The sequence below is a fragment of the Trachypithecus francoisi genome, unplaced genomic scaffold (genome assembly GCF_009764315.1).
Source record: "Trachypithecus francoisi isolate TF-2019V2 unplaced genomic scaffold, Tfra_2.0 Lachesis_group0, whole genome shotgun sequence".
Lineage (NCBI taxonomy): Eukaryota > Metazoa > Chordata > Mammalia > Primates > Cercopithecidae > Trachypithecus > Trachypithecus francoisi.
The window spans coordinates 90,709,435-90,774,166 of NW_022681453.1; the positions used below are offsets into that span (position 1 = coordinate 90,709,435).

General features: G+C 39.0%; 1 protein-coding gene and 1 long non-coding RNA gene across 2 annotated transcripts; one reads left to right on the forward strand and one right to left on the reverse strand.

Moving 5' to 3' along the window:
* Positions 1 to 10,319: 10,319 nt before the first annotated feature.
* CPOX (coproporphyrinogen oxidase) lies at positions 10,320 to 24,166 on the forward strand. The gene is made up of 7 exons (XM_033211522.1): positions 10,320 to 11,084; positions 12,853 to 12,996; positions 13,268 to 13,378; positions 15,173 to 15,314; positions 18,008 to 18,226; positions 22,109 to 22,213; positions 22,841 to 24,166. Exons 1-7 carry the CDS (start codon positions 10,529 to 10,531, stop codon positions 22,926 to 22,928), a joined length of 1,365 nt encoding a protein of 454 aa, XP_033067413.1. The 5' UTR covers positions 10,320 to 10,528; the 3' UTR covers positions 22,929 to 24,166.
* Positions 18,226 to 42,049, reverse strand: LOC117083616. Its single transcript, XR_004437139.1, has 3 exons — positions 41,568 to 42,049; positions 29,053 to 29,130; positions 18,226 to 18,345 (listed from the first exon to the last, which is right to left on the reverse strand). It is a non-coding gene; the product is annotated as an uncharacterized LOC117083616 (long non-coding RNA).
* Positions 42,050 to 64,732: the final 22,683 nt, after the last annotated feature.

The window sequence follows — 64,732 nt, forward strand, 5'->3', positions numbered from 1 at the left end:
CATGATTCCATTTTTTCACTCATGGCTATTTTTTATTGGTTGGTCCTAGGGTAGGTATTTGAACCAAGGTGGGAAAGAGTCTATATCAGAAAGACTTAAGCTGCAACAAAACACCTGGCAAACAGTTCCTTAAACTATTTTTTCTCATATAACAAGAAGTTCAAAGGTTAGTGGCCCAGTGCTGGTTTATCTGCTCAAGGATGTCATCAGGACCCAGGCTCCTTCTTTGTAACTGCTCTGCAAACTTTCACATGGGACTTTCAGAATCTTAGTCACAAAATGGTTGCTACAACTCCAGGCATTACATCAATATTACTATAGGGAAGAATTAGGGAGAGGCCACAGGGACTGAAAGGATAGATACCATGAGTTGGTCCCTTTCATAAAACCTCCCTGAAACGGTATCTATACCTTTGTGAAAAAATAATTTTAAAATTATACCAGTTAAAGGAAAAGCAAATTGACAACACTGAATTGCATTGAATATTTAGACTATACACAGCTTTAAGAACCAATTATTTTAATAAAAATATGTAAGCATTTGTTACTATAGACCTAAAAGTTTAAAATACAAATTCTAGGAGAAAAAAATGAGTTAACATTTTAAAAATTCTACTTCCTTGGTAATCTTACCACCCCTCCCATCACCCACCAAAATTTCTGATGAGTTGGATAGAAGCATGCCAAGGCAAACACAGATTTTCAGCAAGTTTGTTACTAATTAGCCTGAGTTTCTGTATCTATCTGAGAGCAACAGAACTGAGTGAATTTGGTAATACGTTTCTTAACTTTGGCTTTCAGAATTTGATAATATTTGAAAATAGTATAGTTTAGTAAAAATAGTAAGAATTCTAGGGTGCATGTGTGTGTTGTTAGAAGGCAGTAAAGCTACCAGACGGATAAACATTAGAACTCTGTCTAATATGCACCAGCAGGCCTAAAATAAGTTATGTTCAACAGGGCTTTAGGAGAAGGAAAAGTTCATAAGGATTCTGAGAAGCATGTGGAGTTTGAAAAATGATGTGTATGTACTAATACCTGTAAGGCTAGTCAGAATCATTTTTGTGATAGGATCACATAAAAAATAGTTGCAAAGCGATGCAAGAAACTAAGCTAAAAAATAGACAAGAACTTCTAGTTTACACTTTACTTTCTACAACTTATTAGAAACTTTTTATTTGTCTCAACTAGTTTTCTGATGTAAGAAAGTACTTAGATAGGTGATGTCTTTTTTTTTTTTTTTTCCCCACACTGACAAATGCAACTTAAATACAAGTATCCCATTTGGGAACAATTTGAACCCTCAGAAAGGTGATTTAAACTCATACTAACAAAGTTATTGAAGGCTTTCTTAAGCACTGAATAACAGGTTGCTAGTAGGGAGGGTGCTAGGAACCAGGGGAAGAAAGGAGTGAGGCCCTTTGCATAGAAAGGCTAAGGATGAGAGGGATGGAAATCTGGAATCTAGTACACAATTTGCTCAGGAACAGCCTTTATGACCAGGCACATGTTCAAAACAGTCTGACTTAGCTTTAACTAACTTTATGGGTTTTACTAACTTTATGGGTATTTATGGCAGAATTAGAGCAATAATGAAGAGGTTTCTTACAAATAGACATACCAGAGAGGTTCCTTTTCATTCGATGAGGTTCATTTATCATCACCAGGCCCAGCCCAACCCCATCACAGGCATCCAGTAGAGGCCATCAACCCTTCCTACAATGACAATTCTTATTTTTTTTCCTATGCTTCTAACTTGGCCTCCTGGTAGGTTGCACTATGACTAAAAGCTAATTGTTTTTCTTCCCTAAAAGTAGCTTAGTCACTTCTCAATCCAAGCCTTTACTTTACTTTTCTTTTTTTTAAAATTATACTTTAAGCTCTAGGGTACATGTGCACAATGTGCAGGTTTGTTACATATGTATACATGTGCCATGTTGGTGTGCTGCACCAATTAACTCGTCATTTACATTAGGTAGATCTCCTAATGCTATCCCTCCCCACCCTGCCCCACAATAGGGCCCGGTGTGTGATGCTCCCCTGCCTGTGTCCAAGTGATCTCATTGCTCAATTCCCACCTATGAGTGAGAACATGCAGTATTTGGTTTTCTGTTCTTGCGATAGTTTGCTGAGAATGATGGTTTCCAGCTGCATCCATATCCCTACAAAGGACATGAACTCATCCTTTTTTATGGCTGCATAGTATTCCATGGTGTATATGTGCCACATTTTCTTAATCCAGTCTGTCACTGATGGACATTTGGGTTGATTCCAAGTCTTTGCTATTGTGAAAAGTGCCGCAATAAACATACGTGTGCATGTGTCTTTATAGCAGCATGACTTATAATCCTTTGGGTATATCCCCAGTAGTGGGATGGCTGGGTCAAATGGTATTTCTAGTTCTAGATGCTTGAGGAATCGCCACGCTATTTTCCACAATGGTTGAACTAGTTTACAGTCCCACCAACAGTGTAAAAGTGTTCCTGCTTCTCCACATCCTCTCCAGCACCTGTTGTTTCCTGAGTTTTTAATGATTGCCATTCTAACTGGTATGAGATGGTATCTCATTGTGGTTTTGATTTGCGTTTCTCTGATGGCGAGTGATGATAAGCATTTTTTTATGTGTCTGTTGGCTGTATGAATGTCTTCTTTTGAGAAGTGTCTGTTCATATCTTTGCCCACTTTTTGACAGGGTTTTTTTTTTTTTTTTTTTTTTTTTTTTTTGAGATGGAGTCTTGCTTTGTCACCCGGGCTGGAGTGCAGTGGCTGGATCTCTGCTCACTGCAAGCTCCGCCTCCCGGGCTTACGCCATTCTCCTGCCTCAGCCTCTCCAGTAGCTGGGACTACAGGCGCCCGCCACCTCGCCCAGCTAGTTTTTTGTATTTTTTAGTAGAGACGGGGTTTCACCGTGTTAGCCAGGATGGTCTTGATCTCCTGACCTCATGATCCGCCCGTCTTGGCCTCCCAAAGTGCTGGGATTACAGGCTTGAGCCACCGTGCCCGGCCGATGGAGTTGTTTTTTTCTTGTAAATTTGATTGAGTTCCTTATAGGTTCTGGATATTAGCCCTTTGTCAGATAAGTAGATTGCAAAAATATTCCCCCATTCTGTAGGTTGCCTGTTCACTCTGATGGTAGTTTCTTTTGCTGTGCAGAAGCTCTTTAGTTTAATTAGATCTCTTTTGTCAATTTTGGCTTTTGTTGTCATTGTTTTTTGTGCCTTAGACATGAAGTCCTTGCCCATGCCTATGTCCTGAATGGTATTAGCTAGGTTTTCTTCTAGGGTTTTTATGGTTTTAGGTCTAACACTTAAGTCTGTAATCCATCTTGAATTAATTTTCATATAAGGAGTAAGGAAAGGATCCAGTTTCAGCTTTCTACTTATGGCTAGCCAATTTTCCCAACACCATTTATTAAATAGGGAATCCTTTCCCCATTTCTTGTTTTTCTCAGGTTTGTCAAAGATCAGATGGCTGTAGATGTGTGGTATTATTTCTGAGGACTCTGTTCTGTTCCACTGGTCTATATCTCTGTTTTGGTACCAGTACCATGCTGTTTCGGTTACTGTAGCCTTGTAGGATAGTTTGAAGTCAGGTAGTGTGATGCCTCCAGCTTTGTTCTTTTGGCTTAGGATTGTCTTGGCAATGTGGGGTCTTTTTTGGTTCCATATGAACTTTAAAGCAGATTTTTCCAATTCTGTGAAGAAAGCCATTGGTAGCTTAATGGGGATGGCAGTGAATCTATAAATTACCTTGGGCAGTATGGCCATTTTCATGATATTGATTCTTCCTATCCATGAGCATGGTATGTTCTTCCATTTGTTTGTGTCCTCTTTTGTTTCACTGAGCAGTGGTTTGTAGTTCTCCTTGAAGAGGCCCTTGACATCCCTTGTAGGTTGGATTCCTAGGTATTTTATTCTCTTTGAAGCTATTGTGAATGGGAGTTCATTCATGATTTGGCTCTCTGTTTGTCTGTTACTGGTGTATATGAATGCTTTTGATTTTTGCACATTGATTTTGTATCCTGACACTTGGCTGAAGTTGCTTGTCAGCTTAAGGAGATTTTGGGCTGAGACGATGGGGTTTTCTAAATATACAATCATGTCATCTGCAAACAGGGATAATTTGACTTCTTCTTTTCCTAACTGAATACCCTTTATTTCTTTCTCTTGCCTGATTGCCCTAGCCAGAACTTCCAACACTATGTTGAATAGGAGTAGTGAGAGAGGGCATCCCTGTCTTGTGCCAGTTTTCAAAGGGAATGCTTCCAGTTTTTGCCCATTCAGTATGATATTGGCTGTGGGTTTCTCATAAATAGTTCTTATTATTTTGAGATACATTCCATCAATACCAATTTATTGAGAGTTTTTAGCATGAAGGGCTGCTGAATTTTGTCAAAGGCCTTTTCTGCATCTATTGAGATAATCATGTGGTTTTTGTCTTTGGTTCTGTTTATATGCTGGATTACGTTTATTGATTTGCGTATGTTGAACCAGCCTTGCATCCCAGGGATGAAGCCCACTTGATCATGGTAGATAAACTTTTTGATGTGCTGCTGGATTTAGTTTGCCAGTATTTTATTGAGGATTTTTGCATCAATGTTCATCAGGGATATTGGTCTAAAATTCTCTTTTTTTCTTGTATCTCTGCCACGCTTTGGTATCAGGATGATATTGGCCTCGTAAAATGAATTAGGGAGGATTTCCTCTTTTTCTATTAATTGGAATAGATTCAGAAGGAATGGTACCAACTCCTTGTACCTCTGGTAGAATTTGGCTGTGAATCCATCTGGTCCTGGACTTTTTTTGGTTGGTAGGCTATTAATTATTGCCTCAATTTCAGAGCCTGCTATTGGTCTATTCAGGGATTCAACTTCTTCCTGGTTTTTACTTGGGAGAGTGTAAGTGTCCAGGAAATTATCCATTTCTTCTAGATTTTCTAGTTGATTTGCGTAGAGGTGTTTATAGTATTCTCTGATGGTAGTTTGTATTTCTGTGGGGTCGGTGGTAATATCCCCTTTATCATTTTTTGTTGCGTCTGTTTGATTCTTCTCTCTTTTCTTCTTTATTAGTCTTGCTAGCGGTTTATCAATTTTGTTGATCTTTTCAAAAAACCAACTCCTGGATTCATTGATTTTTTTGGAGGGTTTTGTGTGTTTCTGTCTCCTTCAGTTCTGCTCTGATCTTAGTTATTTCTTGCCTTCTGCTAGCTTTGAATGTGTTTGCTCTTGCTTTTCTAGTTCTTTTAATTGTAATGTTAGGGTGTCAATTTTAGATCTTTCCTGCTTTCTCTTGTGGGCATTTAGTGCTATAAATTTCCCTCTACACACTGCTTTAAATGTGTCCCAGAGATTCTGGTATGTTGTATCTTTTTTCTCATTGGTTTCAAAGAACATCTTTATTTCTGCCTTCATTTCGTTATGTACCCAGTAGTCATTCAGGAGCAGGTTGTTCAGTTTCCATGTAGTTGAGCGGTTTGATTGAGTTTCTTAGTCCTGAGTTCTAGTTTGATTGCACTGTGGTCTAAGAGACAGTTTGTTATAATTTCTGTTCTTTTACATTTGCTGAGGAGTGCTTTACTTTCAACTATGTGGTCAATTTTGGAATAAGTGCGATGTGGTGCTGAGAAGAATGTATATTCTGTTGATTTGGGGTGGAGAGTTCTGTAGATGTCTATTAGGTCTGCTTGGTGCAGAGTTGAGTTCAATTCCTGGATATCCTTGTTAACTTTCTGTCTCGTTGATCTGTCTAATGTTGACAGGGGGTGTTAAAGTCTCCCATTATTATTGTATGGGAGTCTAAGTCTTTTAAGTCTCTAAGGACTTGCTTTATGAATCTGGGTGCTCCTGTATTGGGCGCATATATATTTAGAATAGTTAGCTCTTCCTGATGAATTGATCCCTTTACCATTATGTAATGGCCTTCTTTGTCTCTTTTGATCGTTGATGGTTTAAAGTCTGTTTTATCAGAGACTAGGATTGCAACTCCTGCTTTTTTTAGTTTTCCATTTGCTTGGTAGATCTTCCTCTATCCCTTTATTTTGAGCCTATGTGTGTCTCTGCACGTGAGATGGGTCTCCTGAATACAGCAAACTTTATCCAATTTGCCAGTTTGTGTCTTTTAATTGGACCATTTAGTCTATTTACATTTAAGGTTAATATTGTTATGTGTGAACTTGATACTGTCATTATGATATTAGCTGGTTATTTTGCTCGCTAGTTGATGCAATTTCTTCCTAGCATCGACGGACTTTATATTTTGACATGATTTTGCAATGGCTGGTACCTGTTGTTCCTTTCCATGCTTAGTGCTTCCTTCAGGATCTCTTGTAGGGCAGGCGTGGTGGTGACAAAATCTCTAAGCATTTGCTTGTCTGTAAAGGATTTTATTTCTCCTTCACTTATGAAACTTAGTTTGGGTGGATATGAAATTCTGGGTTGAAAATTCTTTTCTTTACGAATGTTGAATATTGGCCCCCACTCTCTTCTGGCTGGGATAGTTTCTGCCAAGAGACCTGCTGTTAGTCTGATGGGCTTCCCTTTGTGTGTAACCCGAGTTTTCTCTCTGGCTGCCCTTAATATTTTTTCTTCTTTTCAACTTTGGTGAATCTGACAATTATGTGTCTTGGAGTTGCTCTTCTCGAGGAATATCTTTGTGGCATTCTCTGTATTTCCGAATTTAACGTTGGCCTGCCTTACTAGGTTGGAGAAGTTCTCCTGGATGATATCCTGCAGAGTGTTTTCCCACTTGGTTCCATTTTCCCTGTCACTTTTAGGCACCCCAATCAGACTTAGATTTGGTCTTTTCACATAATCCCATATTTCTTGGAGGCTTTGTTCATTTCTTTTTACTCTTTTTTCTCTACACTTCTCTTCTCGCTTCATTTCATTCATTTGATCTTCAATAGCTGATACTCTTTCTTCCAGTTGATCGAGTCGGTTACTGAAGCTTGTGCATTTTTCATGTAGTTCTCGTGTTACGGTTTTCATCTCTATCAGTTCTTTTAAGGTCTTCTCTGCATTGATTATTCTAGTTATCCATTCATCCATTCTTTTTTCAAGGTTTTTTTTTTTTTTTTTTTTTTTTTTTTTTGAGACGGAGTCTCGCTCTGTGGCCCGGGCTGGAGTGCAGTGGCCGGATCTCAGCTCACTGCAAGCTCCGCCTCCCAGGTTCACGCCATTCTCCTGCCTCAGCCTCCCGAGTAGCTGGGACTACAGGCGCCCGCCACCTCGCCCGGCTAGTTTTTTGTATTTTTTAGTAGAGACGGGGTTTCACCATGTTAGCCAGGATGGTCTCAATCTCCTGACCTCGTGATCCGCCCACCTCGGCCTTTTCAAAGTTTTTAGTTTCTTTGCGCTGGTTACATAGTTCCTCCTTTAGCTCTGAGAAGTTTGTATCTACTGAAGCCTTCTTCTCTCAACTCTTCAAAGTCATTCTCTGTCCTTGATCCATTGCTGGCGATGAGCTGCATTCCTTTGGAGGGGGAGATGCGCTCTTATTTTTTGAATTTCCAGGTTTTCTGCACTGCTTCCTCCTCGTCTTTGTGGTTTTATCTGCCTTTGGTCTTTGATGATGGTAACATACTGATGGGGTTTTGTTGTGGGTGTCCTTTCTGTTTGTTAGTTTTCCTTCTAACCATCAGGACCCTCAGCTGTAGGTCTGTTGGAGTTTGCTTGAGGTCCACTCCAGACCCTGTTTGCCTGGGTATCAGTAGTGGAGGCTGCAGAAGATAGAATATTGCTGGACAGCGAGTGTTGCTGTCTGATTCTTGCTTTGGAAGCTTCGTCTCAGGGGTGTACCCCGCCATGTGAAGTGTGAGGTGTCAGTCTGCACCTAGTGGGGGATGTCTCCCAGTTAGGCTACTCAGCGGCCAGGGACCCACTTTAGCAGGCAGTCTGTCCATTCTCAGATCTCAACCTCCATGCTGGGAGATCCACTGCTCTCTTCAAAGTTGTCAGACAGGGGCATTTACCTCTCCTGAGGTTTCTGCTGCTTTCTGTTTAGCTATGCCCTTTCCCCAGAGGAGGAGTCTACAGAGGCAGGCTGGCCTCCTTGAGCTGCTGTGAGCTCCACCCAATTCGAGCTTCCCGGGGGCTTTGTTTACCTACTTAAGCCTCAGCAATGGTGGTCGCCCCTCTCCCAGCCTCGCTGCCGCCTTGCAGTTAGATCTCAGACTGCTATGCTAGCAATGAGGGAGGCTCCCTGGGTGTGGGACCCTCTGGGCCAGGTGTGGGATATAATCTCCTGGTGTGCCATTTGCTAAGACCCTTGGTAAAGCGCAGTATTGGGGTGTGAGTCATCCAATTTTGCAGGTGTTGTGTGTCTCAATTTCCTTCGGCTAGGAAAAGGAATTCCCCTCCCCCTTGAGCTTCCCTGGTGAGGCGATGCCTCGACCTGCTTCAGCTCTAGCTGGTCAGACTGCACCCACAGACCAGCGCCAACTGTCAGACACACCCCAGTGAGATGAACCCGGTACCTCAGTTGAAAATGCAGAAATCACCCATCTTCTGTGTCACTCATGCTGGGAGCTGGAGGCTGAAGCTGTTCCTATTTGACCATCTTGGGCGCGCTCGAAAACCAAGCCTTTACTTTTCACTGATTCTCAGTGGTGAGGCTTGGGCAAGCACACCCACCTTGCTAACATCATGTCCCAGTGCGAGAGCTGCCAGGTGCAGTTGTGTGTGGATAAGATGCCAATTGTTCTGACTCAAAAGCCATTGAAGTTCCATCAGTGCATCCTGCCACTAAGAAAACACTTGTGGGAACAGCTACCAGTGGCTTAAATTATTATCTATTACTAGAAATTAAAACCATCCTGGAGGATTATGGGACAAATTAGCCCATGACAATAGTTCTCACACTTTTACGTCCAGGGACCATGGAGCTCTGGTATGATTACAAGGGAGACAAAGACTTGCCTGTCAAATGTGTTAGCTTCTTTCCTCATGTCTTCAAAGGGTAGGGGAAGGGAGACAGAGTGGGAGGAAGTGTGGATATTTGCCCTGCCTAGTTTATAGCAGTTGTTGTAAGTATTAAACGTGAGCAGTATTTGGGAGCACCCCACAGTAGTAGAATAACTATTTTTAAAATTATTTGTTAATCACCAAAACACAGGAATTTTCTACTGGTTAACCAAAACGGTCACGTTGCTTTTCCTTTTTCTTTTTTTTTTTTTTTTTTTTTTTTTTTTGAGACGGAGTCTCGCTCTGCCGCCCAGGCTGGAGTGCTGTGGCCAGATCTCAGCTCACTGCAAGCTCCGCCTCCCGGGTTCACGCCATTCTCCTGCCTCAGCCTCCCGAGTAGCTGGGACTACAGGCGTCCGCCACCTCGCCCGGCTAATTTTTTTGTATTTTTTAGTAGAGACGGGGTTTCACCGTGTTAGCCAGGATGGTCTCGATCTCCTGACCTCGTGATCCGCCCGTCTCGGCCTCCCAAAGTGCTGGGATTACAGGCTTGAGCCACCGCGCCCGGCCTGCTTTTCCTTTTTCTAAAATAATCAAGTAGGCACTATAGAAGCAAGGCCTGGGGAAATCTTTTTTTTTTTTTTTTTTTTTGAGACAGAGTTTCGCTCTGACACCCAGGCTGGAGTGCAGTGGCGCGATCTCGGCTTACTGCAACCTCTGCCTCCAGGGTTCAAGCGATTCTCCTGCCTCAGCCTCCCGAGTAGCTGAGACTACAGGTGCACGCCCTCACACTTGGCTATTTTTTTTTTTTTATTTTTAGTAGAGGCAGGGTTTCACCATGTTGGCCAGGCTGGTCTCGAACTCCTGACCTCATCTGATCCACCCGCCTGGGCCTTCCAAAGTGCTAGGATTACAGGCGTGAGCCACTGCGCCCGGCCCCAGCCTGGGGATATCTTAAGGACAGAACTGTGATGTGGACTCCATCACAGAAAGTCTTCTAGATTCTCTTCCGAGTCCATTACTAGCTTCTCCCACTCTCGTCAGAAAATCATTCTTAAGCAAGGAGTTTCCCAGCCTGCCCATCCCCTCTGAAAACTCTAGAGGACCAGGACCCAGGGCGATGGGAGGGTCTATAGTCTATAGATCCTGAGCCAGGCTCTGTATTCTGCAAACCCTGTTTGAAAATGTAAGCTGGACTGAGATCTCTGCCACATTTCCGCCCCAGTCCGCCCTCAGCCTCCCAGCCCGACTCTATCTTCTCTCCTTGCCTGAGTAAACAGCCGACCCGAAGTTGTACGTGACAAGAGAGCCTCTCTTATCTCTCCCGTAGCTTCTACAGCACCGTCCCCGCCCCGCTCTCTTCCCTTCGGACCAGCCCTTCTGGGCGCGTCGGATTCTTATCTCCCGCCCCGCGCTGGGACGCTGCAGGCGGCGATAGGATCTGGACTACAGCTCCCAGCACGCCCCACTTCCCGCCCCCGCCGCCGGAGCCCGACGCTGCAGTGGCTCTTCCCGAAAGCTTCTTTCCTCCTGTGCGGCTCGCCGGCTCAGTACTCCGGGGGTCGGGGTGGGTCGGCTCAAAGCCCGGGCTCTGGACGCAGGCACTGCCCCAGGTGACAGTGCGGGAGCATGGCCTCGCAGCTGGGCAGCCTGAGCGTCGGCCCCTGCTGGCGCGTGGCGCGGAGCGGCTGCGGAGGGCTCCGCGTCTGGTCCCAGTGCGGCGGCGGCGGAGGGCTGCGAGCCTGGTCCCAGCACAGCGGTGCCAGACGCATCTGCCGGCCCCCTGGCCCGGCTGGCACGGAGCAGAGCCGCGGGCTGGGGCACGGCCCGACGGCGAGAGGCGGCCCCTGGCTGGGGACAGGGCTGGCCGCGGCGCTGGCGGGGTTGGTGGGGCTGGCCGCCGCTGCCCTTGGGCATGTGCAGCGGGCGGAGATGTTGCCCAAGAGCTCGGGGACGCGGGCCCCTTCGCTGGGGAGGCCGGAGGAGGAGGATGATCTGGCCCGCCGCTGCAGCAGCTTCATGGCCCCGCCTGTGACCGACCTGGGCGAGCTGCGAAGGAGGCCGGGCGACATGAAGACCAAGATGGAGCTGTTGATCCTGGAGACCCAGGCCCAGGTGTGTCAGGCTCTGGCACAGGTAGACGGGGGCGCCAGCTTTTCTGTGGACCGGTGGGAGAGGAAGGAAGGTAAGGAGGCCGGCCCTTGGCGGGAGGTGGAGATGGGGGAAAAAGGGTCAGGTTCCAGATTGCAGACAGAAAATATAATAGTTCACACTATGAGATGGGGTCATTAGGGGGTACCCACAGAGAGGCCGCTTGGTTAGAGGCCGCTGAGAAAAAGATGGACACGAAAGGGTCACCAGCCCTCTGCTTGCAGGTGTGGACCCAGATCAGCTGTCACTGTGGTACTGCATTTCAAAATCTTTGCAATTCCATAGCAGCATTTTTTTTTTTTTAGAACTTTTAAGGGGTATTTGTAACTAACAAGCTTAGATGTCCAAAGTTCGTTATTGAACATACATTTCAATAGATTATGGAACACATTTTGTCTCCTTCTCTGGGTGAATTTGCCCTTTTTCCTCTTTAGGAGATGGAAAGAAATCATCTCCTGCGCGCTAAGTGTCGGCTAAACTCCTCCAGCCAGGATGTCATTGTGGCAGAATCTTCCCACTTCTTTTTACTGTTGCGCAAGATATATTTGATTGGTTTCTCAGTGGCACTACCAAATGCACGCATCAGATTTCCTGCTAGGAAAGTATTCCCTTCTAATATCAAAATACCTGAGCATCAGAACCCAGTTGTCATAGAGGCATACATTCATGACCATGTTGTTGCCCATACAGTGAAACCCCACATCTTGAGTGGAAACTTGAAGGATTCCTGACTTTTCCTAGCTGGAAATACAACAGCAGCCTCTCACCGGCAGATTTTGAGCTGTGATATTGCTACATCTATATTAAATGAAGTTCAGTCTAGTTTTCCATCTTGTAGTGTTTTCAAGCAAAGACCACTGAACTAGGACACAACCTCCAGTACTAGACTAGCTGTGTGACCCTCAGAAGTTTCTTCTTTTATGGCTGTTTTCCCATCTATGAAATATATATATATTTCATCTCATTTAATCCTCATACTACCCATATATATGGATGGAATATATGTGAAGTGCTTAGAATATTGTCTGAAGCATAGGCAGCATTTAGACAAATTGTTGCAGCCACTTGTCAGCAGTTTGGCCTTGGATAAGATATTTTGCCCCTCTGGTCCTCAGTTTTCTCATTTGAAATATATGAAGGTTGTACTGGATCATCTTATGTCCCATCCAGCTCTAAATGTTCTTAGAAATAAAACAAGCCAAACATGAACTTTGATGAAACATTGTCCTTACAGTGACTCTAGTACCTTAAAAAAATTAGTAGTAAGGCTCATACACGTGACTACTAATGTGCGTCTCACTTTAAGGTTCTGAATCCCTTCAGAGTTGCAATATCTACTGTTTCTTCATTGCCTGTAAATAAAATTAAAAGGCAAACAGCACACTGAGAAATAAATTTTTGAAACAATATTGATCTCTTAAATTCAGTAATAATAGAACACCCTTCAAGTCTACCCATTCCTATTTTTAACCTTAGCTTTCTCTCATATATCATAACTGATAGATGCCATTCTGAACAGTAGAATCTGAAGGGAAAATATTCCAGTGATTTATTTTAGATGATGGCAGGAGAATGTTGAAGAAATATTCAGTTTAGTGATATGAGAAGGTCCAGTATTTGCCCAATATTAAGAGTGTGTGTTATAAAGCTAAGCTAATTATCTAATTGTATTGTACATAAAATGATAAATACACTGATGTAAAAGATTTGGGAAACAGGAAGATAACCATCTTCATGCAAGGGTTGCTTTCAGTTTTGCACATACTCTTACATTCCCTCCTTTTTTACATTTCTATACACAGGAGGTGGTGGCATCAGCTGTGTACTTCAAGATGGGTGTGTTTTCGAAAAGGCTGGGGTGAGCATTTCTGTTGTTCATGGAAATCTTTCAGAGGAAGCTGCAAAACAAATGAGAAGCAGAGGAAAAGTTCTGAAGACTAAAGATGGTAAATCAGACAGTCTGGACAGTCTTTAATAGTCCCTGCAAACCTTATTTTGCCCACAAGTTTTATTTATAAAATAAATACTGCTTCTGAAAAAAGCCATTTGGGTTCATATGCTGCATGTTGACAATGCTACTCTTTTTAAATTATATTTTTAAGAGACAATGTAAAAAGCAACTTTTGAAAATTGACTTAGAAATCATATTAGAGTTAAATTGTATCAAGCCATTCAAGGTAACTGAATATAGCTCACTACTCGCATTTTACTTTCCAGGTAAATTGCCATTTTGTGCTATGGGCGTGAGCTCTGTTATCCACCCCAAGAATCCTCATGCTCCTACTATCCATTTCAACTACAGATACTTTGAAGTAGAAGAAGCTGATGGTAAGGGTCTCAGGAGCTATGGAAAGTACTATTGTGCAAAATGTGCACTTTGAAACAGATAAGAGAGCATAACATCTAAAAGTGAGAAAGAATAGTCTTAAGTAGGTCTTTCAGGAGGCATATAAAGGCAATTTCTTGGCAAGTGCAATAGATTCTGCCCAAGACATGACAAGTAAGAATGGGGCCAGGCATGGTGGCTCATGCCTGTATTCCCAACACTTTGGGAGGCTGAGGTGGGTGGATCACTTGAGGTCAGGAGTTCGAGACCAGCCTGACCAATGTGGTGAAACCCCCCTCTCTACTAAAAATACAAAAACTTAGTTGGGTGTGGTGGCACGCACGTGTAGTCCCAGCTACTCGGGCGGCTGAGGTGGAAGAATCACTTTAACCTGGGAGACAGGTTGCGGTGAGTGGAGATTGCTCCACTGCACTACACTGCAGCCTGGGTGACAGAGCGAGACTCCATCTCATTTAAAAAAAAAAAAAAAAAAAAAGAACAGTATTGACTGACTCTAACCTTCCCATATCTTCCCATATTTCCTCCAGCATAGAAGGAATGATTTTATGAACCTGAACTTCAGTGTGCACCCAGGGTTCTTTGCAAACATAAATTCATTACATCTGAAGGAACACCTTATGTACGAGGTTAAGTTGAAATTGAGAACTTGGTTTTGGAAAATATTTTACATATGCATAGCTTTGCTAGTCACCAGGGCATTAGCAGTGGGTCTAAAATGGGATGCAGTTGATGATGCCTCCTGTGCATGTAGTTCCAGCCTGTCTCTTACCTGATACCACGTCAGCGTACCTGTGCAGTGCCACGCCATTCCTATTGGTGTCTCTGTAGGTGATGGCATTTAAAGTCACTGCTTTAACTTTTCATTTTGAAGCCATTCAGCTTGATTCAACCTTTTATGTTTAAAGTTGCTAACTGGTATTGACAACTCATACACCCGTGAACATATGAAACAGTTACTCTCAAGTGGTAAGTTACCTCAGCAAGTATTTTTACTCTTTCTAGGAAAGGGGAGGGGTGGTAGTGGTTCTTAATACAAGGAGTGTCAGAATCTACTGGGAAGTTTTTATAAACTACAGATTCCTGGGTCAGAGATGTGGGTTTGTTTTTGTTTTTTCTTTTTTGTGATCTAGCTATTTTAAGCTCCTCATGTGATTCTCCTCTACGGCCAGAGTTGCAATCCACTTCCTGATCCACCAGTGTACTGTTTTATCACTCACAGCCCTGCATATCATTCCTTGCAAGTTCCACTTTCTTACTTTTTACTTTATTTCTAATTTTTTGTTGTTGTTTTGTTCTGTTTTGTTTTTTTGAGATGGAGTCTTACTCTTGTCTCCCAGGCTGGAGTGCAGTGGCGCGATCTCAGCTTACTGCAATCTCCATCTCCTGGGTTCAAGCGATTCTCCTGCCTCAGCCTCCTGAGTAGCTGGGATTATAGGTGGCCACCACGCCCGGCTATTTTTTGTATTTTTAGTAGCAGCGAGGTTTCACCATATTGGCCAGACTGGTTTCGAACTCCTGACCTCGGGCGATCTGCCCGCCTCGGCCTCCCAAAGTGCTAGGATTACAGGCATGAGCCACCGCACCTGGCCGCTTTTACCTCTCTTTTTCTGCCTAGGCCTTACTGGTCTTCAGAGCTAAAAATCAGTTAAAATTTTTTTTTTATTGTCATCCATTTTATGCTGAATAAATTAAGCAGCTTAATTAAGTTTTCTAATATAGCTAGTAATGCTGAATCTCGAAAGTCCGCATTAGAATCCCATGTCTTGATTTGGTAGGCAACAAGCAGTGGTGGTTTGGTGGTGGATGTGACCTCACTCCAACATACTTGAACCAAGAAGACGCTGTCCATTTTCACAGAACTCTAAAGGAGGCTTGTGACCAGCATGGTGCAGAGCTCTACCCCAAATTTAAAAAATGGTAGGTAAAGTTACTGAACTTTCATGACCCCAAAATTACATTCTATTCCTTCTGAAGGCAACTATTATGTCACTAAATACCCTCTTCTGCTTATGAAAATGGAACTATTTTTCTTACTTTACTCATCAGAAGAATACTAGTTTTAAGTGGTTGTGTTAAATTATTTAGTTAGGAATATTATAATATAAATTGAGTAGTAACATCTTTTTATTCCAAATGATTTAGAATGATAGACTATAAACTATAAGGTGATCTATGCTTGAGAATGAGAGGCTTTTTAATTTAGAGTGGGTTGTTAAATTCTCATTCCAGATGAGAATTATTGTTCCTGATGTTGACTTGGGAATGTGTAAGGGCATGGGAAGGGTTGGAGAACCACTAGAGGGAGATGCCCACATACCAGAGATTTTGGCCAAGGAGAAAGAAGAACTGGAGAATTTGTTAAAGAAATTCTAATGATAAAATAAGAAAACAAACAAAAGTTGGGAGAAGACCCAGAATATTTGTTATCATCAAATGGAATCTTGGCACAAATTGTTTGGAATATGAGTAAAGGACTCAATTTTGCTTAGAGCTCATTGACATTCTTGAAAAACGAAGATCAGAAAGAATTTTTGTCTTTTTGCTTTGTTTTTAGAGCTAATAGTTGTAGAATGTTAATGTCATTTATGCAGGAGTGTGGAGTTCAGCTTTAAAATCGTCAGAAAAGTGAAACATTTGAATATTCTCCTCTTGATTTAACATTACTACTGAAAAGTATACAGCCATGGATGCATGCAGATACTGGTTGTTTTATTTGTTTTTTCCTCTCTCAGAACTTAGCATCCTTCCAGGAGGACTAATAGACAGTTCTCTTTTGGTTCTTTTTTCTAGCTATTACTGAGATGACTTGAAGCAGTGTTAGGTAATAAAATATCTAGAATGCTAGCTAGTTAAAAAGAAGTTTTTAGTATAAGTGCTTGGGTTTGAATATTTGTCCCCTCCAAAACTCATGTCGAAATTTAACCCCCAATCTGGCAGTATTAAGAGCTGGGCCCTTTAAGAGGTGATTGGGCAGAGCCCTGATGGATGGATTAATCCATTCATGCATTAATGGATTAAATTCACGGGAGCGGGACTGGTGGCTTTATAAGAAGAGACCTGAGCTAGCACGTTCAGCCCCTGACCATGTGATGTGCGCTGCCTCAGGACTCTGCAGAGACCCCACCAGCAAGAACGCTCACACTAGATGAAGCCCCTCAAACTTGGACTTCTCAGCTTCCATAACTTAAGAAATAAGTTCCTTTTACTTATAAATTACGCAGTTTCAGCAATTCTGTTATAAGCAAAGGAACACCGACTAAGAAGTAAGTAGATTACTTCATTGTATAATGTTTTGAAGAGAGATTTTGAAATGGTATGATTTGGGTTAAAAACTGACTTTACAGTGTTGCTCAGGATATACTTTTTTAGACTGTGTTAATAAAATGTGCATATAAAGAAGGCCAACAAGTCACGATTGAGGTGAATTCTACCGATGTGTCAGTTCTAGGGATTTGCATCTGTTGTTTTGTTGTTGTTGTTGTTTAAGCAATTAAAGCTCTATTTAAGGTGACCTTTTAAATAGCTTTTAGTTTTTGTTTGAACATGTTTTTCTATTTAAGGACCCTTATGCAGAGATTATCAAAAGAACTACTTTTAGGATATAAACTATTTTACGAGTTTAACAGTTAGGAAATGGCTTCTTAGGAAACCTATTCTAGTAGCCATAGAGGGGAAAAGACTCAAGAACAGATTAATAGTTTTATGTGCTGCCTCACAGGGTAAGCTTTCATATGTCTGATATGACATATGAAAGAATAAAAAATATTCTCTGATCTTTTTTTTCCACCAACTTTTCCCTTTGTCGTTCATGCTATAGAACCATCAAATTTTATTGCTGAAAGAGACTGATTGTGTATAGTACCTTCCTTTGGTGAATCAAGAACTCACTCAAGAGAGCTTGGATTTGCACCATGGTTGGTGTCATTGTTAGTGGAAGATTCCTGGCCTCCTGCCTCCTACAAAAGCATTAGTGCTTCTGAAGGCAGCAGCTTGTTCCAAGAAATACAGTATCAATATTGGACTGTTTCTCTTTTCACTAAAGTTCTTAGAGTTTCACATCGTTTACATACACTTGTGTGAAATTGCCTGGTTGCTTTGAAAATAAGAGGATAAGCATTTTCTGCGGGTGCCGTGGCTCACTCCAGCACTTTGGGAGGCCGAGTTGGGTGGATCACGAGGTCAGGAGATCGAAACCATCCTGGCTGACACAGTGAAACTCCATCTGTACTAAAAATACAAACAATTAGCCGGGCGTGGTGGCGGGCGCCTATAGTCCCAGCTACTTGGGAGGCTGAGGCAGGAGAATGGCGTAAACCCAGGAGGCAGAGCTTGTGGTGAGCCAAGATCGTGCCACTGCACTCAAGCCTGGGCGACAGAGCGAGACTCTGTCTCAAAAAAAAGAAGAAAAAAAAAGATAAGCATTTTCTACCTTGGTGATATCTGCAAAAAATCTTTCTAAAATCCTCATTTCATTTTCATTGTTGGACAGCAAATAAGGACACTGTCCTGACGTTAGTTGAGGATAGTGCTGGAACCTGAAAGTCTCACATTGATTTTCACGTCTCTTTTTTTCCATTTGATCCCTGGTTTGGCGCTGCTGTGTTTTCCAGGTGTGATGATTACTTCTTTATAGCCCATCGTGGAGAGCGGCGGGGCATTGGTGGTATCTTTTTTGATGATCTTGACTCTCCGTCCAAGGAGGAGGTGTTTCGCTTTGTAGAGAGCTGTGCCAAGGCTGTAGTTCCTTCTTATATTCCCCTTGTGAAAAAGCACTGTGATGACTCATTCACGCCCCAGGAGAAGCTGTGGCAGCAGCTCAGAAGAGGACGGTAAGTGACTGGAGAATGAATTCTTTCATGGCGTAACTGGGGAGGTGGAGCAGCTCTTAATAATAGCAGGTGTTGTGTTGTCGGATACTTTTAATAGTTGTGTTAATTTCTTTTCAAAGCTAGATGGATATTAAATGAATTAAAAGACATTGTGTAAAGTATTATAATTATAGCAAAGTTTATTTAATTCATCTATACGTTAGAGACTCATAGTAGGCATGTAGTAAGTGCTTGCTGAATTTAATTCTGCTGATTTCTCTTAGTCTTCTAGTAATACCCACCAGCCTTATGTCAAGATTTAATGTCTTTGCAGCTTTGTAAATTTGGAATCACACCTTTTTTCATTCATCTTAAAGATTTCACGGAAGTTATTTTAATGGAAATAATTTCAGAAATTTCTGCCAGCCTCTCCATTAGGCATTTTGTATCTGATGGTAAGATAGGTGTAATCATCTTTTTTCAGAAAGTTAAATCTGTTGCCCAAGAGACATAGCTGGTAACTATTAGATCTCAGATGTGGAACTGGGTCAAAATGACTTCAAAACTTGTAGCCTGTGTAGTGCATAAGGTTAAGCAGTTGAAGCAGGTTTGTGCTTCTTACCATGATACTCACCTTAACCACCCTGCTCTGTGCAGTGAGCCTAGTGAGCTCAGTGGGGTGTCCATTCTGAGACTATCTCCAGCCACGTTCTACTTGTAAATCCACTCCAAGTTACACAGCCTGCTGGCCCCGATCAGTTTCTCATTGCCACCTTAAATGCCTGTATACTACTGAAACATGGCTATAAAATGGATTTTCTCGTTGATGTTAATTCTGTGTTAGGCAAAAGCAGCTTTGGGTACTAAGGAGGTAAAGCTTTTGCCTTAAAGAGGTCAACTTAAATAATGTTTCAAGTCTAAAGATAAACATTTGCGTATATCCTTTCTTATGACTGCCTGTGCTATCTGGTTCCCATTTACTAACTTGAAAAACATGAGTAAATTTTTAGAAATTTCTTAAAGAATGCATCTATTTTGGAATATGTTTTTTTGTTCGTTTCCATAATTTCTTGAATATACTTTTACCACTCTTTCCTTCTTTCACTTGATATTTATTTTGCGGCCCCTGTGATGAGGCACTATCTTGGCTACCAGGTGGCCATAACATGGACCTGACATAAAGAGTCTCATAGTTTAGTGGGGATGACATACCTAAGAGGACAATTTAGAACTCTGTGCAAAGTAAAGTATTCTAGTTTTGCACAAGATTTCATAGGCAAAGCTGGCAGATTTTGTCAATACTAGTTAGGTGAATCCTTTAAAACGTCACAGACAGGAGTAATGGTTTGTTTTGTTTTTTATACGTCGTTTGATGGCAGATCATTCTGAAAGTCATTGTGTGTGTATCATTGCATGTCTGGTGTCATGAGATAGGCAGAACTGTGGGGTGTTAGATTAATTTTCTATGGTATGGTGTGTGACTGTTCTTCAAAGACAGCTTCTTTCTGCCTCCCTTATCTCTGGGCCTTAAGATGGCAATAAACTCTGGGGACTGGGATAACTCCAGCTCTTCTCTGGGGCTATCAACATTGTCTTTGGTTTCTAATACTGCAGTCATGACCCGTTATCTATCCTTTTCACTTACTATTACCCACTTTCCCCTGTTTTCACCCCCTCCAAACACGGGTCTCCCTTTCAGCAGTCAGTCTCGTTCCCTTTTGACTTTACAGTCTCTTATTTGGCAGTCTCATCCAGTGTCTTGCCCTCAGTTACTACTATCCTCCCCCAGACCTTGAAGGTCAGTCTAACAGTTATCCTTTTCATAGAAAAACAGAAATTAAAGACCTTTAACTTATTTGTTCGTTGTATTTTGGGAAAGGGAAACAGGATAAAATTTAGGCATTAGTTAAATTGAAGGGATTGGTTAAAGTCCCTAACTTATGGGCACCCCAGAGAGGACAGATGTATGAAAAGGATGAGAAATTATAAAAAAAAAAAAAATGAAAATGCTGCAACTCAACACTACCTTTTATTATGATTGCTATTAATCTGCAGGGAGACCAAATTATATGACTACTTATTAATGCAATTAACTACTTTAAGAAAGAGGAATATATAGAATATCAGATCTATACCAGGAAAAGGAGATGGACATTTTTTATTAAAAAAAATTTTTTTTTAAAAAGAAAGATCAGATCTAAGTGCAGCTTGGTGGGAGGTAGAGAGGCCAATGTAAAGAAAGGGGCATCATTCACTCAGTGGAGGAAAGGATCTGACAGAAAATTCATTTAGGACTCTTTACAAGGGTCTCTGCTGTAGGTCTTCAAATACATCAGTATACACTGGAGAACCATACCCATCCCTGAGATGTTTCAGAAATGTAATATCAGGTGAAAAAGGTAGCCAAAAGATAAAATTATTTTCCATGGTCTTAGAAAAGGATTCAGAAGATTCACTTAAATTATTTTTTGAAACAGACACAAGAAGGTATTAAATAGTTCTTTGTACATAAAAGTAAATGATAAATGGTGAGAGTTAGAAAGGGAGCATAGATAAAATTCTTTACACTTTTGCAGGGCTTTTGACAAGTTCCACATACAAAAGATGCTTTTAAAAAATTAAAGTATTGTGGGGCCGGGCGCGGTGGCTCACGCCTGTAATCCCAGCACTTTGGGAGGCTGAGGCAGGCGGATCACGAGGTCAGGAGATCGAGACCATCCAGGCTAACACGGTGAAACCCTGTCTCTACTAAAAATACAAAAAAAATTAGCCCGGCGTGGTGGCGGCGCCTGCAGTCCCAGCTACTCGGGAGGCTGAGGTAGGAGAATGGCGTGAACCCAGGAGGCAGAGCTTGCAGTGAGCCGAGACCGCGCCACTGCACTCCAGCCTGGGCAACAGAGCGAGACTCCGTCTCAAAAAAAAAAAAAAAAATTATTGTGGGAACCTAGAGAACATTTTACTAGAGATGGGCATCAAGACAGTAACCAATAGGTAAATAAGAATATGTGAGAGAAGTTTAGACCAAGGGAGTAATTTCTGAATTAGATAAATGATCTGAAAGGGGCCCTGTTTATTGAACTTTTCAGATTATGAATCAGTCTAAATTCTTTTGAGTAGTAGAAATTATCCCTTTGAAATCAGAGAGGGAGACCTTTTTACCTCCTATGTTAAAGGCAGACGCAGGCTTTTAAACTGGATGGAGTCCAGATCTGACTAGGGCAGTTAATATACTGAACCAAGTTTTAGTTGATGCTAAGGGTATTTAAAAAAAAAAAAAAATGAAAACACTGCAACTCAACACTACCTTTTATTATGATTGCTATTAATCTGCAGAGAGACTGAATTATATGACTGCTTATTAATGAAATTAGCTACTTTAAGAAAGAGAAATATACAGAACATCATAGTCTGTTAATAATAGATTATTGTTAGCTGTAGTTGGCCTTTCAGATACAGAAGTTTTACACCATCTTGGTAGTAGTACTCGTGAGTTACAGACAGTGAAATGAAATCTTTGACTCCGAAGCATTCCAGATTATGAGGAAGGCCAGAAGGAGCTGGGTTATCTTGAGAAGGGATGCATTTTTTTTTCTTACTTGTTGTGCTTTAAACTTCTCAGCTTTGTGTCAATTCTGTTTACTTATGGGAAAACATAACCTTGTATTGTGACTGCTCTATGTTGGGTCAGAATCTGTATTCTATTGTTCGGTGGGTAGAATAACCTTTTCTTTCTGCCTGTCCAGATGGAGAGCTCTCAATGGGCTGTAGGGTGGTGTCCTCTGTGCCAGTTCCAACTGATGGGAACCGGGGGAAAAACCCACCCCTTTTTGAATATTTGTTATGGGTTAGTCTTAAGATTTTATTGAGCTGGCCCTTAATGTTATTTTGATGTATTTATGGCAGGTATGTAGAATTTAATCTGCTGTATGATCGGGGTACAAAGTTTGGCCTCTTCACTCCAGGATCCAGAATTGAAAGTATCTTGATGTCTTTACCTCTAACTGCCCGGTAAGGAGATAACTCATTTTAGTAGTTATCCTTACACTCCCAATTCCCAAACACCCACAAAATATGAAAGTTAACACCGCAGATGTCATACCTAGGTCTGTGTTAGTTTTGACTTTGCTGATTTTATAAGAAAATCACAGTCAAATAAGGCAAATCAAATTGGATATTTTAAGCGGTGACATGGTGAATGCCACAGCTCTGTGAGGGCAAGGAGAGACTAGAGGCAGAGAGAACACAGGCTGAGTCATGGTGGCTAGGAGGTGAGATGGACTTTCCCTGCCTATTTTTCTGGAAAGAGGTATGCATAAGTATTAAGCTAAAGAGAGTTTGCCCATGGATCACCTGAGGTTCTATACTTTATGAAACCCTGGTTTATGTTAAAGGTGTATTTTGGCTCTGGGATAGTAATATTAGCCAAAGCATACCCAAGAGTTATTAGGAAACTATTTTTTTGGCAAATAGTTTTTTTAAAGGTCAAGTTGGTACAAAGCGCATCAGGCACAGTAGAGACAAAGAAGTATAAGGCTTTTTTTTTTAATTCTTAGATTTTATTTTTCACTTAAGTAAAGAGGTATATGTGTCATTATTTTTTATGATGTTTTTTGCTTTTGTTTTGGACACGCATAGATGGGAGTACATGCATTCACCCTCAGAGAATTCCAAAGAAGCTGAAATTCTGGAAGTTCTACGCCATCCAAGGGACTGGGTGTGTTGATGCAGGCAGAGTGGCCGTGCGGGGGTTTGGAGAGCACAGGATGTGTGCTCTCCATGCCACTGGCTGGCACTTTGCCACTGTGTGGCAGTTACCTGTGCCTTAGTCTTTTCCACTCTGCACCCCACCTCGTGGGCAGATGGTCACATGTTTTGGATGCTGTCAGTGGTGAATGGTGAGATGGCAGATTGTCAGAGTCAATTGATTACACCTCATTTATACTTGTAGTGTCATTTTATATGACTAGTTTACAAAATAGGACATTGAGTTTCCAAGTATTGAGATAAGGGAATGTAAATAGTATTACATGTATCAGGAAATTTCTCATCTTGTTTTTGTTTCCTGTGTTTTTGAAAGTTTTCATTTCTGCCACAAAAATCTGTCATGGAATACATTTTGTTTTCATTAATTCAGTGAAGTTGAGACTTCAGAGTAATTTTAGAATGCAACTTGAAGGCAAAAATTTTACTTTGTCAATACTGAAGTCTCTGCTGTAATCTTTATATATCTTTCTCCAGAGAACATAATAGTGTCAAGTAGATATATATTTTTATAATAGGTATTTAGAAGCACTTGAAGTATTCTTAATCTCTGCATGTGTTACAATTCAGTTATTTCTGTAGTTTGTAAACTCTAAAGTGACATTACTATTAAGAGATGTGTAAGTTGTAATTTTGATTTTTGTGGAACCATTGTTTGTTAATGTTGGGATTCTCTGCCCTTTTGAATGTGAAAGCTTATATCCCTGAATGCTGATACTTAAAGTTTTCTATTTCAGACATCTCTATGTGGAAGTTGAGACTAAGAATAATCCTAGGGATGTCATGAATTTAGGCAGTGTTTCTCATTTGAAAAATGAAATGAGAAATAATTTCCTTCTTTAAAGCGAATATATATAGTATGAGAAACTTGGAGGCATTTCATACACACATTTCTTAGCAAAATGGACACATTGAAAATGTCCTCTTTTTTATATTAGAGGTTCTGCAGCTCTTTGCTCTTAAAAGAAAATCGCAACAGGATTCTTAATGTGTGACTTCTTTGTTCATATAATAATATGAATGTATTGTTTTATTTGCTTCATAATAAAGTTTATAAGGAACAGCATCTCATACATATCATTATCTTGGAACACGCTGAATGTATGTGATTGTGTGTGGCCTTTTTAGGGCTGGAAAATGTATGAATTCTTCAACTGTCTTAAAACACATCTAATAAATTTTATTATGAAATAAGACTAAGAAATATTTATATTTTTTGTTGCCAGGATAATATAGGAAAATGCAAATATTTCTTAGTACAGTTGATTCTTGAACAACATAGGGGGAGGGGCCCCAACTCCTCCTTACTGCACGCAGTTTCAAATCTTTGTATAACTTTTGACTCTCCCAAAAGTTAATCACTGTTAGCCTACTGTCGACTGGTAGCCTGACCAATAACATAGTCAATTCACACGTTTTATGTTATATGTATTATATGCTCTTCTTACAAGCTAAAGAAATGAAAATGTTATTAAGATAATCATAAGAAAGAAGATATATTTGCTCTTCATTGGGTGGAAGTGAGTGATCATAAAGGTCTTCATCCTCATTGACTTCATGTTGGGTAGGCTTAGTGGGAGGAGTAAGAGGAAGAGTAGGTCTCACTCTCTAAAGGGTGGCAGAGGTGGAAGAAAATCTGCGAAGAAGCAAAACTGTGCAGTTCAAACCTGTGTTCAAGGCTCAACTATACTAATGCCAGAGTTCCTGATTCCTAGGTATTTTACTCAAGAAAAATACAAGTTTTGTGCTCAATTTTCGTAGCAGCTTTATTCAATAGTTGAAAATTAGAAACAGCCCAAATGGCTAACAGCAGATGAGCAGATAAACAACTTGTGATATATGCATATATTAAAATACCAAGCAATGAAAAGGAATAGCTGTTGCTAATGACAGTAACATGGATGAACATCAAAAGCATTATGCCAAGTGAAAGCCACACATAAAAGTAGTTACTATATGACTACATTATAAGAAAACCTAGAAAAAGCAAAGCTTTAATGACAGAAAGCAGATCAATGGATGTCAGGGGCCAGGGGATGCAGATTTGTGAAAGGAAACAAAAGTATTTTGAGGTGATTTAAATGTTTTACATCTTGATTGTGGTGATGGTTACTAGACTGTTTATACATTTATCAAAATTCACTGAACTTAAAATCATGGAATTTTATTGTATATGTGAATAATACTTTAATAAAGCTAATACTTTCAAGCAATCCACCATTTAACCCCTACCTCATGTTTCAGCCTTATCTTCTACATTTCTCTGTGCATTTCAGTCTCAGACCATATGCTTTGTGCATTTGGTCACTCACCACTTTTCTGAACTTCCCCCAAATTATACCCCCTCTGGCCTTTTCTCAGGCTGCTGCTCTCTCTGCTTGGAATGTCTTACGCGCCTGTTCATCCTTCCATGCCCAATTTAAATCTTCAAGAAACCTTCCTTGGAGTCAATCTCTTCTATCCTTTCAGCACACTTTACTTTTAGTATTGCTCTCAACAAATTCTATTTACAGTCATTCAATCCATATCCCACTTATTACAAAATATTGAAGGTGGGTCTTTCCTTATTTATAGTACTTGCTACCTAATGAATGATCTGTTAATCTTTGTTTTCCAAGACTGTTTTGCAATATATTGTAGTATCAAGCTTAGTGTTGTTTAACTGTCTGTAAACTGTCTTATTCCTAGTCTATAAAAGCAGAAGTTCCCAGTATCTCTGAAAGCTCATTTAGAAATTGTTTTCAAGAATGTATTGTATTATCCCTGCCACAAGTATAAGTTATATATTTGAAATCCCACATTTTAAAATTTCATCTTTCTTCCCAAAGAAGCATACATAACAATCCAATTTCATAATAAACCTAAATTACCACATTTAAGTTAGTGACGCTTAGACCTTTGTAAATGGCTTGACTAAATTCCCTTGTTTTGTTACCTGAAATGAAGTCATAAGTTGTACAACATAAAACCTCACTGATATGGTTAGGGTTTGTGTCCCCACCCAAATCTTACCTTGAATTGTAATCCCCAAAATCCCCAGGTGTCAAGGGAGAGACCAGGTGGAGGTAATTGAATCATGGGGTAAATCACCCCTGTGCTGTTCTTGTGGTAGTGAGTAAGTTCTCACAGGATCTGATAGTTATGTAAGGGGCTCTTCCCTCCTTTGCTCGGCACTTCTCCTTCCTGCTGCCTTGTGAAGAAGGTGCCTTGCTCCCCTTTTGTCTTCTGCCATGATTTAAGTTTCCTGAGACCCTCCCAGCCATGCTGAACTATGAGTCAATTAAACCTCTTTATAAATTATTCAGTCTCAGGCAGTTCTTTATAGCAATATGAAAACAGACTAATGTACTCACAGACCTGTTTCTACAAGTGTTTTTTGTTGTTGTTGTTTGTTTTTTTTTTTTTTTTTTGAGATAGAGTTTCACTCTTGTCGACTAGGCTGGAGTGCAATGGTGCGATCCTGACTCACTGCAACCTCCACCTTCTGGGTTCAAGCGATTCTCTTGCCTCAGCCTCCCAAGCAGCTGGGATTACAGGCATGTGCCAGCACACCCGGCTAATTTTTGTATTTTTTTTAAAGTAGAGACAAAGTTTCACCACGTTGGCCAGGCTGGTCTTGAAATCCTGATCTCAGGTGATCCACCTGCCTCAGCCTCCCAAAGTGCTGGGATTACAGGGATGAGCCACCATGCCCTGCCTACAAGTGGTTTTATACTGGATATTCACTAACATATACATATACCAGCAGAGCAAGTTAGTTGAACTGCATTTCCTCTTCCAGTCAGTGTAGCCAGCTCTATTCTAGATGTTAAGCTCATTCAATCAGTATTTTCAATAATCCTTTTACTGTTAATCCCTTCATATTTCAAAATGTGTTTGAACATAAAATTTGTCATAATCTAACCCATCATGGTTTCAATGGGTTGATACAAATACAGCCACTTAGGAAAGTAAATTGACTTTGCAGTCATTTAGAGTTGCAACACTGACTCTGTCATGGATGTGTTTTCTTATGAGATGGTTGAGAGGTATCAAAGTTCACAAAGCTGTACTGGCTGAATGCCTCTTATGTAATAGCAAGTGAATAATGCTTTCATAAATAAAATGCTTTATAGCAATTGCTCAGGAGGCTAAGGCAGGAGAATCACTTGAACCTGGGAGGCAAGGATTGCAGTGAGCCAAGATCGTGCCACTGCACTCCAGCCTGCGCAACAGCGCAAAACTCAAAAAAACAAGAAAACAACAACAACAACAACAACAACAACAACAAAACTACTTCAATACAAATTCTGCCGAAAGTACTTTTTGTTTTTTAATGTGTACTTGATCTTAATACTATTCAGCATGAGTATGGTGCTTAAAAGTAATGTATTTCTAAGAAGCAAAGAATAAGGAGCCACTTTCATCTTTATCTCTCTGCCACCCACCCCCACTGTTCATCTTAGTAATGTGTGGGAGATATGGTATCTCCCCAAACAGTAAGAGGCAGTCTTCAGCTGACGTGCCCTCACGGGTGGAGCAAAGGCAAGCCATCCCTGCTGTGCCCTATCAGAATTCCTGACTTGTAGAATCTGTGAGCATGATAAAATGGTTGCTGTTACATGTCATTAAGCTTGGATTGGTTTGTTAAACAGCAATAGATCATTGAAACAGATGAAATGTCATCAACAGAAATGAAAAGAGCAGTTTTGAGGTGCTTGAAATGCTTGCAAGCCACCTGTACCAGTATTTAGAGATGTGAACTTAGGAGAGCTCAGTCTAGAAACATAAGTCTACCAATTTTGTAAAAGTAATAATTGAAGAAGTGGAAGAAGGTAAGCCACCCAAGGAAGTGCATGCAGTGTAATAAAAGAGCATCAGAGACCGAACTGGGGACAGAGAAGTGCACACAGGATGACGTATCAGGAAAGACAGCCGAGAAGCAGCTATCTGAATAGAATAGGAGGAAGGAAATTGAAAGAGACAAGTGGGATGTGATTGTAATAAGAGCTCAAATATTACAATGTTTGTTTCTAATAGAAGATGTTAACATGATCTATACTCTATGTTAATATGTTTGATAAATTGGGATTTAAATTAACATTTAAAAATGATCCTAGTCTATAAATTACGAAGGTCTTCTCAGATACTAAAATTTAGATGATAAAATTATTTCCATTAACATACCAGGTAGTGTCTCCAGTTTCTCAAGAATATGACATTCTTAAAAGAACCAGTAGGTGGAGCAGAAAATCTAATCTGCAGGGGTTTTTTGTTTGTTTTTTGGTGAGGAACGGAGGAGGAGAAAGTAAAGTAAAGCGAGGAAGAAGGAGGGAGAATAAAAAGTCCTGGGAGGAAGAAGGAGAAAAAGAGAGAAGAGGTAGAGAACAGGACAGAAAAGGAGGAGAGGCAAAGAAGGAGTGAAATGAGAGAATTATCTGAAATCTGTCTTTTGTTGAACTCTGCTGTTGTTGGACAGATTATCTAAATGAGTCGTTACATATTTAATCAAGCATGGCTAATTTGACTATGCTGTTTATGTCTTGTCAAATGTCTCCACCATGTTTCATGTCTCACTTTATGATTGGGAGATTCTGAAGTTGGTAGTGTCTACAATTCCAGTAATGTTGAATGTCTAAAGTAAGGTGCTTAGCATCTGAGTTCCCTGGCCGTCTCTGAACTGTGAGTTGCCTGAGAAAATGTGAACATTTTTGTCTGAGAGTGAATTATGTTAATTTGACTCTCAGAGGATACACAATTCTAAAAAGATTGAGGACTATTCATCTAAATTTGTGTATTCAATTTAGAGTCTAATACCCCAGGGGGTATGTGTGGTTCAGTGAAGAAAGGTAAGAAAACATTTTTATCATTTCAAAAGCTCTGTGTGTAATTTCATTATGTCTACAATAAATTAATTATGTGGGTATTTCACAAAAAAGCACATTTTGGGCGTAAAAAAATCAGCAGCTTGTAATTGAAGAATTGCTCATTCAAATAGTGTATGTGTTTTTACAATTTGATGGACTAAAAATGAAAGTGGAGAAGAAAACAGAATGTCTTGATAAACCAAAGAAAGAATATAATAACCATAAAGCTTGGCTTCTTACCTGTGGCCAGAGTTACAGGGCAGGAAGTGAAAGTATGCTAATTTCCCATTGGTTTTAGAGGAAACGAATGGACACTGTCTAAAGAAATGGAGAATGAACATGTTAAATACAATATACTAAAGGTAATCAGTAGACTAGAAATATAAACCAAACTAAAGTGAGAGACTTTAAGCTACAAATTTAGAAAACAACAAGAACCTTATGATAAAGCCATAGCAAACATACCCATCCTATCAATAAATAAAAAATGACATACATATCAATAAATAAAAGTATCATAACATACTTTAAAAATATTTCAAGTGGGACCATAAAGAAATAGATGCTATATAAAAGAGATACCTTTAAGACAGAATGCTTCAGAAAGTAGAAAACGATAGCTATACCAGGCAAGTACAAACTTAAAAAAATGAAGGAGTTATGATACTCATATCAGCTATCATGGAATTCACATCTAAAAGCGTAACATAAGAAAAAGAAGGGCACTTAAAATGTGAATGTAAAAAGGTGTAAATGTCAATGGACCAAAGTACATAACTATATTCACAAGGAGAAAAAAATCCACTGGCGGAACTAGACTGATGCACACTTGCAGTTGTTGAATTATTTCACTTAGTCCCTGACAGAGCAAGTCAGAGGGAACATATTAAAGGTGTAGAAGACCTAAATAACATGAGTAACAAAGTATCTCTAAATTACATATATTCTGAACCCTGAACCCTGAAAATAGAGACAACCCTTCACAGTAGCTAGGGACATTCATACAAATTGAAAAATTCTTTTCTAAATTACAAACTCCATAAGAAATTTTAAAAAACAGAAATTATACTGACAATATTCTCTAATCATAATACAGTAAGACAAAAATGAACAAGCAAATAAAAAACTAAAAACTCCAACATCTTGTAAATTAAAACAGCTTTTTTTCTTAGCCCAGTCTTGGATCAAAGAGGAAATATAAACCCAAAGTACTCATATCTAGGAAATACTGATAATATAAACAATACCTACTGCACCCTATGAGACATAACCAATGCAGTGTTTTCTTAAAGACATAACCAATGCAGTGTTTTCTTAAAGACATAACCAATGCAGTGTTTTCTTAAAGACATAACCAATGCGGTGTTTTCTTAAAGGCTGAAATATTTATGCTGATAAATAAGAAAAAATGAAAACTATTTCTCAATCAAGAAATTTTACAAGACAACCAAACAAACTGAAGAAAAGGAAAAAGAGAAATTAGCAGGCAGAAACAAGATGAGGATGTTCAGTATCACTACTATTATTCAATATTGTATTAGAGATGCTAAGCTAGTAAGTTTAGGCAAGATAAAGAATTAGAAATACAAAGATTAGAAAAGAAGAGGTAAAATCACTTGTAATGACAAAATCTAAAAGCAACCCAAGTTTAATAAATGGAAGAATAGATAAATAAATTCTGATTTATTAATAAAATAAAATACCATAGACTCATGTTATGTGTATATAAATTATACAACTGGGAAAATTAATAGAGATGAATATCACAGACGTTGACTGAAGATAAAATAACCTGCAGAACAATACATACAATGTGGTTCCATTTGTATAAAATTCAAAAGATGCAAAGCTAGGCCACAGGCTAGATACACATAAGTGATAAAATTAATGAAAAGCTAATGACAAATACCAAATTCAGGTGAATGGAGAATGGAACTGAGGCAGGATTCATGGATAGCTTCAAAGTTCTTAGTAGTGTTGTACAGCTGGATTGTGATATACAAGTGGCCATGTCAACATTTAAATATATTAATAGGATATTTCTTAATATCTTACTCATATTTTTAAAATATTAATGTGTACATCAAGTATTAAAATCTTTTAAGCTAGGATCAGAAAAACTCTTTTACTCTGATACTAACATTCACTTCTGTGGGTTTTCTTGCTGGCATCCTGATACGTGTTTCTTTAAAAATCAAGTATTTTTCCCACATATTTAAATTAGTGTGTATGCTTTGTGGAACTCTTGGAAAATAAACAATGGTATTAAGGATATAATTACATTTTATTCCACCACTCAGAAGTAACCATAAATACTCAAAATTTTGGTGTATTTCTTTCTAGCTATTTTATGCATATGTTAATGTAGTTAAATCATATTGCGTATATAAAATTTGTTTTATTTTTTATGCCTTAAGCATCTCCCCCTGTTATTTAAAACTTTCAAAGGCAGATAATCGACTGGGGCTGAAAATAGCGGGGTTTCTTGAAAGTGAGAAAGTGAGCTACTGACTGAGGGCTCTAACCCATCAACTGCCCCCATTTCTTTATGGGAACTTGGTCTCCAGCTGGGCAGGAGATTCAAGGGCTTTTTTCCCCCAAATAGATAATGAATAGTTCTAGAGGGGGAAAAAATACTGCTGGAGGCTTTGATATTTTCACTACAAAATGATTAGCTCTTTTCTTTGCCCCTACTTTCCTCCCAGAGCTTCCAATTACTTCTTAGTGCCTCTTTATAAGAATAGATAGCCAAGGATAGCTATAGGTAGAAAGCTGAAACTCGATCCCTTCCTTACACCTTATACAAAAATTAACTCGAGATGAATTACAGACTAAAATGTAAGACCTAAAACTGTAAAAACTCTAGAAGAAAACTCAGGCAACACTATTCAGGACATAGGCATGGGCAAAGACTTCATGACTAAGACACCAAAAGCAATGGCAACAAAAGCCAAAATTGACAAATAGGATGTAATTAAACTAAAGAGCTTCTGCACAGCAAAGGAAACTATCATCAGGGTGAACAGGCAACCTATGGAATGGGAGAAAATTTTTGTAATCTATCCATTTGACAAAGGGCTAATATCCAGAATTTATGAAGAACTTAAAAAAATTTGCAAGAAAAAAACAATGCCATCAAAAAGTGGGCAAAGGATATGAACAGACACTTCTCAAAAGAAGACATTTATGCAGCCAACAGACATGAAAAAATGCTCATCATCACTGGTCATCAGAGAAATGCAAATCAAAACCACAATGAGATACCATCTCACACCAGTTAGAATGGCAATCATTAAAAAGTCAGGAAACAACAGATGCTGAAGAGGATGTGGAGAAATAGGAACGCTTTTACACTGTTGGTGGGAGTGTAAATTAGTTCAACCGTTGTGGAAGACAGTGTGGTGATTCCTCAAGGATCTAGAACTAGAAATACCATTTGATCCAGCAATCCCATTACTGGGTATATACCCAAAGGATTATAAATCATGCTACTATAAAGACACATGCACACGTATGTTTATTGAAGCAGTATTCACAATAGCAAAAACTTGGAACCAACCCAAATGTCCCTCAATGATAGAGTGAATAAAGAAAATGTGGCACATATACACCATGGAATACTATGCAGCCATAAAAAAGAATGAGTTCATGTCCTTTGCAGGGACATGGACAGGGAGGGGAGCATCACACACTGGGGCCTGTTGGGGGATAGAGGGCTGGGGGAGGGATAACGTTAGAAGAAATACCTAAATTATGAGTTGATGGGTGCAGCAAACCAAAATGACACATGTGTACCTGTGTAACAAACCTGCATGTTGTGCATGTGTACCCTAGAACTTAAAGTATAATAAAAAGAAGAGCAAACAAAATGATTTGAATCAATGAGAAAACATTCGAAAGAAAAGAATCGATAGCCAGGATCATCAGATATTTGAGGAAAAATCTCCAAATATAAGAGAAAGAGAAAAAATAAAGAGACCACAGACAGGCAGGCTTCTAATTAATATATAATAGAACAGATAAGACATTAAACTTAGAAATACAGAAGTAAATAGAAAAACCAAAAAGATTTAAAAGTTGTTGCTTTTGGGCAGCAGGGCTGGGGTGAATAGAAATGGAAAGGGAATTGCTGGGTTTTGTCATAACCTTTTACTACTCTTTGGTTGTTTAACTGATTGTATTTATTAGATTAATAAAAATATTAAAGAGTAAAAGCCATAGATTTTTAAGCCCTCAAAACAGCATTTTAATTGTGCATTTTTTTATCATATAGATGTTTCTTATTAGAAAAAACTTTCTGTTACATTAATTTTTATCACGTGTTGACATTACATTATCAGTGTTTTTAAAGACCTCTTCCTGTTTTTGACCTCACTGTTGAGCTGAGTTAAATACACGTTATCTTCTAACTACTTTAACTTTAAGAAGTAAGATATGTTCTGAGAAAAGTATTCTTTAACAGGTTCCAATCGTTCCTAAAGATTCATAGAACTTTATACGTGGTACCCAAATGTCTTTTCTGTCTATGTTAATAAGTAAAACTATTGTTTATAAAATGCAAACTAAGTCACAGATTTTGTACACCTCAAGGTATAGGGGGAAGGTATTTCATAAAGTGGGTGCTGGACAATGGTCCAGATGTATGACCTTTTTAAAGTTTTTGCTTGAGAGTTTAGAAGTGACATTTAAATCAATGATCACTGTGTGTAGGTTTGTGTTTTCTAAACACAGCAGCCCTCTGGCTCAATCATGAAGACATCTCATGAGTTCCAGAGGAACTTGGGTATATTTCTGTTTGTATAGTAAGACACTAAGAGAAAAGCATATTCTGGTTTTTACAGCTCTACCTTATTTTCTTCAAATTATATTTTAGTGACAATTTGAAGGAAATGCTATCTTTTTTTTTTTTTTTTTTTTGAGACGGAGTCTCGCTCTGCCGCCCAGGCTGGAGTGCAGTGGCCGGGTCTCAGCTCACTGCAAGCTCCGCCTCCTGGGTTTACGCCATTCTCCTGCCTCAGCCTCCCAAGCAGCTGGGACTACAGGCGCCCGCCATGTCGCCCGGCTAGTTTTTTGTATTTTTTAGTAGAGACGGGGTTTCACCATGTTAGCCAGGATGGTCTCGATCTCCTGACCTCGTGATCCGCCCGTCTCGGCCTCCCAAAGTGCTGGGATTACAGGCTTGAGCCACCGCGCCCGGCGGAAATGCTATCAATGCTTCAAAACTCCAATATAGTTTTTTTGTGCTGCCACCACAGCATCATCACTTCATGGTCTGATTGGTGTAAGCACAACAGGGGTAAGCAAAAGCATGCGACTGAAGGACACTTTCTGTTTAGGAAAAATAGGTAACAAGTTGAAGAATGCTTCTCCCTGAAATCTTTGGGCTTCCTCTCAATGTTGTTCCTGTTGTGTGGGTAGCTCCACACCACCTACCCACACAAGAACCTGGCCAGTGTAAAAATCAAACCGTGTGTCTCAGGCCACAACAGAGTCTGATTTTTACCTTGGCCAGGTTCTTGTGTGGGTAGCTGGGGTGGAGTCCTCTCATTCTTACTCTGCTTTTGTGGTGTGAAAGTCTAAGTTAACTGTTGATTGTTCTTCAATTTATTAGTGCTTTGCTATAATCTTAGGTAAAGTCAGAAATGCCATCAACTCATCTTATTGACATAAAGCAAAAGTACACCTGAATTTTTATTAGTTCAGAATTTTTTTAGAGTAAGAAGTCTTACTATAGTCTTTGTATATACATACAAAGAGAACACAGCATTATGTTTTCATGACCTCGTATGTCTTCATTCTCGAACCTTTTAATTTTCTCCCATCAGAAAATATTTTAATTATGTAATGTTCAAAAAATTTTGGTGGGCATACCAACACAAAATCCAGTTTCTCTGATTTGTAAACCCTTTTTTTTTTTTAAACGAAGAGTTTTTGCTTCTTGCTTATATCTCTGTGGTTTGATGTTTTAGCCTCTTGATTAATCTCAATACTTTCTATCCTATGACTAAACTACTTTCCCTTGCATACACACTTGGATTTCTACTGCATGTCTTTTAAATTTTATGTCATTTATCATCTATATCTCTTCATTATTTTTTCTTAGATTTGCGTAATTCATATGTCTCTTCTTTATTTATAGAGAGTCTAAATCTAGTCTTACATAATTGCTCCCAATGACAAGAATCTATTTATTTATACTTCTAATGTGTCCCAGAAAGGACATAAGGTGACATATATAATAATGCATAAAATATAATGAGATGAATTCAATTAAAAATAAGAAAAGTAGACAAAGGGAAACTAATGGTGGGAAATTAAGATAAGGCCAAGAGCAAGGTCAGTGTTCAAATGCTTGCCTAATAGAGCCACAGTTTGGCTTACTGCTATATCCCTGTTTTTTGTTCACCAGCTTCATGTCCCTCCCTGTGTAGCTTGATGACCACAGCCTGCTTGTGATAGTTAGGGTTTTCCAGAGAAACAAAACCAATAGGATGCATGTGTGTATGTCTGTATATAGCTTTATTTAAGGAATTGCTGAATATAGAGACTGGCAAGTCCCAAATCTGCAGTTCACACCTGCTGCTAGAATTCCCTCTTGCTCAGGAAGGTCAGTCTTTTGTTCTATTTAGAACATCCACTGACGGATGAGGCCCACCCACTTTATAAAGGGCAAACTGCTTTCCTCAAAGTCCACTTATTTAAATGTTAGTCTCATCCAAAGCACTCTTACAGAAACATCCAGAATAATGTTTGACCATATATCTGGGCACTGTGGTCCCACCATGTTGATATAAAATTAATCACCATGCCAATAAAACCTGCGACTTGCCTTTAACCTCCACGTTGTCTTTCTTTTCCTTCCTACATGCACCCTTTCCATTTTCTCTAATTCATGAAGCTTCAGTTATACTTCACTTTACTCCTTTTTTCTCACACCTTCCAATAAAGACTCAGGATTCCCAAGGGGTCCTTAGGCCACGCGTTCCTATTTCCTGGGTTGGGTGAAATTCCTCTTCCTTCTGGTGATTAATGACTGCTTTCGAATAAGTTCCTGGTCCATCCTGAGTGTCCTGCTTACCTCTCCCCTAATGGCCCTGTCCCATCCCCTCCCTGTGCCCTACCCCTGGCTCTTTGTAAACATTCCTTACATTATTACAGGCCCATCATGAATCATTTCTAAGGTAGGAATTACCTTTCCTACATTAGGCCAGGTTTTCTGGGTGCTGATGCAGCTGTATACAGGGTTACGTGAGTGCTTGTTTGAGTGTGTGTTATTGTCGTGAGAGTGGCGCAATAAAGACAGTCCCTGGGAAAAGTTTCCCAGGACCCAGTGGTCCAGTGTGTCTCTGCTACTAGAGGAAGAATGTGGTCTGCCACTCTACTTGTTCCCTGAAGCCCAGATCACAGAGAGGGGTTGTGGGAATCAGTCAGTCTCTGCCTGGCAGGTTTTTGAAGCTTGTGAGGGGAAATAACTCTCTAGCTTTCTTTCAGATAGAAGAAAAAACCAAAAATGAAATAAAAGTAAGACAAGTGGCTATAACACAAAAAAACTTTATAGACAGAGATTCAAATATAAATCTGAATTGTTCACCCTTTTACTTTATAACCAGGCACCAGAGGACCCGTAAATGTGTAATGATCATTTCTGAAATCTTGGTAGTATTCCCATACAACCTGAGCCCATATTTCGGACTGGTCATAGCTGTGTGATTTAGGGGACATCACACAGGCTCTACTCTTAACTCCTCTGTAAAACAGAATGAGTAATGTGTACCTCCAAAATTACTGTGGGAAGTAAATAAAATAACATACGGGAAAGAGTTTCAGAAGCTGTTAAGTGTTATGTGGACATCAGATATTCAGGAAATCAGCTAAAGCCATACCGAAGACATTAAAACAAACAATCAGATATTTGATAAATAGAAAGCTGGGCAAATGACTGTTTAGCACATTAAAGGTAGGAAGTAGGGGAGACTAGATCAGTCAGAGAAAAAGAGTTTAGTCATTTTCATATTATGATTCTTCCCTTCCCAGTGGAAAGTATATACGAGCATGTACGTTTATGTAATGTAGATAGATGTGTCAGTAAATTGCTTTTCACTTTCTGTAGTCAAAATCAAAAATAATAATTTTTTAAGCTAGGAAAATTAAGTAATTTGATGAGGGAATTTGGCTGGAAAAGTGAAAAACAATTCAAGGATAGGTATTTTATAAATATATCAGAATATTATATATTTGGGAAGGAAATAACATGTTAAGTTCTATGTATTTTAATTTTTTATTTAGCATTGACTCCCCACCTGTTGTTTAACTTTTTCATTCTTTTCTTTGTTTTTTTCCGTTGTGGTCAAGTGCATATTGAAGACCACCTTAGCTTAGCTGAGAACGTTGTACTTCTGAAGCATTTGAATGTGGGCCACATCAAAAGTGAACAAAATAATTCATTTCCTGGCCCTGCTCAAGTAGCCTCACCCTGAGAGTCTGCCCCTGTGGCGCACAACACTGCCACCCATAACAATCACACCTCTCTTTAAACCCAGGTATATTTGGTATCTGCAACTCTCACCTGACTCTCGCATAACACTCAGTAAAATGATTTATCTCTTTGTAAACTTAAATTTACATTTAAATGCTGTATGTCCCTTCACACCAGCTAGTGCTAATACCCAACACTGAGGGTGCCAGACATTAACTTAGTCAATATTTGAAATAATCCTGAGGAGGTTATTCTCATTGCATGCACAAGAAAATTGAGGTGTGGAGGGTTGAAGTTTTTGCTCACCCCCACAGAGCCAAGTGTTGAGCAAAAAGTAGTCTGGACTGGGTGCCGTGCCTCACGCCTGCAATCCCAACACTTTGGGAGGCCAAGGCAGGTGGATCACTTGTGACCAGGAGTTTGAAACCAGGCTGGCCAACATGCTGAAACCGTTTAGTCTCTACTAAAAATACAAAAGTTAGCCAGGTGTGGTGGGGTGTGCCTGTAATCCCAGCTACTTGGGAGGCTGAGGCACGAGAATCACTTGAGCCTGGGAGGCAGAGGTTGCAGTGAGCTGGGATCGCACAACTGCACTCCAGCCTGGGTGACAGAGAGGGACCCTGCCACACACACACACACACACACACACACAAAGTCTGGCCTCTGACATCACTCTGAACCAGAATAATGAAAGCTCAATAGGAATCAAGACCTTGTCTCACAGTTTAGGTGCCTCCAGCCCCTAACCATTATTTGCATTCAAGAAAGAAACTGTAAATGTCTTATGGTTGTTGCTCTTTGAAAACAAATCCTATAGTTATGGAAACAAGTGAAAAATGCTAGAGAACTCGTATTCTCCTAATATGATCTTTGATTAAGCTTTTACTGAGTTCAGAATTAAGGAATGTTAATGATACGAAAGCTTTTATAGCACTGATTTTTTTTCAAAGTACCAACCTGTGGTTTGGTGACACAACTATAGAAACATTGATAGAAACTCCCTATTATGCAACAAACCACTTCCTGCATCTGTTTATTCATTTATCTGCAGTGTTTTAGCTAAACTCTTCTCCACTTGTAGGGTCATATACTTGCAACTGTATCACTATACGGAGCATAAGTATCACAAACTGCTGAAGAACATGGACTTGGTAGCCAGATTTTGCGGTTAGAATTCAATGTAATTCTGTATAAATAACACATACCTCAATAGGACAGTAGAAAAGATGACCAATGTTAATAAATGTAAAGCAATTAAAACACTGCCAAGCACATAATAAGTGCTTTATACATGTTTACTATTAACATTAAAACTCCAAAATTTCAGGAAATATACTTAGTTCAGCCTTCTGCAATCAGCAATTTTGACTCAGTTTAACCTGAGAAATAACAAAGTGAATGCCGGGCACCGTGGCTCACACCTGTAATCCCAGCGCTTTGGGAGGCCGAGGTAGTTGGATCACCTGAGGTCAGGAGTTTGAGACCAGCCTGGCCAACATGGTGAAACTCTGTCTGTGCTAAAAATACAAAAATCAGCTGCGCGTGGTGGCACATGCCTATCTCAGCTACTCAGGAGGCTGAGGCAAGAGAATCACTTGAACCGGGGAGGCGGAAGTTGCAGTGAGCCAAGATCGTGCTGCTGCACTCCAGCTTGGGTGACAGAGCGAGACTCCATCTCAAGGGAAAGAAAGAAAAGAAAAGAAAAAGAAAGAGAGAGAGAGAGAGAGAGAGAGAGAGAGAGAGAGAGAGAGAGAGAGAAGAGGGAGGGAGAGAGGGAAGAAAAAAAGGGAAAGGAAGAAAGGAAGGAAGGAAGCGAGACAGAGAGAAAGGAAGAAAGAAAGAAAGAAAAAGAAAGGAAGGAAGGAAGGAAAGAGAAAAGAAAAGAAAAGAAAAGAAAAAAGAAAAGAAAGAAGCCTCTGTTCTGGCCAGGCGCAGTGGCTCAAGCCTGTAATCCCAGCACTTTGGGAGGCCGAGACGGGCGGATCACGAGGTCAGGAGATCGAGACCATCCTGGCTAACACGGTGAAACCCCGTCTCTACTAAAAAATACAAAAAAAAAAAAACTAGCCGGGCGAGGTGGTGGGCGCCTGTAGTCCCAGCTACTCGGGAGGCTGAGGCAGGAGAATGACGTAAGCCCAGGAGGCGGAGCTTGCAGTGAGCTGAGAACCGGCCACTGCACTCCAGCCTGGGCGACAGAGCGAGACTCCGTCTCAAAAAAAAAAAAAAAAAAAAAAGAAGAAGCCTCTGTTCTTAGTTTTGGAAGGAAATCCAATTGTATGCTGCTCACACTTCTAATATACCTAACAGGTAATAATAGTGATTCTGCTTGAACATTTCCAGTGATGGAGAACTTAACTACCCCTCAGAAAATTTCATTTTATAATTGAATAATTTAGTTATGAATAAACTTATATTTTATATTGAACAGAAATCTGCCGTTCCGTAAATTCCACCTACTCGTTCCAGGGGTTAAATAGCAAAGCAGTGGTTTTTCAATTGTCTTGTGCGGAAATGTTTCAGAAGTTCTTAAAATGTTTGATCAAAATTTCATTTTTTAAAAAGACGTTTTTGAATCATTTGTTAAAACTGAAAATTTTAAGGGATGTGTGATATCCTTGGGAAGATTGCTTAACTTCTCCAATTCTCATCTTTTTCATCTACAAAATGAGTATAATTAGTAAATGAAAAATAAGTCTTCAATAAATGTTAACTGCATCTGTATAATTCTTATCATTATGTTATTTGCATTTTGATACAAGCTATTAGAAGGCTTCCTTTAAAGCTCTATGACTCAGAGGTTTTGTGGTTTCTTGCTGCAGACAATTCTCAGCTATCCTTTTCCTCAACTCAGTGGAGGATTTCTTTTGAGGGTTCAAACCCCAAACTTGGCCTTGTAATCAGCTGAGCATGGGCTGACCTCGGTCTCCATCACTTCAAGATAATCCATCAAGAGTGATCACTCAACTCCCAGCCATTACAGTTCCTGAAAATCTTCTAAGACAGGTGTTCAGATGTCCTAGCCTTGCTATAATAGTAGTGGATGCTTTGGAAATCCTCTGGAGCTGAGTTTTGCTAACACCAAGGTGCTGAGAGGTTTTCCACTATGGTGTGATCCTGCGTAACTCCTGCCGACTGCATACCCTGCCATCCCTGCAGATTCTCAGCTTCCAGATTCTCTCATGGACCCTGTCTTCAGAATAGGGAGAAATATGCCACAATAGAATTCTACTTTTGGGATAATTACTGTCTTGTTAATCCAGCTTTGCAAAGTCTGAAGACTAGAGATTGGGTAGCTCTCAGTTCTCTGTTCAGAAAACCAACGTATGTTTCTCCTGCCTACATACTCAGCTCCTCTGAGCAGGAGATAGTCAGGGAGAAGTCTGTCTGAGCTTGGCTCAAATGATGTTCCCCTTTGGCTATGTGTCCTGTAGAGATCTGTGGAGCATAATTTTGCTAGTTTTAAATATTATAAATGTAATATATTTGCATTGTAACTTTTTTTTCAAACATTACTAGTATAAGTATGGAGCATAAAATAAAAAGTTATATATCCCTAACTACTATCTCACCCCCAGGTTTCACCACCCACTGATAGATCTCCTTATAAATCTTTGAGGAAATTTCTCACTCTTGTGCATATAACTATGCATGAATGTCTATTTTTATAAAAATATTGAGAGAATCTTATAATAAATATATAAATATGTGTTTTATATACTTTAGTGTATTTTGGGCATTTTTCCACAGCAACACATTTAGGCTACTTCCTACTTTTTTTTTTTTTTTTTTTGAGACGGAGTCTCGCTCTGTCGCCCAGGCTGGAGTGCAGTGGCCGGATCTCAGCTCACTGCAAGCTCCGCCTCCCGGGTTTACGCCATTCTCCCGCCTCAGCCTCCCGAGTAGCTGGGACTACAGGCGCCCGCCATCTCGCCCGGCTAATTTTTTGTATTTTTTTAGTAGAGACGGGGTTTCACCGTGTTAGCCAGGATGGTCTCGATCTCCTGACCTCGTGATCCGCCCGCCTCGGCCTCCCAAAGTGCTGGGATTACAGGCTTGAGCCACCGCGCCCGGCCAACTTCCTACTTTTTAATAAACACCTTATACTTTTATATTAAAAGCTCTCTCTATATAAAATATATATTATGTATTAAAAGCTCTATAACATTTAACTTATATATTAAATATATATAACTTAAATATATATTAAAAGCGCTATAACATTTATAAGTTATATATTAAATGCTCTATAACATTTAATTAAGTTTAAAAATTTATTTACCGTGTACTTTATCAATGGATATTAAGATACTTTTTCTTTCTTTGTTTTTTTCATCCTTCCAAACTGTGGTAGGCAGTCTCAAAAGATGGCCCCCAATGAGCATTATCTCCTGGTGTCCATGCCCTTGTGTATTCCCATCCTTCATTGAATTAGGCTGTCCTGTGTAACAAGAAGACATTGTGCAAATGGTAACTAACATATGACTTCCATGACTAGGTTATAAAAAGCATAGTAACTTCTGCCTTGTAGTTTCTTGAATTACTAATTCTGGGAGATGCCAGTCAACTTATTATCATGAGGATCATCCAACAGTTATATTGGGAGGCAAGGGGTGAAGAACTTGGCCCTCTTGCAACTTGTCAGCTCACAAGTCAAACTGGAATTTGATCTTCCAGCCCCAGTCAGACTTTGAGATGATCGCAGTCTCTGTCAATACACTGACTACAACCCCATGAGACAGTCACTCAGCTAAACTGCTCTCCAATAACTGAGACACAGAAACTCTGTGAGATAATGATGTCTATTATGACTTTAAACTTTTAAGTTTTGGGGTAATTTTTAAGCACAGCAGTAAGTAACTAATAGACAAACAACATCACAATGATCATCCATGTATACTTATTTTTGTGAGAATACAGAAGTCTATAAAACATTCTTAGGAATAGAATTGAAAATAGTTGAAAAGAATGTGAATTTTAAATTTCACTTAATAATATGCAATTTAATTTAACAATGTCCCACAGTGAATGAGTGGGCTTCCCCATACCTACCCCCAACATTGAAGCTCACACTAGAATTTTGCCATTTTATAACTTTTAAAAAAAGTTTTTTTTTTTTCCAATTTGGACTTAGTTATGCAGGAGGCTGACCATTTAATTTTGCCATTTTATAACTTTTAAAAAAGTTTTTTTTTTCCCACCTTGGACTTAGTTATGCAGGAGGTTGAGCATTTATAAAATATTCATTGAAAATTTATATTTATATTTCTGTTAACTGCCAATTTATGTCTTTACTCGCTTTATATTGAATTGATCCTTTTCCTGTTAGAGCTTTTTGTATAATAAGAAAATTAGCCCTTTTTTATAAGTATGCCTTTTATCCCCATTTTGAAATTTTTATTGTAACGTAGTTTATACATCGTTTTAGGGCAGAAAATGTTTACTTTTTGTAGTAAAATGTATCTTTTATTTTTTTATCAATTTTTATTTTAAATTCTGGGGTACACGTGCAGGATGTACAGGTTTGTTACATAGGTAAACATGTGCCATGGTGGTTTGCTGCACAGATCAACCTATCACCTAGGTGTTAAGCCCAACATCTGTTAGTTATTATTCCTGATGCTCTCCCTCCCCCTGCCCCTACAACAGATCCCAACATGTGTTGTTCCCCACCATGTGTCCATGTGTTCTCATCATTTGGCTCCCATTTATAAGTGAGAACATGCAGTGTTTGGTTTTCTGTTCCTGCACTAATTTGCTGAGGATAATGGCTTCCAGCTCCATCCATGTCCCTGCAAAGGATATGATCTTGTTCCTTTTTATGGCTGCATAGTATTCCATGGTGTATATGTATCACATTTTCTTTATCTGTCATTGCTATCATTGATGGGCATTTGGGTTAATTCCATGTCTTTGCTATTGTGAATACTGCTGCAATAAACACACCCATGCATGTATCTTTACAATAGAATGATTTATTTTCCTTTGGGTATATACCCAATAGTGGGATTGCTGGGTCAAATGGTATTTCTGCTTCTAGATGTTTGAGGAATCTTCCACATGGTTGAAATAATTTACATACCCACCAACAGCATAAAAGTGTTCCTTTTTCTTAACTTCCACATGGTTGAAATAATTTACATACCCACCAACAGCATAAAAGTGTTCCTTTTTCTTAACAACTTCGCCAGCACCTGTTGTTTTATGACTTTTTAATAATCGCTATTCTGACTTGCATGAAATTGTGTCTTATTATGGTTTTGATTTACATTTCTCTAATGATAGGTAATATTTAGCTTTTATTCATATGTTTGTTGGCTGCATGGATGTCTTATTTTGAGAAGTGTCTATTCGTGTCCTTTGCCCACCTTTAAAAGGAGTTGTTTTTTTTCTTGTAAATTTGTTTAAGTTCCTTGTTGACTCTGGATAGAGTCCTTTGTCCATTGGATAGATTGCAAAAATTTTCTCTCATTCTGTAGGTTGTCTGTTCACCCTAATGATAATTTCTTTTGCTGTGCAGAAGCTCTTTCGTTCAATTAGATCCCATTTGTCAATTTGTGCTTTTGTTGCAATTGCTTTTGGTACTTTCACCATGAAATCTTTGCCTGTGCTTATGTGCTGAATGATATTGCCTAGATTTTCTTCTAAGGTTTTTATTGTTTTGGGTTTTACATTTGAGTCTTTAATCCTTCTTGAGTTTTAATTTTGTATAAGGTATAAGGAAAAGGTCCAGTTTCAATTTTCCGCATATGGCTAGCCAGTTCTCCCAGCACCATTTATTAAATAGAGACCCTTTCCCCATTGCTTGTTTTTGTCAGGTTTGTCAAAGATAAGATGGTTGTAGGTGTGCAGTCTTATTTCTGAGTTCCCTATTCTGTTACATTGATCTATGTGTTTGTGTAAAATGTATCTTTTAGAAAAAGATTTTAGATTTTATAAAGCTTTCTCTACCACACTGGGAATTGTTCAAAGGAAAAGTCCCATATTATCTTCTGAGTTAATAAGATACCAGTTTTTTCCTACCAGTAGCAATGACTACAAAATTGGCTCTCAAAACAACAACAAAAAGCTCTGAATTGTAGTATTTGCCAATTTCCCAAGTGTAAATACTCCCATCATGTCCGATTTCAAGCTGCCAATGTGACTTCACTGAACACAGAGTTAGGGAAAGATGTGCACAGTTGGCTCTTGCCAGCTACTTCACTGAACACAGAGTTAGGAAAAGATGTGCACAGTTGGCTCTTGCCAGCTACTTCGCTGAACACAGAGTTAGGGAAAGATGTGCACAGTTGGGTCTTGCCAGCTACTTCACTGAACACAGAGTTAGGAAAAGATGGGCACAGTTGGCTCTTGCCAGCTGATATATGCCAACTCTAGCACATCACCGCACCAGACACGTATTTTGACATAAGTGTTGAGAGAGATCAGCTTCTTATTTTGTTCTTTTTTTCTTTTTTTTCCAAACAGCTGAAGTGAATGCTGAAGTACATAGAGGACTATAAATCTGATTAAAATAGCTATGCTTTTATTCTAACATAAATTTATGTCAGTGATGTTCTTACCTAATATGTGATGTATATATATGTAAGCTTTGACTTCAAGATAGGGTTTTTGAACACATGTACACAAGAAGGGGAACAACGCACACCGGGGCCTGTCAGAGCCGGGGGAGGGAGAGCATCAGGATAAATAATGAACGCAGGCTGGTTTTAATACCCAGGTGATGGGTTGATAGATGCAGCAAACCACCATCGCACACATTTACCTGTGTAACAAACCTGCACGTCCTGCACATGTACCCCAGAACTTAACATAAAATCAAATAAAATTTTAAAAAATGTTTGCAAACCACTGAGCTGAGTCTTTATCAAGATGTGAGGATGGGTGTGGAAGACAAAGATGTGTCTCTAATTCACTTACAAAGTTGCAGTTTCTCCTTACATCTTCAGTTCTCCCACCCACATAACCCCACATATTTTAAGTACTAAATGCCCTCATCTTCTGTATTTCTGTTTGTTCGAATTTTCATTTTTTTTTCCTACCATTAAAAACTCATCTCAGAGTAAAAAAATGAGTGGTTGTGGGGAGTAGGGGGGATTAATACATGGCACACAGAGGATTTTTAGGGCAGTGAAACTACTCTGTATGATACTGTAATGGTGGATATATATCATGCATTTGTTCCAATCTGTAGAATATACAACACCAGGAGTGAGCCCTAATGTAAACTAACAACTTTGGGTTATTACAGTGTGTCACAAAAAATACCTCATCTCATATTTTTGTCATATTAAGGTGCAAATAACGGATGAAAGATTCAAGTGCTACAAGGAAGCTGTAAAGCTGACGGGCTAAAGCTCCAGTTCAGCTTGCAAGTGGGTGTGAGAGTCTATGGCAGCTCACAACCTTCCCATGAATCATAAGAGGATGGGAGCGGAGATGAGAGGTGAGAGGCAAAACTGAAAGAGGAGAGGATTTGATTTGAAGGCACAAGATTTGGGTTCTGGTGGTGGCTCTGTCACTTCCTGGATGAGTGATCTTGAAAATTCCCTGGAACTCGTTTTTCTCACCTGAGTAACAAGCTTAAGAATAGCACATTCTATCTATGCTTTAATGAGGATAAATTGAGATAATATATAAGGATATGCTTCACTAATTTTAGTTATACAAAAATGCTGGTTATGGGTCACAAAAAGGCAGATGTGCTTTTGAAACATTCAGACTCCAGACTGACAATGGGGCCAGTCTGCCTGGATTCCATCATTTTTACTCTCCTTTTCTATTAACTCCAAGTGTCCACTTTCTCATCCTAAAATTGGAATAAAAATATTTACTCTCCGGGTTGTTTTAAGGATTGAAATAGATATGCCTGTAAAGTAGAAAAGTATCTGTCTCTCCCCGTCTCCATTCCGGTAAGTGATCAACCAAAGTTGTTGCAATTTCCTTCCAAAATCCACAGGCAATGACATTAATCTGTGTTATGCTCAATCAAAAGGCATGCCCCAGTGACCCAGAAAAGAAGAAACCTGTGACATTCCCATTATTTCCCACAGGGCACTGATAACTTCCTACTTCTCCTGGCTCACCGTGTCCAACACTCATTTGTTTGGCGTGTGTGCCCCGTGGGTGGGCATGAGGCATTTGCCCTTACCAGTCTATTAAAATTGCACCTAAATTTATCTTAGAGGAAGTAAATTATAAAGAGCTCTTTGGACTGTTAAAAGTGAAGTGATGTATTTAGAAAGCGAGAGAATTTAAAAATACAGAACCACGATCAATTCTGTTTTAACTTGCAATATATAGTTGAGAGCATGGTGTACAGGCGGGAACTGGAAAAACTCTGATTATTTGTCACAGTTGTTATATTGCTGAAAAAGGCATTTATTCTTATTTTCTTCACATCTGTTTCCAGTTGCCACTTGTCTTCATGGGTGGAAATAACTTCTTTTCTATGAAGTGGCAGAGTTTCTCTGGGTGTGGGGAGGTTCTGAACCTTGCGTGTGAGTGCTCTCCTTAGTTCAGTAACGAGATCAGTCACCAAGTTACCCCTTTGCTCTCTGGTGATGGCTGCCACCTCTTGTTTTCATGAGAAATGATAAAGCAAATGAGTCAGTGCCTAGGACCCTTCAAGAATGGCACGCAATGTTCAGCTAACCTCAAACCTTAGCTCTAGCTAAGGAGGTTTCAAAAAAAGCCTTTCAGAAACTCTCCTTCCAGAAATACAGGCATGCATCTGGCTTCCTTCTCTTTTTCTTTATTGGCCTTTTATTTGGCTTTCTGGATTTCATTTAACTTTTTAAAAACACCTAAGTATGATTTTTAGTTTGAATAAAAAAGCAGTGATGTAGTAACCTGTGATCTTCCCCTTTAAGGTAAGATTTTGCAAAATTTTATGAAAAGACAATGTGTTTTTGCATAGCAGATGAGGGCAGAAATGTTTACTCTCCTAATTACCAGTTACCTCCTGGTCAAAAAGTACAATCTAAGATCTTTTTGCTTATGTAGCACTGTCAATTTCCTTTTTTTACCTGAGATAATCTTTGTTTCGATAACTGTTTTCATAACCCATGCCATGTTTTTTCCTCTGTTGTTTTTCTTTTCTTTTTTTTTGAGACGGAGTTTTGCTTTTGTTGCCCAGGCTGGAGTGCAATGGTGACATCTCAGCTCACCGCAACCTCCGCCTCCCGGGTTCAAGTGATTCTCCTGCCTCAGCCTCCTGAGTAGCTGGGATTACAGGCATGCGCCACCATGTCCTGCTAATTTTGTATTTTTAGTAGAGATGGGGTTTCTCCATGTTGGTCAGGCTGGTCTCAAACTCTCAACCTCAGGTGATCCACCTGCCTCAGCCTCCCAAAGTGCTGGGATTACAGGTGTGAGCCGCCGCACCTGGCCCTGGTTTTCTATTTTTTAAACTACAATAATTCTGTTTGTTTTAAATATTTGTAAAGATATGTACAATAAAACTATTCTTAAATCATAGGAGAAAACCAAACATGGAGCAATAGAGCAATTCTAAATGAAATGCAAACCTAAACTACTTTTTTAACACGCTCGTAAATAATCACTTGTTTACAAAGGAGGTGGTAATTCATGTGAGAGGAGTAGGAAGAAAGATTTTGGTCCCTTTGAAATTTTATTATTCTTCTAAGTACATCCTCTAGAAAGAAAGCAAACCAATAGCATTTTGGAATTGTTTAGTCGCTAATTGTATTCCATGAGCATTCTTTCTGGTTCACTAGAATTCAGTGTATAAATCTGGGGACAAAGTGAAACTCTGAAGATATGAGCTTTGGACAGCAGGATGGTGAATAAAGGTGGTGGAAAAGGAGACTTTGATATTGGAGAAACTGGTGTAGCTCAGAACATAGAACAGAAGAAGCCAACTATTTGCCTAAAGTATCCGTCTTTTAAAGAGATACAATTTTAATCAAGTGAATAGGTAGGACTTCAGTCTGGGTGTTTATTTTTGTCACTCAGATCAAAGAATTTGCATTAGGTAATAGTTGTTTCTATATTTTCTTAAATCAATATACACAATGAATTGTTATAAGATTATAAGACATGCTGAACTGGATCAGATTTACAATTCATCCACCCAAATCCTACCTGTTTTAGACCAATCCAGGGATATTATGTATGGTGACCTGGTGGTTACTCTCCAGACAATTTTTAAAGTCTAGGATGAGCCTATACACAAAGCCTAAAATAGTATCTGGCAAGTGTTTGGCTTGGTAATGGTTAATATTTGTTGAACAAACGAGTGCAAGATAAAAATCTACCATCATGTAATTATCTACATTCTCTTGAAGCTAATCTTTTGTGTTATGTATTGTGTATGACAAGTCTTTTGTTTTAAGTGTATTACATTGTCTTTTTTTCCCTTTTTTTCTTTCTTTTCGTTAAAGTGTATTACATTGTCTTAAAAATTACTTAAGCATCAAGAGAGTTCTTTTCCAACTTTAGTATTACAGAATTTGATTTGATTAGTCTTAAAGCAGTAGACAAGGAGGGAATGACATACCCCTATTTGATGCGCTCCCCACCCCAGCTGAACCCCAGTCTTACTCGGAAGTAGAAGGATTCTGGCTCAGGTTGTAAACAGTAAGCCATAAGAAGACAAACTGTTTTGCAGAGTATTTTTAGTAAATAGCCTGGCCTACCTAAAGGATAAATGTTAATTAGTTATGATTTCTTCTTAACACGGAATGTTACAAGATTAACAGGAGCAGATAAGAAAGAGAAGCATAATTGATTAGTAATGCTGGTAAAAGGTTAATCACAGGAAATGATCTATTTCTATGAGGTAATGATTTATTACATAGCTCCTAACAAAGCTTTTATAGTATATATTAATAGCACTTTGAAAGGCCTGAAGGGACTAAAAGAGGAAGGATGCAGAAGCTACTTCCTTTGGCCAATAGATAATTTGTTGACAGAGAAACTCACTACCATATTTTACAATTTCCAGGAACTGGAAACAGTTGATTAGCCACATCTGTTGTGAGTATGGGAGTGAAGTGAGGAAGTACTTTGCCATATATTCGCTAGTCCAGTACTTTGCCATATATTTCCTAAACCGTGCAGGAATTTGGCTTATTCTTTTGGGTAAAAATGCAATTAAGAGAAAAGATCTAACTGAAGTTTTTAAATGAAGAAATATACTGGATAGAGCAGGACACACAAGAAGGTCCTCAGATGAAACAGCTCTACGCTAAGGCTATGAAAGTTTGACTCCAGTGGCCTTCTGAAACAATGCTGGGAATTTAAGATAGGGCTCTAGAGCTTACTTCCTTCCAGTTTAAATCTGGGAATTCGGTTCATGAGTTAATTTTATTCACACTGAGTGTATCCAAAGAAAAATAAGTTTTTCCTGTATTTAATTAGAAAGAATAACAAGTAGCAAACTTTCAGAACTTTCTTTCCCCTAGTACCTTAATCTCAGGCAGAGGACCATATTTAAGAAATCATTTAGATTAAGATTCGAACTCACACCTAACCCACATCAGAAGGTCAGTGCTGTTCTGCATGTGCATTGTTAGAAGAATTTTCTGCCTCTGGCTTCTCCTTAGTAAGGATTCAACGAACTGTAAGCATTAAGAGAATTGCTTTGGAAAGTACTTCAACTAGCAAGAATTGGGATGACTTCAAAATGTCTTTTACTGGTTTTGCGGGTACTTATTTTGGCACTTTTCCTGTGGGGCTGCTTCAAGTTGGAAGCCTTCTCTAGAGAAATGTGGAGAGGATAGCATGCTGTCTTCTTTCAGGGGCTTAGAACTGCTCTTTCTTCTTCTTTTTGGACATAGATTAAAAGTTTTGTTGTTACAAACCCCAAGCTACTGCACTATCCCTTGTGGTCCTCTTTGGAAAGCACCCTTTGATTACTTTTGGCAAGCTGTCTGTTTCCTCCTGAGATCCTGATACATCACCTAATACTACGAAAGAATATGAGGCATTTTTAGTGTGATCTAAGAGTTTTGTACAACCAGAGAGACAGAGAGCGAGCGAGCAAGAGAGAGAGCGAGAGAGAGAGATTCCATTTCCATTAATGGATTACCGGACTTGAGATAGGCTTTGGACTCAAACTTGGTGAAACTCACCCAATAGTTTCGTAGACAGTTATTTTGGATAAACATAGAAATTGTCCCTTCTCTTCTTAAAGCTTGAAACTTACATGTGTTTTATCTGTGTTTCTTCCTGAGGATAGGACCCCTAGCCCTCTCAAAAAGTATAAAAGAGCTGAAACTCACCAGATCATAACATCCAGACACTGAGACTCAGGGCCCCTCGTTCATCATGATTGCTTTCTTATCCATCCCAAGTTCCTGGTTTTCCATACATAGTTACACTTCTTTCCTGCTATATCAAGTCCTAATTTTAGTCAGTCAGGGAGATGAATATGAGACTGACCTCCCATCTCCTAGGCTATAGCACTTGATTAAAGTCTTCTTCTTTGGCAATAACCACTGTCTCAGTGATTGACTTTCTGTGCTGTGAGCAGCAGGACCTAGACCAAACCCCTGGTGTTTCAGTAACACTGGCAGAGCATGGACTATGGAAAGTGGGCCAGGTAAAGTGAGAGACGCCAAGTTCTCTGCCTGCCCAGTGAGATCTACTGCCTGGGAATGGCTTGGTCTGCTGTAGTTACAAGTCTTACTTCTCTGTTTCCAAGTAGGAATATTTAATTCTGCCACATTTTCCTTAGGAAGCTACCATGAAAACTTTCTACCTTCGTCAATGTCGCTCTCCTTTCAGTGAAGGTTCTTTTAATTCTTAGAATTAACCTCAGGTATAAGACTATTGCAGCATCCATGTCCTACTCCCTTATGAATTTAGAATCAAAGTCATATGTTTTTCAGGTTGGAGGGGCCATTTGCAACTATGTAGTTCAACTTCCTCCTTTCACAACTAAGAACCTGAGGTCTTTGTAGCCGGATGAGGAAGTCCCTCACCTAAACTTCATGGTTAGAGGTTATCATGGGTCCCAGATCCCATGAAACCCATACTCCTGTTTTCCCCAGTCTAATCTTTCTATTCGGAGACCTTGAACTTGACACGTGGCACTGCTTAGATAAGAAGCCTGAGGATCAAAGGCCTCCGTGGAGGGGTTTTGTAGAATGAGATGGGAGATTAGAATAACACAATGAGGGGGAAATGTCTTTAACTTCTGCAGGAATTTTTTCAAGGTATGGTTTCAGGACCGTGGTTTCACCAGGAGTCTTGCAATAATCCAGTCCCCTAAAATTCCTGTCATTATTTTGTTATAGGGAGGATATTTTCAGCAAATAGACAGGAGTAGAGGTCATGCACGAGACAGCCAGTCTAGGAAGGCAGTTCAGCTCTCCTTCCGGTTTGCTTTAGTCATGCTATATTAAAAGTTGTGAGAATTTTCCCAGAAAAGAAAGCTATATAACAGAATGTTAAAATTGAAATTTCAACAAGGCATAAAGATAAAATAAATGCAAAATTATCCAGTAAGTTGCTAAGTCACAATATGTAGATGGTACAAGCATAATATCTGGGAATGGATTCCAAACCCTTGGATCCCTTCAGAGAATAAAGAGAGGGTTTTTGTGAGCTTTCCTTAAAAGTGACTAGTAGCTGTGCTATGGGGCCTCAGCTTTTTCCAGTTGGGAAAGTCACTGTCTCCTATACCAAGCCCAGCAAATTGGCAGGGGCTTCTGTGGGACTACTCTTAAAGAGCTTAATGTGTGTTTCCAGTATGCCAGAGCACGCTGGACAAGTTGATTCTCTCCTGAAAAGTCTAAATGCAAAAGTTGGTTCATTAGGACTTTGAAGGTCAGGCCAGGAATCTGCTGTTGCATGGCGGCAAAGATGCTTTGGCAATGTTGCATGGGGGCAAAGATGATCAGGCCACGAATCCACTTTGCATGGGGGCAAAGATGCTTCATTGTTGCCTGTGAACCAAGGGTTGGTGATGGGGGGTGATAACTGGTGTATAGCCCCTCTGCTGGTGGACCAGAGGCTAAAGAGGTGTGGGCATCCTGGGGGAATGAGGAGTATTGCTTAAGTCTTGAGAGTTGATGCTGGAGATGTCTCCTATGATGGAATGTTTAAAGAACGCTTGAAATTGGCTCAACTACATAACCTTCGCTATCTGCCATGCCCAAAGAAAAGGAAGTTGCTCAACAAACCAGATCGCCCTACCTCTCCTCTCTGCTTCACCTAAGGTTATCAGAAAAAATATAAGCCTCTCAGTTAAATTTGAATTTCAGATGGACAAGTAATCTTTGGGACATACTTATACTAAAAAATCATTTACTATTCATCTAAAATTCAAATTTAACTAGGCATCTTGTATTTCTATTGACTAAATCTGGTAACCTTACCCCCACTGCACCTTTCTTTGAGCAGCTGGTGAGTAGGTGAATAGTGAGAGGAAGGAAAGAACGAAATTGGCACCGTGTTTTATGCTTCAAAGCTCTTCCCAAAGAGCAAGAAGAAAAGTCAGTGGACCTGCCAAATTCTTCAGGGAAGGGCAGAAGAAGAGTGCCATAAAGAATAAATTTTAAAAGGATAGGATGGGAATAATAGATAAAAATTATGTTTTGTGTATACCACAAATCTTTGTTAAACAATCCAGTTCTGTCTATCTAACTTTGTTTATTGAGCTGTTCCTCTCCGGGACCATAATTATTAATTCATCTTGGAATTTATGCTTTTCAGTACATATTTAGGGAAATTTTACCTTATCATATAACTAAATAATTGTATTAGAGAATCTTGGCAAAGCTTTGGTGGGGATCTAGTTTATAAGGTAAGTCCCTTAGGATTTCAAGTAAAAGAAAATTCAACTCAAACAGGCTTAAATAACAAAAGAAGTGTACAGGTTGAGTTATTTGAAAGGCTCAGGTATAGGCTGATTAATCTAGAAGCTCAGTTATGCCAGCAAGGACTCCATTTTTATGTTTTGTTTTGTTTTGTTTTGTCATTGTCTTTTCTCTTTACAGTCAACCGTCTAAACTTTATTCTAAGTCTGACTCCCTTGTTTAATAGGGTGGCTTCAATAGGGAACAGAGGAAGAGACAGCAATGCTGTCTTGGCATTCCAAACAGCCTGATTGGTTGGTCACATGCCCACCTTATAGTGAACTCTATCAAGGCTTTGCCAGGAGGCTAAGAGTGGGTTCAAGTTTTACAAAAACACATGAGCTGCATGAGAAAGACCAGATAGATGACTGCCTAGGGATAAGAGTAGGGAGTCCTGAATTATTTTGAGAAAATGAAAGCATGAGAATGAATGCTAGGTCAACTGGCAAGTTTCCACCACCGTTGATTATGTAAATTTCTGTAATTGACTGCCTGCAGAGGAGATACCAAAAACTATTTATCTGTCTGCATGTTTATGCAATCAACCAATCTGAAAGGACCTGGCTCTCAGTGGAGAAGCCCAGCTCCTAAGGATCTCTTGATTGCAAGGTCTTAACTCCTTAGTTGCTATATTGAAGCGTCCAAAAGCTACTAGGGAAGGTGACAGAAGACCATGATAGAGTGGGGCACTCAGAGGACACAGGGCAGTGGCAATTTGCCAACTGAAGCAGAAATATATCAATATATTTGAACAACCTTTATACTTGTACCCATGTGTACCAGCTGAATTTTTTTTTTTTAAACCACAATGTGATTTTGCTTCTGAATAGACTCTCCATTTCTCTTAGTTTTCCCATTGTAAAAATCAGTGGGTTGGATTAGATGTTTTAACAATTCCTCTGAGAACATTGTTTGTATTGTAGTCGATAACAATTTATATAAATGACCCTTTAATTCTATCATGTACATTGTGATATGTCTTAAATAGAATATCGTAAGCAGTTGTTACAAATTTTAAAATGCAGAGAACCAAATTTCCATTTGAAATTTGGCACATTAAATTTAACTGAAGTCAGGTCTAAATTTAACTGGATTTGCACACTGAAATTTTCAAATAGATTGTTTTTAAGACCATGTGGGATTTCTTGTTGTTTCTAATTTTCTGTGTTTTGCACTTAAAATGTGAGAAAAAGACAGCCAACTTAACACCTTAAAAACCACTAATGTTGTTTTGACCTTAAGGAGAACTGAGGAGGCACAAAAACAGAAATGGCTAAAGGAAAATTAGAGTTAAGATGGAAGCCATCCATCCTCCTAAGGATGGTTCAGTGGCTGAAGTTACTCATTTCTGGTAGCTGCCTTTGGCCAGGTTACCCAACGGTGAGGAGAGAGGAAGGGAGTAGTAGACACAGGTCACTCCCACTTTCCCACCTCCACGGGTTCAAATGCCCTCACAGGTATGGGTTTTTCTCCAGGGTTTCACCTGCCACTATAACACTTTCTGAGAAGTCTACCCAATCTCTTAGTGTTTCACCTGGCATGTCATCTTAGATACGAAAACCTCAGAGGACAAATTTTTTTCCTAAAATAAATGGGAAATCAGCAACAATGGTGATGCTGTTTCCTACCTCCCACTCCTTTCTTTGTCCTCCTTTACCCATCTTGCCCAAATCAGTTGATCATCCCCGAGGGCAGGGTTGCGGGCACTAAAATTATAAGCAAGAGGAAAGAATAATATGGATTATCTTTTTCTACAGAGACATGAATGTTTGTAGTATTTTGAGTTTGTCTGATGGAGCATTTCAAACATTTGCAGATCTAGATTTGTAGATTTTTCTGAACAAGTTGCCAAAGCTATCGAAGTTAAGGCAAGCTCTTGACGTTTGAAGAGAGAACTTCTTGTCTAAAGCTAGCATTTTCTATCTTCAGAGCAAAACCAATGACTAAGTAAATCCCTAAGTCCCCCTCCTTCTCTTTATATATAATCTCTGATATAGTTGTATGTGTATACACATCTATGTTAATCAACTCAGATGAAAAACTTTACTTAGAGAAACTTCTACGGAAAAAGAGCCACAGGTATAGGGATGAATGATCTTATCTTTCTAAATGTGTTTTCTGTTATAGCAGTGGATATAGATAAAAATGTTAAAAGCATTCATAGTGCTTTTAACAAAAATAGTTCTGAAATATAATTTATAAAATTTGTTGCCCAGAGGCTAAAATAAATTTATTAGCCATAGATGAGTACTCTGGTTCTAATAGGTCTGCATATGTGGGTAAGTATATATCACGTCTAATGTACATTATATATAGTTTGTATCTATTCCTCCAACAACAGCTTAATAAACATTGTCTCCACAATTAAATTATTTTAAAATCAAAATTCATTTTTGAATATTTATAGATCTGTCTCAGTGCATACAGGGACAAAAATATAATATAAAATAAAAACAAACATTACTTGTAAGACCGACGTAAGTCACCTCACTTACTGAGTTCTCAATAACCTCAAGTTAAATAACATTATTTTCATTTTACAGATAAGAAAACTGAAGGTGAAAAATGTTAGTAACTTGTCCAGGGTCTCACAGAATTTGCTAGTGGTAAGCTGTCATGGTTTCAAACTCCATTTTTCTAATTCTAAAGCCCTTACATTTTCCACTCTATCATACTATCATACTATATATTTTTTTACTTTACCCCCCTTTTATTTTCTTAGTAAGGGGAACTAGCTATGTTGTCCAGGCTGATCTTGAACTCCTAGCTCATGCAATCCTCCTGCTTTCAGCCTCCCTAGTAACTGGGACTACAGACACGCCACTTACCCAGCTCATTATTATTATTATTATTATTGAGACAGAATTTCGCTCTTGTCACCCAGGCTGGAATGCAGTGGTGTGATCTTGGCTCACTGCAACCTCTGCCTCCCGGTTTCAAGTGATTCTCCTGCCTCAGTCTCCTGAGTAACTGAGATTACAGGCTCCAGCCACCATGCCTGGCTTATTTTTGTATTTTTTTTATTTTTTTTTTAGTAGAGACAGGGTTTTGCCATGTTGGCCAGGCTGGTCTCGAACTCCTGACCTCAGGTGATCCACCTGCCTCAGCCTCCCAAAGTCCTGGGATTACAGGTGTGATTCACTGTGGCCGGCCCCAGCTCATTATTTTTAAGGCATTCCTCATTGTAATTTTCCAGGGAAATAGGAAAAAAAGGTTGGAAATAGTGGAAAAGTCAAATAAACAAACACTAGTAATAGCAATGATATTAGTCGTATTTATAGTATTAAAAATTATTACCTGTACACCTAAGGAGTCATTGAGGACTATTTTATAAAGCCAGTTAACCAAGACACACATTAGGGGCACATTTTTACAATTCTCTACTTGGCTTAAAATATGACTTTAGTAGCATGAAAATGCACAAAACACTTATCATTCCATTGTATGGTATGCTATGTCTTTGTCATACTTGAAAGCATTTCTCAAAAAGATGTCTGAACCTTCAGAAAATGTATATTCCCTCAGAAAAAAAAAATTGTTCTATATGTGTTAGCTCAGGTTTGCACAGAAGACCCCAAAATGGGATTAGGCAAGAACTTGGGGAGGGAGCTACATGAGATGGGGAGAACCCTCAGGCTGAAGTCTGATTTGCATGGGGAGAAAAGAGGAAAGGGAGGAGAACTGGGTACCCAGATTGTTTTTCACAGGTCGTTTTGTGAATTCAATTGAGATAATATATGTGAATGATTTAACAGTTCCTGTGTGCTAAATATATACTCCATAAACAGGTTTTGTTTTTAATTTCAATTTTTAGAAATCATTGCAATGAGAATTATAGATACTTGATGCAAGTCATCTGCCCTGTGCATTTTTCTTATAACAAAGCCGTACCACTACAATGGAAAATTTATGCCAGACCAGTGGTTCTCTTTCCTTGACTGCTTAGTGAGCAATCTTCAGACATCCTTGAAGCTAAAAACTTTCTAGGTAAACCCAAAGGAAAGCTAAAGCATTCAGAATCAACATTTTGCTCTTATGTCTGCTTAAATAAAAATTTTATTCTAGAAATATTTTACTTTAAAAATCTTCTTAGTTTTATAAAATATCATGCTCTTTGCAAATATTTTAGAATAGAACATTTGGAATAAACAGTAAAACTCAAAGTATTATTCTGTCCAACCAATTCTAATTTACACTTAATTTAAAAGTTGAAATATTTTAAAATAAAATAAAAGTTGTGTCTACATAAACAAATTAAATTGACCTTTGATTTAATAGACAAGTCAATTCAGTAAAAGTAAAATTGAAGCTTTGAATCAAAACAATGATTTGCTATGCTTGATATGACAACAAATATTATTTGATTGAGCTTTAATTTACGTAATTTTTCCAGAACTTAAATTATATCAAAGTCATGGATGTTAAACTTAAAATTGGACATGACATTAAAAACTTCCTATTTTGACTTTGAAGGAAAAGGCAAAACTTGTACATATTATTGTAATATAATAAATATACAAAATAAATATATATATTTTATATAATAATATATAATAAAAATATTTGTTTTATGTGATACATGACATTTATTTCAGCATCCTTTATTTTAACATTTTGAAAAAGTACATGCTCATTATAGAACATGTAAAATATTCAGAAAAATATGAAGAAAAACAAATGAAGGAGAAAAATAAATTTGTCTTTGGTTCTACTACCTAGAACAGCCTTTGTTAACATTTTAATATATTTCCTAAATAAAGTAAGCTGGGATAATGGCTCTTTAATGTTAAAAATAAATGTTAGGATTAATACTCTAGTATCATGTTCTCTTATTCAAAATTATGTTTAATTTTTCTCCTTGGTTGTGGGTCAGTGATTTTTTTTTTTTTTTTTTTTTTTGAGATGGAGTCTCACTCTGTTGCCAGGCTGGAGTGCAGTGGCACTATCTCGGCTCACTGAAACCTCTGCCTCCCAGGTTCAAGTGATTCTCCTGCCTCAGCCTCGCGAGTAGCTGGGACTACAGACACATGTCACCATGCCCAGCTAATTTTTGTATTTTTTAGTAGAGATGGGGTTTCACCATGTTGGCCAGGATGGTCTCGATCTCTTGACCTTGTGATCCACCCACTTTGGCCTCCCAAAGTGCTGGAATTACAGGCGTGAACCACCGCGCCCGCATGGTCTGTGATTATTAACTCATTATTTTACTTCATAACATCCTTAACTTATCTTAAAAGTGATACTGTTGTTTTTTACTTAAAGTAACTTTAAATCAAATTTCTATGTTTGGGGCAGTTTATAATGTACTACATAGAGAAACCCTTGTCTCTTAAAACTACAATTAGGAGCTGCTATTAAAACGAGGAAATCATTAACATGAACGTGCCTTCCAAAAGTGTAAATGAAGTTTCAGAAAGACAAGAGCATTGTCTACCAAATTTCTTCTGCACATGGCCCAGGGCAGCTCATTGTCTTAACAAGTAACTTTTAATAAAGAAGATGGTAAAAGTTTAAACTCCTAATGCCAGTTTAGGTTCCATATCTAGATTTTGGGTCACAGGCACAAAATCTAGAGTGTGAGATTTGGGATTACATTTACTTTTCTTTCTTTGTTGCCATAGATATATAAGAAATCTGTGACCAGAAAAATTTTAAAGGATAGAGAAAATGAGATAATATAATTTAGTACGTATCTACCATTTTTTTGATTTTAATTTTTTTGAGACGGAGTGTTGCTCTGTTGCCCAGGCTGGAGTGCAGTGACACAATCTTGGCTAACAGCAACTTTCGCCTCCCAGGTTCAAGCCATATCTACTCTTTCTAAAAAACGTTTTCCGGTGAAGGACACTGTCATAGGTGTGATAGCATTTGTGCTTTAGTGTGGATTTGGGTGTTAGATGAGCAAAATAGATAACTGTCCATTTCCTGTGTGAAACATACTTTTGAATCGACTACAGGCTTCAAGTGGCCGTCAATGGGATAGAAAATGCCATTTGTGATAGATCACAATTAAGAGATTATATAACAGAAAAGAAAACATGTTACAGTTTTTGGAGAACATTATATTTTTAATAAAATGGACTTCCTCTTCCCTCAAGAAGCATCTTTTTTTTTTTATTAATTGTGAATAGGCAAAGGATTTATTTGAGATATTTGCTTTGGAAAAAATAAGAAAAATAATTTGAGTGAAAATGATTGCAATTAGGCAAAGGTAGTGGGGAGAGAGAGAAAGAGAGAGAAAATCTGGGAATCAGAAAAGAATACAGTGAAGTGGAAAGACCATGAGCTTTGCGATCACATAGGTCTGAGCTTAACTGAAATTGGGGTTTCATTTTTGGTTCATTACATTAATAATTACGTGAAATGATTCCTCTGAGGACTATTTTCTTCATCTCTAAAATGGGACTGTTTCTCAACTATCATTTATTAAGCTCTTAGTATGTAGCAGGTAATTTGCGGAATTCCTTACATTTTCCTCTTAATTAATTAGAGGTACTACTGTTTTCTAAGGCAAGTATAATTTTTCCTATTTTATAGAGAGAAATCAAGCTTAGGAGAGTTATGAAACTTGCTCATCTTCCGTAGCTAGTTAATGGCAAATTCAGATCTGTCAGTGTTCTTTAACCACAGTGCTATCTTACCCTCCCAATGGTAACAGTTAAGTCATAACAAAAATTATGAATTGATGATTTAAACATTTTATATCATGGTAGTTGACATAACGTTGTTCTTTTTGGGAAGTGCCGGCAAGGGAAAATTAGTCAGAATAGCATTTTGACAGCTGTCTTATTTCATTTTCTGCTGCTGTAACAGAATATCACAGACTAGGTAATTTATAAAGAAAAGAAGTTTGTTTGGCTCATGGTTCTGGAAGCTGGGAAATCCAAGAGCATGGTGCTGGTATCTGATGAGGGTCATTCCATGACAGAAGAGCAGAAGGTGGAAGGGTAAAAGAAAGGTGGAAGGGATAGACAGCTAAAGTCCCATAATAACTAACCTATTCCCATAATAATGGCATTAGTTCATTCATAGGGGTGGAGCCCCCCAACCCAATCACCTCATGAAGGTCCCACCTCTTAACACTGTCACAGTGGCAATTAAATTTCAAGAGGAGTTTTGGCGGGGACTCTTACACCACAGCACTTCATCCCTGTTGCCCCAAATTCATCTTTTTCTTAGTACAAAATACATTCATTCCATCTTAATAGCCCTCAGAGTCTTAACTCATTCTGGCATCAACTCAAAAGTCCAAAGTTCAGAGTCTCATCTAAATCAGACAAGAGTGACACTCAACGTACAACTTATCTTTTGGCTAATACTCTGCAGCTGTGAGCCTGTGAGATCAAAACAAGCCATCTACTTCCACAATACAATGGTGAGACAGGCATGGAATAGACATTTCCATTCCAAAAGAGAGAAGCAGGACAGAAGGGGTAACTGGTCCCAAGCAAGTCCAAAACCCTGCAGGGAAAGCAACATTAAGTCTTAAATCTAGAGAATAGTCTCCTTTGGCTCCATGTCCTGCATCCTGGGCACACTGAGGTGGGAGTTGGGCTCCCAAGGCCTCTGACAGCCCTATCGCTATGACTTTGCTGGGCTCAGCCCATGCTTTAGCTCGCTCGGGCTGGAGTTTCACACTCGTATCCTATAGTTCTGTAATCTTAGGGGTCACTCCATTTGCACAGCTCCACCAGGCATTACACTTTGAAACCTAAGTGGAGGCAGTAATACCTCACAGCTCTTGCATTCATCATGCTTACAGACTAAATACCACGTGGGCATTGCCAAAGCTTATGGCCTGTACCTTCTGGAGTAGTGGGCTAGCCACTTGAGTCACACCTGGAGCAGCCAAAGAATACTGCACCGGAATGTGGGGATCAGAGTCCCAAGGTGTCTCTTGGCAACGAGCCTGAGTAGGGAACCCTGGGTCCATCCCCCGAAATGATTCTGACCTCTGATGGGGGGTGTGGCCTTAAAGATCTCTGAAGTGCCTTTGGGGGCTTTCTCCCACTGTTTTAATGAATAGCGCTTAGCTTTTTTTTGTATCCATATTCATCTCTTTTTAACAATACACCCTTAATATTATCTCCCAAACACACATTTTCACTGTTTACCTAGCCAGTCTGTGAATATTCTGTCTTTATGTTCTACTTCTCTTTTAATTATAAATTTCATCTTTAAGTCATTCCAGTATGCAGTAATAAGTAACCTTTTAGCAGTCTGAATGCTTTACTGCTTAGATATTTCTTCCACCAGATATCCTGATTTATCACTCTTTGAGCTCTGCGTTTCATAAAGTCCTAGAACATGGACATTATTGTGCCAGGGTCTTTCCTACTTTATTAAAAATTTTTTTATTTTTTATTTTTTGAGATGGAGTCTCACTCTGTTGCCCAGGCTGGACTGCAGTGGCACGATCTCGACTCACTGCAACCTCTGCCTCCCAGGTTCAAGTGATTCTCCTCCCAAGGTTCAGGAGGTTCACTCTCCTCCCGAGGTTCACTGCAACCTCTGCCTCCCAGGTTCAGCCTCCCTAGTTGCTGGAATTCCAGGTGCATGCCACCATATCCAGCTACCTTTTTGTATTTTTAGTAGAGATGGGGGTTTCACCATGTTGGCCAGGTTGGTCTCGAATTCCTGACCTCAAGTGATCCACTTGAGTGTAATGCTGGGATTACAGGCGTGAGCCACCACCCCCGGCTCCTACTTTCTGACACTTTACTCCAGTTTCCAATACCTTGTTCTTAATTTCTCTCTGACATCTCAGCAGAATAGCCTTTGCTGTCCACATTTGTATCAACATTCTGGTCACGACCACATAAGTAATTTCTAAGAAGATTCAGGCTCTTACTAGTTCTGTGGTCTTCTTCTGAGCCCTCACTAGAATCACCCTTACTGTCCATCCACAGCAACCTATGCTTTTTCTAGCCCACTCCTCAAATTCTTTCAGCCTCTATCCATTACCCAGGTCCCAGGCCACTTCCACATTTTCAGATACTGCTTATGGGAACTGATAGTTCTTGGTATCAGTTTTCTTAGTTTATTTTCTGCTTCTATAACAGGATACCTTAAGTCTAGGTAACTTATAAAGAAAAGAAGTTTATTTGGCTCACGGTTCTGTAAGTACAAGAGCATGGCACCAGTACCTGGTGAGAGTCATCCCATGGCAGAAGTGAGAAGGATGGAAGGGTGAGAGAGAAAAAGAAAAAGAGGATAGAACTCCTGTGATAACTAGCCCACTCCCATGATGATTAAACCACTGCTGCAATGATGGAATTAATCCATCTGGGCGGGCAGAGTCCTCTTGGCCCAATCACTTCCCAAAGGTTTCAGCTGTCAGCACTGTCACAGTGGCAATTAAATTTCAACATGAGTTTTGGCAGGGGCATTCAAAACACAGCAAACAGCCTTTATGAAATTTATCTTCTGATCAATTGTTTGACTTCATAATCCCACTCTCTCTCTCAAAAGTGCATAGTCACATAAGTCACTTATTATCTAATGTGGAAAATAGGTTTGGAGTTTGTGGAAAGATTTATAATACCCTAACAATAGCCGGTGGAACTCCTGACTATCACACAGTTATTAGAAATCACTATTTTTGGTTATTAGTCATATTGGATCTGTATTCAGAAAAATCTTCCATTTAAATAGAAAGTCAATGTCACACCAAGAAAGGGCTGAATGGGAGTCAAGTAAAGGATATTGCGTTACTTATTTCTCTAGTCAAATACAGCTGGAATGATCAAAAACGTTCGAGGACAGTGGCAAGATTGTTCCTAACGACCTGTGACTGTAATAGACTCCTCGTCCCTCATAGTTACAGCATATCAGAAGCAAAAGATATTTGAGCAAAAATATGAATATAAAAATTTAATATTTAACATTTGTAAATGTTTTTCATTTTAAGTTTAATCAACGGAGAGATTTTTCTAGCATGTTCAGTTTAGTTCAACAATGATGAGTGCTTGATATGGAAAAAGCAAGCATATGGCTACACAAAAATGAAGACGTGGCTTCTTCTGTTCTCCCCTCTCAGGGAGGAGGGAGCTCTCTTCTTACCTGGTAGACAGACATGGCACTAGATGCGTCACTATGCAGGATACAGTAGTTGCTGTGCTAAGAGACATTATGGGAAAATAGAGGTCCTGCCTGCATGCTGAAATGTTCATCACCATTTTCAAATTTTAAATGCATAGCAGTTCTAAAACTGTTGCTTTTAAGGAATGGGGTACTTGTAAAGGAAACAGAGGGTCATCCTAGGAAAAAATCAAATGATTACTAGGGGAGGTCTCAAGGCCAACGTAGGGATTGTACTCACAGATCAGAAACACAGTAATTGAAAAACTAGAGGACCTACAACTCAGAAATGATGTTTTATAATAAATTTAGCTACTATTTTTATCTTGTGTACTTCATTAAAAACTTTTAGCTTTTTTTATTACTACAAAATTAATGTATGTTATTTTTGGAAAATACAAGTAATAATAAATATAAAAATCACCTGTAACTTCACAAAGTTAACATTTTGCTGTATAGGGTTCCAGTATTTTTGCATTTGTAGATGAATAAAATAGTCACAAATATGTGGTCATCCTATAGATATAGTTTTGTAGTGTGCTTTTTTCACTTAATTTCATTGGATTTATTTTTAATGTCTTTCCACTTCAGTATATGGTACGGTATTTTTAAAGACTGCATAGTATTCCCTTGTGAGAAAGTACATGAAATTTAATTTACTCAGTCAATTTGGACATTTAGGTTGTTTTCACTTTTCTACTTTTATGAACAATGTTGCAATGAAAATACATGTGCATATATCTTTTCACCTGGCTATGATTTTCTAGGGTAAAATCTTAGAAGTGGAATTGCTTTTAATACAGGTTTCTAAATTTTTTCTACAAAGCTTAATCAATGTATACTCAATAAGCTTCCCTCATACCTGCAGACCCAATCCTGGTCAACCTTAGTACTTAATGTTTCACTCTTTGTCAGTTTAATAGGTAAAACCATATTTTGTTTTTTTAATATTATGTATTATGCTAAATATAAATGTACAAACTTTTTGGCAATATTCTTTTCTATGTTTGAATTATTATAGGAAGGACACATTGATTTGAAATCCTGAGGACTAAGTTATACAGTTCTGTGTTGACTTGTATTCAATTCTTTACTAATTTTCTGATTTTTAAGCTATTTCTATTAATATACACAAGTCAGGTGTGAATTGCATAAACATCTTTTTTTATTAGAAATAAGGTAGCTATTCTCATCTATCTTCAAGTGCTCTGAATCTGTATTTTTGCTTTAAACATGAAACCACAGGCCAAGTTTCGTTTCTCATTTACCACTTCTCCACCTGAGTTGTCAGTTTTGCTTTTGCTCTAACCCAAGGGCAAATGAAAGGGCATCTCGTTAAATCACTGTGCTGGGCAAGGTTCACGTATCGTTACCTACTTTGCTTTGCATACTTTTTAGTCTGTCATTTGGAAATAAGTTTAAACCTAATACTGTTCAAGATGTGTTCTTGTGTTTAAAATAATGAGTCTATACATTTAAAGTCTTATAGATTTTTAAGACGCGGGAGTCTTAAAATCTATAAAGACAATGATAGCATTTT

Coding starts and splice junctions, on each gene's coding strand:
- CPOX (XM_033211522.1), top strand. CDS start 10,529: ATGGCCTCGCAGCTGGGCAGCCTGAGCGTCGGCCCCTGCTGGCGCGTG. Junction 13,379..15,172: donor TGAAGTAGAAGAAGCTGATG/GTAAGGGTCTCA, acceptor TTGATTTGGTAG/GCAACAAGCAGTGGTGGTTT. Junction 15,315..18,007: donor TACCCCAAATTTAAAAAATG/GTAGGTAAAGTT, acceptor TGTGTTTTCCAG/GTGTGATGATTACTTCTTTA.